Source organism: Martes martes (genome assembly GCF_963455335.1).
Source record: "Martes martes genome assembly, chromosome: 5".
NCBI lineage: Eukaryota > Metazoa > Chordata > Mammalia > Carnivora > Mustelidae > Martes > Martes martes.
In genome coordinates, this window is record NC_137892.1 from 132,364,113 (window position 1) to 132,436,201 (window position 72,089).

The 72,089-nt window shown below is 38.6% G+C and overlaps 2 protein-coding genes across 2 annotated transcripts; one reads left to right on the forward strand and one right to left on the reverse strand.

Moving 5' to 3' along the window:
- Positions 1 to 8,026: 8,026 nt before the first annotated feature.
- Positions 8,027 to 19,380, forward strand: SELENOP (selenoprotein P). The gene is given in 7 exon segments (XM_080804754.1): positions 8,027 to 8,083; positions 11,390 to 11,605; positions 12,373 to 12,585; positions 14,228 to 14,345; positions 18,640 to 19,023; positions 19,025 to 19,034; positions 19,037 to 19,380. Coding segments are annotated over 6 exon segments (1,119 nt in total). The 5' UTR covers positions 8,027 to 8,083; positions 11,390 to 11,402; the 3' UTR covers positions 19,228 to 19,380.
- A 712-nt stretch (positions 19,381 to 20,092) lies between these two features.
- CCDC152 (coiled-coil domain containing 152) lies at positions 20,093 to 52,557 on the reverse strand. The gene is made up of 9 exons (XM_080804755.1): positions 52,489 to 52,557; positions 50,326 to 50,419; positions 48,488 to 48,593; positions 42,772 to 42,840; positions 30,155 to 30,219; positions 25,475 to 25,577; positions 23,462 to 23,589; positions 21,157 to 21,240; positions 20,093 to 20,354 (listed from the first exon to the last, which is right to left on the reverse strand). Exons 2-9 carry the CDS (start codon positions 50,410 to 50,412, stop codon positions 20,205 to 20,207), a joined length of 792 nt encoding a protein of 263 aa, XP_080660881.1. The 5' UTR covers positions 50,413 to 50,419; positions 52,489 to 52,557; the 3' UTR covers positions 20,093 to 20,204.
- Between the last annotated feature and the right edge of the window lie 19,532 nt (positions 52,558 to 72,089).

The following is a 72,089-nucleotide window of genomic DNA, read 5'->3' on the forward strand; positions in this document are numbered from 1 at the left end:
AATTTAAAAAGGTGAACCAATTAATGGTAAAATAACCAGCTGGCATGAACAGGCATTTCACAGAAGCGGACATACGAATGATCAGTATTATGGACTGAATTGTATCCTTCCAAATTCATATGGATATGAATTCATATCAAACCTCAGAATGTGACTAGATTTGGAAATAGAGCCTTTAAAGAGGTAGTTAAGGTAAAATGATGTCACTCGGATGGTCTCTAACTCATCTAGTGTCTTCTTTTTTTTTTTTTTAAGATTTTATTTATTTGACAGAGAACGCAAGTAGGCAGAGAGGCAGGCAGAGAGAGAGAGAGAGGAAGGGAAGCAGGCTCCCTGCTGAGCAGAGAGCCCGATGCAGGGCTCCAATCCCAGGACCCTGAGATCATGACCTGAGCTGAAGGCAGAGGCTTTAACCCACTGAGCCACCCAGGCGCCGCATAACTAGTATCCTCTTAAGAAGAGATTAGGACATAGACACATACTGAGGAAGACCACGTGAGAACAGAGAGAAAATGGCTGTACAAACCAAGGACAGAGGCTTCAGAATGAAATCAACTCTGCTGACACCTGGATCTCGGACTTCTAGCTTCCAGAACTGTGAGGAAATACATTCCTGTTGCGTAAGCCAGCCAATGTGTGGTACTTGTTATAGCAGCTGTAGCAAACTAATCAGTCAATAAACTTACAAGACAAAATAAATTCAAATTAAACAACAATTTGATGATGGAAACAAGTGCTACAATGTACTTTCGTGTGGGAGTATAATTTGATACACTTTGAAGTGCAGTTTGGTAATAACTACCAGATTTGAAAATAATTCTTTTTCTTTTTTTTAAAAGATTTTATTTATTTATTTGACACAGAGAGAGAGATCACAAGTAGGCAGAGAGAAGGAGAAGCAGGCTCCCCGCTGAGCAGAGAGCCCAATGCAGGGCTCGATCTCAGGACCCTGAGACCATGACATGAGCCAAAGGTAGAGGCTTAACCCACTGAGCCACCCAGGTGCCCCTGAAAGATGCATTATTTGACCAACAATTTTACTTGAAGCAGAAATTATGTGTCATTCACAAGTATGTATATATGTATAAATCTCGTCAATTGAATTTGGAAAACTGGAAACAACTTACATTAAAAAACATTGCACATTCCCAAAGATACAGATGTAGTGAAAAGAAGGGCCATCTGTACCCCAATGTTTATAGCAGCAATGGCCACAGTCACCAAACCGTGGAAAGAACCAAGATGCCCTTCAGCAGAAGAATGGATAAGGAAGATGTGGTCCATATACACTATGGAATATTATGCCTCCATCAGAAAGGACGAATACCCAACTTTTGTAGCAACATGGACGGGACTGGAAGAGAGTATGCTGAGTGAAATAAGTCAAGCAGAGAGAGTCAATTATCATATGGTTTCACTTATTTGTGGAGCATAACAAATAACATGGAGGACATGGGGAGATGGAGAGGAGAAGGGAGTTGAGGGAAATTGGAAGGGGAGGTAAACCATGAGAGACTATGGACTCTGAAAAACAACCTGAGGGTTTAGAAGGGGCAAGGGGTGGGAGGTTGGGGGAGCCAGGTGGTGGGTATTGGGGAGGGCACATATTGCATGGAGCACTGGGTGTGGTGCAAAAACAATGAATACTGTTACACTGAAAAGAAATTAAAAAAAAAAAAAGATTGCACATTATGAATGAGATTTTGTGTATTTTTTTTTTAAATGAGATAACATGATACACATTGACATAGAAAGATGTCTGTAGTTTGAGAAGATGTCCATGATACATTGTTAAATTAAAACTAGTTGTGAGACAGGGGCACCTGGGTGGCTCAGTGGTTAAGCATCTGCCTTCAGCTCAGGTCATGATTCCATGGTCCTGGGAGGGAACCCCGCATCAGGCTCCCTGCTTAGTGGGAGGCCTGCTTCTCCCTCTCCCACTCCCCCTGCTTGTGTTCCCTCTCTTGCTGTGTGTCTCTCTGTCAAATAAATAAAAATTTTTTTAAAAAGTTGTGAAACAGTATGTAGAGAATGACCATATTTATTTATACCCCATGTATCATTTTTTCACCCATCTGGGATACAAATTAAGACCACATTCCCTCTTTTGGTTTTTCGTTTCTTTGATTTTTAAGGTTTTTAAAAAGAGATTATTTATTTATCTGATAGACAGAGATCATAGCCCCACCGAGCAGAGAGCCGAGCAGAGAGCCTGATGCGGGGCTCGATCCCAGGACCCTGGGATCATGACCTGAGCCGCGAAGGCAGAACCTTTAACCCACCCAGGTTGGGTGCCCAGGTTGAGCCACCCAGGCGCCCCACATTCCGTCTTTTGAAAAGTTGAGTTATTTTTAAAGAACATTATATAAACTCATCTGATCTAAAGTTATTGTACTTAACTGGTTATTCTATTAGAACATTCATAAAATTTGCCTTAAGAGCCTATCAGAAACTCTTTAGATTTGACAAATCATCAACACAAGTCCCAGAAGGATACTTGGTAGTACATACATGTGTAAAATGGAAGGTGGCAAATTAAGACCACCAGAAATTAATGTATGTAGTCTTGAAACATCCATTTAACTAGGACGAGAGGAGTGGTTCTGGAGAAAATGTTTCAACTGTATGAACCTGACCTCTTTGCAAACCAGATAGCCGGTTAGACACACAACAGAAAGCTCTTCAGGTTTTAAGGAAAATGGGAATAAAAGGTTTTTAATAGCCAGTCTAAGGTATGATTCGTTTTGGAAAGGAACTCATCAGATTAACCTGTGTGTTTCTGTCTAGGATATGAGGAAATGAACATTCACGTGAGCTTCATTGGCCCCACGGCCCCTCTGATCACCGCAAATGTTCAAGATAAGAACAAATGACTTACTTCTTCATTAGGTTTGAATGCTCTTTGGATTATTAGGGATTTCATAGGGATTTAGTGGAATCTCATAATTCCAGAATTCAGACTTAGTTCATCATTAATTTATGCATTCCTTCAGCAAATATTTATTATGAATCTCTAATTTATCAAACTGCCCGGTGAGTCTCCACTGTTGTGATTCAGATCCCCCAAGGGCCGTGAGAATGGCTACGGCTTCCTCGGGCGTGTCCTGGACACCTGTCTGCAGTCCTTGTCCCGCTGCCCTGTTAAGTCCGTAAGAGCCAATTAACGCCAACATTGCCTAAAGGTGTCTGTCCAGGCGTGGCTTCCAGATTACTTTTTTGATCCCAAACTTCTGATCTTTTCTCTCTGCTCCTTTTCCCCAGTCCCATACCGAGCTCCATACCAAGCTTTTGAGCACGGCCACTAGCTCCCTTTGGTTTGTTGACCTATTTGTGTTCTTACAAACCTCAGCTTCTGACTCAGATTTTATCTCTATAGGTTCCTTGGACTTTAATGTCTCCTGAAGATCTGAGTCAGAGATAGTCCAGGCAGCCCTACCTTCCAGAACTCTCATCTGCTGGCTAGTGGAAAAAATAGAAAGGGCAAGGGTCATTTATTAAAAAATATGAGGATAGGAACCAGAGTTGCATTTCATTTTAGATTCTGGGAAAACTAGACGGGACACTTAGAAAGAAATTCCATAAAACCTACTACAAACACCAATCTAAACAAGGACCCAAAGACTGATCAGTATTGTTATAGTTGCAAAATAATTGCCAGATTTGCCAAGAACAATCTTTTTATAAAAACAGTTTTCTAAAAGTTATTGGGCCCACAGGAAGAGTCCATGATCAAAGCTACACATTTAGCTAGAGTGCTGGTTAACTACAACATCAATGTGTTTTTTCTTCCAAGAGGACTGGCCACCCCCACTCTCCGCCCCCCTCTCTCCCCCAATACAGGGCAGATGGTGTGAATCAGGACACCACTGTCCCACATGACCTCTGCCTAGTGTGGCTGCGGTTGACCCAAGAATCTCCTAAACATCTCTTGAAGCTCAACAGCTCTGTTCGAGCCTCAGGGCAGCTCTTGTCAGGTGGATACCACTCTAGAACACAGAGGATGCTGCTGCAGGGCTCAGAAAAAATGAGAAAGGGGATGCCTGGGTGGCTCAGCGGGTTTAGCCTCTGTCTTCGGTTCAGGTCATGATCCCAGAGTCCTGGGATCGAGTCCTGTGTCAGGCTCCCTGCTCAGCGAAGAGTCTGCTTCTCCCCTGCCTGCCACTCCCCCTGCTTGTGCTCTCTCACTCTGACAAATAAATACATAAAATTAAAAAAAAAAAAGAAACAATACTGATATTTTAAAAGATAAGCTAAAATCAATAAAACATTGATTTTTCAGAGTATGTGATTCTTAGTATGTCATCATCATGTAAAAAATTCCATGTTAATTAAAATGCTATAAAATGAGCTAATATGGTATTCCCTATTTTTAAAACAATGACTATTTTAGAAACTATTAATACTACCTCATTGTTCCAAAAAAAAGCTTAATAACTGTGCTTTAAAAAAAAAAAAAAACCACCTCAAAATTCTTCTACCAATTAGCAATGTGTTCTAACACTTAAATATGTACTTGGGTTTGCTGTAGGTCAAAACACAAATTGCATATTCTACGGACGTGGTGTTTCATTAATTCAGGGGATATGTTATTTGGGGGCCCTTTGCGGGCCCCTACTCGGGGGACCCACATGTTGATGCCAGCACTGCGTCCCATGAAAAACTGTGGGCACTAGCTCTCATTTCGACAAGTTTGTTTGTTTTAATCAGTAACATCCTATTTCGAGTAAAATTTGTCTGTTGTTTACTACTCTCTGGATGTGTTCAGTCCCACACGAAGTCTGGCACTGTGTGTAGCTTCTTGACTGATTTACGTTTCATATAGCCAACAGTTCTCAGATCTGCAAACTTGTGAGCTGAAGAAAAGCTCCCCAGAAAGCGTATTTTGGTTTCATACGGTTCTCAAAGGATCAAATTCATCCTTATGCAACCAAAGCTGCTGTTTCTATGCCCTCCTTTGACCATTGTTCTCATTTATCTCGTTTACTTTGGAAAACATCTTGCTTTTTCCCAGACATCTCTTCCACACGCCGTGGCTTATCTTCCAACATGGATGCTCAAACAGTATTATATTTGGAACAGTGCAGAAGACAAAGGCTAGGGCACCTTCTTGGACATGCAAGGGAAAGGAAGAATCATTTTGCTCAACAGGAGCTATTTCTCCAAATATTGGGAAGGTCTTCATTTTTCTTTGCATGTAAAACACCACTTACAACCATGCTAAGGGAGTTAATATTTTACACAGTAATAACAGTCTTTCACTTTCTAATATTTTGAGGCATCAGTGTTTTACAAATGTTAAGGGATTCAATTGTGTATGATCAACTATTATAGCTAATAAACTGATTTATAAGTTCATATTCATTGCTCATCTCTCTTTCCTCTTGGACTCAAATTCGTAGGGTCCTATCCTCCATGGACATCTCCTACTACCCATAAAAGGGTGAGCATGAGGGGCGCCTGGTGGCTCAGTTGGTTAAGTATTTGCCTTTGGCTCTGATCATGATCTCAGGGTCCTGGGATCAAGCCCCAAGCGGGGAGTCTGCTCTCCCTCTTTCTCTCTCTCTATCAAATAAATAAATAAAACCTTTTAAAAAAGGGGTGAGCATGTTTATTACAAACATGGCTTAAATGCATAAACATTCTGGGGACAAATAATAAGATTGGGGAAGAACGAGACAGTATAAAAAAGTTCTTGGCTCCAGGGTTGGAAGTCATAAGAGATGAGATCATTAGAATGAAGTTGAACTTGCAAGAACACAGTCAATGATCTTAATGTTCGGTTGTGTGGTAGTGGCTGGAACAACGGGTCAAGAGATTTTAATCATTCAAGCAAATTGGAACAAAAAAGATTTCTAGACACTGCTGTGGTCAGATTTGCTAGGTGCTCTGAAGTAGGGGGTAAACTCTAAGAAACTGCCTGTTGCACTTGCTTGAAGTGTCCTAATCTAGCGTGCTGGCCCTGTGTCTAGGCTGGGTTAAGGTGTTCCTTTTTTCATTTCCAAGTTTCCCGCAGAACCTTGTGCCTGTAGCCATTAGAACATGGTCACACTTTACAGTGGTTTTTTTTTGTTTTGTTTTGTTTTGTTGTTTTTCTGCTTACTTGTTATTAGATTTTGAGATCCTTGAGGACAAGGGAACTTAGCATTGTGCCTGCCATAAGCACCTAATGTTTGCGTGATTTCATTTGATTTAATGTCAACTGATATAACATGAAGTAAAGATTTATTTGAATATTCTGCTTTCTTAAAAATGCTGACTGGTCCCAGGTTGCCTGGCACAGAAGAGGCTGTTGAGAATGGCTTCCCCTCAGATAATCAGACACTCTCCATCTTTGCCTTTTGCCTCCTGGGGTTTTAGACTCACACTGGCCTGAACATATACAATCCTGGGTACTTTACTTTGCAGCTAGGTGTACACTTGTGGGGGGGAAACTTTTGGGGCAGGAGGCAGCTGCTAAGCCATTTATAAAGAAAGGAGGTGATGGGAAAATGCTGGATTTCCTGCTACACACAGACCCAAGATGACTAGTCCTACAATTTGGGAAACGAGCTACCAGGGGACAATCTGCTTTATACAAAGACTTTGCACAAGAGTCTTTCAAAAAGTGAGTTTGTATATTTGCAATTTTTTCCCCAACCAGGGGAGAAATGAAGTATTTCTCAAAGGGATCTGGAACCCAAAACGGTTAGTACCTACTGCTTAGTGTGAGTTCACAGAATTTGGCTTTCAAAAGTCAAGCTTCTAATTTGATGTTCCTTTGTGGGAAGGCTAACATCCGAGCCTCTTTGTATTCATGGTCACGTGACATGACGTACCCAGCACACAACAGTCAATAGGGGTTTGTTTGGACAAAATACATTCATAGTCAAAGCAAGCCTTACTTGAAAGTCATCACTGTCCAGGGATGACATCATCTGATAGTGCTTTTTACTTTACACACCATGGTGTGCTCACACGTAGCAGTTAATAGAAAGAATTCACCCCTCCCCTTTTTTTTAAGACTTTATTTGAGACAGAGAGGCAGAGAAAAAGAGCATGATGTTGGGAAAAGATAGAGGCAGAGGGAGAAGCAGACTCCCTACTGAGCAAGGAGCCCCACATGGGGCTCGATCCCAGCACCCTGAGATTGTGACCTGAGCCAAAGGCAGTTGCTTAACTGACTGAGCCTCCCAGGAGCCCCAACTTACCCCTTTATGAAAGAGTAAGAAGTTTCAGTTGAATTGGTGAAAAATTTGCAATTTCGCTACCTTTTCCATGTCCAACTACTACCACTAGACACTTTTATTTGCATGCTACTTATATTTGTAAATATTTCATATTCAATTCTTTAAAAATTCTGTAGGATACATAGGCCCTCCAAGGAGTAGGACATCTGTGATGAGAATATAAGGCCTGGTTTTCCCGCAGCTAGGAGGCCTGGTTTCTTGTTCCTTTCCTTCAGTGACCCCGCAGAGGTGTTGTGAGATCCCACACAGATCCGAGTTTTAAACACAGCAAAACAATCCAAGCAGGTCTGTAACCACAAGAGACCAAAAGTTCTGCAACAGCAGGTGACTTTTCTAAGAAAGCTCACACAGTCTGGGATAGGCTAACCTGGCCATGACAGAGCAGAAGGGAAAAAAAAAAAACCAAAAAAAACAAAGCCACAAAACCCTCTTAAAAAAAAAAAGCAGCAGCTTCACTTGCTGGCTCAGCAAATGTTTTTCCCTATTATAGTTTGAAAAAGAACATGACTTGGAGGCCCTTTTACCCTTAGTCCTTCCTCCCGCCCCCGACTGTACCATTAAATCCTAGATACTGGGGTGACTGAAAAGGATAGGGAATAAATCAGTAATTGCAAAAAAAACTTTCTCCCCATTTTCTGCTTGGCAGGACTTGCTACTTTCTTCTAAGTTGTTTATAATGATCCATTCAAGGGTTTGCTCTGCTTGTGAAGGTCACAGCCCCAGCGGGCAATGAACTTTGGACTATGGCTAGAGCGAGGTAAACAACAGCACTATAAATACCAGGGCTTTGGCTGTGGCTTGGAGGAGCTGCAGGGCTGAGCAGAGAGTGAGGAAGCCCGCTGGTTGGAAGGGGTTGTGTAAGTCGCAACTTTGTGTTTGCCAATATTTGATTCTTTGAGAGTTTGGTAAATAATTTGATTTTGAGCCTGATAAAATGTTTCTGTCCTTAGGATAGAGTTTTAAAAAGGGACATGGGTAAATGAAGTGAAAAGAATACAAAAGGAAGAGAACAAAAGAGTCTGGAATTGGGTGGGGTAGGTGAGGCTCTGCCTGGGGGACGAGGCAGTCCTTACAGATTTCTGCCCTGCCTGCTGGACGGGGGTGACTCTGCAAAGAGTTGTGTTGTTTTGTAGGCGATATTGCGTGTTCAGGCTTGACTATCTCCCACGGAAATGCAGAGAATCCCGGGAACAATCAGACCCTGGGTTTGAGGGGGTTGAGACAGGTGTGGCCTTTCTGCAGGGCCGTGGAAATGTCCAGGGGTACTGTGAGCGGTTTCGGAAAACACCGCACAGGACAACACAAGACCTGGTGTGGGGGGTGGGGGGGAGCAGGGTGTGTCCACTGTGTGGAAGAGGTTGTCCTTGATGAAATGCAGGGTTTGTAGTGTACAAGGTGAGCGGGTACTTTCAGGTGAACAAGGAAGGGCCCTCAGAGGCCAGCCTGGAGTTCGGGGGTTGGGAGGGGGGAGTTTCTGCATATTTGCCTTTTAATGGGGGAATTTAAAACAGACATAAGTCTGCATGTGGTCAAAAATCTTGTTTGGTGATTGAAAAGTGGTGGGATTAGTGAAATTGACAGTTACTTTAAATAGCTTCCAGTATTCCAGCTGTGTGATCTATCTTCATTATTTTTAACATCGCTATCTGATAGATATGATAATCAAATGTTTATTTTGCAGAAGTGATCCTAAGAAAATAAAGTTGAACAGCCTATTGATTATACAATAGAAAAAAGTTTGTGGGAACTGCATAAGCCACTACCCTAGGCCAATGGCTTTATGTCCTTTTTCATCAAGAAACTAAATGGGGCAAATAAGGGAAAGAGTCTTTTCATTTATCTTTACTATTTAGCCCCTTTAGAGGATATGTATATGGTGAAGTGATGAATTCACCAAGTGGTGAATTTATGCTGAAGATCATATAGTTGCTGAAATTATGTTCTAGAAAGTAGGGGCTCGCCCTCCATTCTAGTAAGAAACAAAACAGGGGCACCTGGGTGGCTCAGTGCGTTAAGCCTCTGCCTTCGGCTCCGGTCATGATCTCAGGGTCCTGGGATCGGGCTCTCTGCTCAGCAGGGAGCCTGCTTCCCCCCCTCTCTCTGCCTGCCTCTCTGCCTACTTGTGATCTCTGTCTGTCAAATAAATAAATAAAATCTTAAAAAAAAAAAAAAGAAACAAACAAAAAAGAAACAAAACAAATGGAAATACTTTGATGTTCTCTTTGCCTTCCTCAGGCATAAACCAGTAAAACCCTGGCTTCTATAGCTGTTAATGGATTTAGCAGAACTGGTTTGAATCCCGTCTCTTTTGTGACTCACACCTGTGTGGACTTGGACACGATGCCGAACTCGCTCTCAGCCACTGTTTCCCGAGCTGCAGAAGGAGGGGGTGATGGTCCCACAGTTGTAAGGATTAACTGGCAGGCTATGGGGAAGTGCTTAGCACCACCTTGTTGAGTTCCATAAATTCTCAATGAGTGGTGGCTATAATTAGGGTAATTGTGCCGTGTAGAAATAACATCCTAAAGAAATCCCCTCGATTTAGTCCAGATGCATCCTCTATTTTTAAATAGTAGAATCTTAAAAGTATTAGAATAGTTGGGATGGACTTAATAAATCATTTAATTTCCCTCTCTTTTCTTTTAGTTAGGCTCTTATCAAGATACCCTATCCAGGTAGGAATTTTGTGCTGTTAAATGACGTGAAAGATAGTCAGGTTTTTAAAAATTCTGTCCACATCTACCAGTGCACTAGAGCCCCACTCAATCTGGTTCTAGCCTTTCTATATGCATCTTAATTCTGGGCTCACTCTGGGTAACTGATCATTAGCTGCCCACCTTCTTTCCCTCCCTTGTGTCCCCCCAAAGTACTTTTACTTTCTTATCCCAGATTAGCGCCTGAAAGTGTGCCAACTTCCCAGTTCCAGAATGTTCTCTCTCCATGGACTTTGATATCAGAATAAGCCTGTTCCTGGGTGGATTTTTTCTTTTTCTGCTCGTCTCTGCTGAATGAGTTCCTATTTTTGCTACCTCTCTACAGATCCCTTGTCTTATGTGTACCTCACTGCTGGGAGAGTTAGCCTTAGTTTGGGGATATTTCTGGTCGGATACTGAACTTTTCTACTCAGAGGAGGGCATATTTTTACCCATCTAGTCACAGAAACTTCCTGAAAGTCATGGTGCCAATACATAGGCAGAGTTTAATTGCAGTGAGTTTGGAGTGGTAGAGGGACAGTGGTTTGTGGCGTATCTCCTTGGTCAGAGTTTTTTCTTTGGTCATATTTACCTCAGATGTGGTAGTAACAACTTGGGAGGCGGTTTTATACCTGAAAAGATTCAAACTCTTTTTTGTTAACATAGAGCTAGACTTTAAAGAGTAAGAGGAACAAAAGAGCCATACCCAGGAGACTTAGAAATGCAGAATGCTTGAACCTGTGGAGCTAAGGGCCCCACCCCAGCCACCTTCACGGTGGCAAATTGCCCTCACTGCCACCTCCTTTCTTCCTGGGTTCTCTTTCCGTGCTGGCTCTTTTCCTTCCTGTGCAGAATCCCCCTTACCCTTTTCCTTTCTTAGATTGGTAGGGGGCAGAAAGCGGCAGTCAGAACTTGCATCTCCAAGCTCTTATTTGAGAGAAAGAGAGAGTCACATGAGGTGGGGGAGGGGCAGAGGGAGAAGCAGAGTCTCTGCTGATGTGGGGCTCCATCCCTGGGCCCCAGGATCATGACCTAAGCCAAAGGCAGACCCTTAACCCACTTAACCAGCTGAGCCACCCAGGCGCCCTGCATCTCAAAAAATCTTGTTTGCAGAATGTTACTTGGTTACAGAGGCCACAGTCTCAAAATTTTTCTAAACCTTTATCTTCTAGACAAGTAGTTGGCTGCCTGTTGAGGCAGGTCTCCACGGCTACACAAATGTTTCTGGCCAAGCCAGGTGGTTCAGAGATGCTTGGACAACTCCCCTGCCTCTGGCGGATTTTTTAACCCCTTCTGGGGTGGGAAGATTGGTGCGGGCAGGCCCAACATAATGAGCCCCGCAACCCTGGGATGGAATCCCAGGCTAGCTGCTGATGGGAAGGGGAATGGCACTGGCTGGATTTATAGAAATCCCTGGTTATGACTGTGAAGTCACCTGTGAAGATGACAGAAAGGTTTCCTCTATTACAGGACAACCCCAGCAATGTGGAGAAGCCTGGGGCTTGCCCTGGCTCTCTGTCTTCTCCCAGGGGGAGGAACAGAGAGCCAGGGACAAAGCTCCTTTTGTAAGCAACCTCCAATGTGGAGCATAGGAGATCAGAATCCAATGCTGAACTCAAGTGGTTCAGTGACAGTGGTGGCCCTTCTTCAAGCCAGCTGATACCTGTGCATTCTGCAGGCATCCAGGTGAGTGTCATTCTGTGCTCCAGGACTTCTCAAGGGGAAAGCTTTTGAACATGTACATACATACATAAAAGAAACATAGAAATGGAAAAGATGTGTTTATTAAATCACATCTTTAGGAAAACATACATGTTTGCCTAAAACATCTTAGAAGAAAGTATACCAGGAGGATATATACCAGAGCATTTATAGTGGTTTTCCTGGGATTATAGAAAAATTTTCTTCATTTTATGGACACATAGTTTGTAATGTCTTACTAAATATGTATTACTTGTGTAATGAAATGTTCTAAAATGTAATCCTGCAACTATATTAGTTATTTTGATAGAGGAAGCAAATGCGAGTGCTTTGCTGGAGTAGAATCAACACTAGACTTGCCATCAAATGTCCTGTGTCATTTCACAAATAACATATATGTATATATAAATTATATGTATAACAAATATGCTTATATTTGTTAGGCTCTTCAGTAAATATTTATTGGGTAGAATTCTCTGTCAAATGGATTAAAAAATGTACACTTTGTAAGATTAATTTGAGGACCAAATGAGTTATTGCTTGTGCAGTCATTTAGCATGAGGTTTTAACTGAGCACAAGTATTCAATAAATAATTGAAAAAACATAAGTTTTAGTTTTTTACAACAATATAAAGAAGAGATATAAGTAAAAAATAGCAAAAGAGTTCCGTGTAAAAAATAGTGAGGAGAGAGAAGTCACTAATAAATTAAATGAGATTATTCCTTTTTTGTATTTTTCCCAAATATTTCAGATTGGAAGACCTGCGAGCAAAATTGGAGAAAGAAGGATATTTGAACATCTCTTACGTTGTTGTTAATCATCAAGGACTTTCTTCTCAGTTACAGTATATGAATCTTAAAAATAAGGTTTCAGAGCATATTCCTGTTTATCAACAAGAAGAAAACCAAACAGATGTCTGGACACTCTTAAGTGGGAAAAAGGATGACTTCCTCATATATGACAGGTGTGTATGACACACACCACACGCACCAAATTAAAACATAACCTGCTTTGCATTTAATTTAAGAGGAAGTGATTTAAAATAAGACATCTTCTTTTGTTTTTATTACCAGATACTCAGAGTGAACACATTAAAATGTTTGGTTTTAATGTTTTTTGAAATCACTTTCTTTTGTGCAAAAGAATCCACCATTCTAATAGGGAAACACAAAAAATTGACTATATGCCAGCCGCCCCCCACCCCCCAAGATTAGCATTCTGAAAAAGAAGGAGCAATTTGCATATCGTGGACAATTCTAACCTGAGAATTTTGCAGATGAGTAACTATACTTTGCAGACCACTTGCTTATCTCTGTTCTGATTAGTAGTTTAAGAGTGACATACCTGAATTTCTAAACTATAAAGTATGTTAATCATTTATGTCTAATCTGCATAAATCTATAAAGTATGTTAATCATTTAGGTCTAATCTGCATAAATCTGCTTTTGATCCCTTGAATGAATAAAACATTTGTATTTTGAGGGAACCTAGATGGTTACATTATTTGATAAGACCAACATGACTAGTTGATGCTGTTTTCTTTGGACTCTCAGAAATGGTGAGCCAGACTCTGTTTAGGCCTAAGCCCTACTTTATCTTACTCTAAATATTTTTTTTATTGTGTTATTTTAGTCACCATAATACTCTAAATATTTTTAATATTATGTGTTCTTTTTGGACTATAAACTTCTAGTTTACATAGTTGCAAAGTGTAGTTCTTTGATATTCACATAATGTTATATATCCTGGGTAAAATGTGGGCAAGAAGGACATTTCAACTCCACCGTTTCTCAGAATACCAAGTATTGTAATTCCATTTCTTTCATTATGCTGAAATTTTTGTTGCATCAGAGATATAATATATATATATACACACACACACATATATATATATGTATGTATTTTAAAGATTTTGTCTATTTATTTGACAGAGAGAGAGATCACAAGTAGGCAGAACAGCAGGCAGAGAGAGGGGGAAGCAGGCTCCCCCCCAAGCAGAGAGCTCCCCGCCCCCCCCACCCCCCCAGCAGAGAGCCCAATGTGGGGCTTGATCCCAGGACCCTGAGATCATAACCTGAGCTGAAGGCAGAGGCTTAACCCACTGAGCCACCCAGGCACCCCTGCATCAGATATATTTTTTAACTAAATGGGCTACTTGCTAAGAAATGAGGATCTTTTTTTGTTATGCTGTAAATTTTTTGTTGTGTGGAATTTGTGCTGCCATAGTAGTTATGAAAACCTCATGTGATTTGCAGAGCCCAATTTATAATAAGTCAATGGTTTGGGCATTGGTAGTTTATGTGTCTTACCAAACTGTATTTGACCAAGTCATAGTGACTAAACTTAATGTAGTTTTGATATTGTTGGCTTATCTATAACATTTTGAAATGCTTTTATTAGATTCACTGTATCCTTGCTGTGACCTAAGGTGGTATTCAGTGCCAGGGAGCTGATCTGAGACCCCATTCAAGGAAACTTACTGAAATTGTGAATGGATGGGTCTTCGTTATAAGACCATTAAGCCAACAATGCATGTCCCAGACTGCTTATATACGATTACCGTACAGAAACTATTGTAACCATATTGTGTTTGTCCTTTTTTTCAGATGTGGCCGTCTTGTATACCATCTTGGTCTGCCTTATTCCTTCCTAACTTTCCCATATGTAGAAGAAGCCATTAAGATTGCTTACTGTGAAGAGAAATGTGGAAACTGCTCTCTCACGGTATTTTATTTTTCTCAATTATTTTTACTGGGAGAAAAGAGAAAATCTTTTAGGAGCTATCTAAATTGTTTCAAGACCAATTAGCTAATCAGTGTTTCTGTTGGCTATATTAAAAATAAACAACAGTAATTTCTATAATTACACACTCCTTCTATTATGTAACATGTACTGTAAGACATTTTTTCAAGATCCGTATTCCTGCTTTTATCTAGGAGTTTTGAAAACAAAAGTCAGTATAGATCACATATTTCAAATATCACCAAATGATATTGCATGTGTTCAAAGTGCTCAAAGAATTCAGCCAACATAAAATAACATTATTGTAATATCCGAATGTGTTCACGTAAGAGCATACTTATAGCAAAGCTAATTTATGGCATTACCTGAAATGGAACCCAGACAGCTACTTAATTTGTCAAGGATCAGCTTTTCTGTGAAGCCCTTACACTGTCTGCCCATTTTGTAGCCAGAATCACCATGTTTTACGTTTATTTCACAACAGAATAGATTTTCTACTCATTACTGATATTTCTCGTCTTAACAACTGTGAGGATATTTCTTCCTTGTTATAAGAAGCTCTCTATTTAAATATGGTTTATGAAAAGATACTCAAAGAATTGATTTTAATTTATACTAACTAGAACCCCTCCCCCATGTTGAAAAGGAAAATAATTCCAAACAATTTTCCTTAATAGGACAAATTGGAAAAATTTAAACTCAAATTTAAACACAATTCCTTTTTTAAAAAAAGATTTTATTTATTTATTTGATAGAGATCACAAGTGTGCAGAGTGACAGGCAGAAGGAGAGGGAGAAGCAGGCTCCCCACTGAACAGAGAGCCCAATGCTGGGCTCAGAGGTTAATGGCAGATACTTAACCATTGAGCCACCCAGGCACCCCTAAAAATAATTCTGAATTTGATTTGTGAGCTATACATCTTTCAGATTTTTTCATATGTAAAGAAAGCCACCTCAATTTTTAATGAACAGTTTAATTAACTAATTTAGTTGTTATTAAGCATAACAGGTTAATTACTCTAGTTATATAATTTTCACATTTTAATCTTTGTTATAATACTATGAAGCTTATTCTACTGCTTTTAGAGAGGGGGAGACTCAGATAATGCAAATAAAGTATTAACTCAGTGTCTGACTTCTAAGTGCTTAATAAATGCTAGCTAATATTGATTCCTCATATTCTGGGATTATTTTAATATTTTGCATTTTTGCAAGTGCCTAATAGTTACAAATATACCCAGTTATATTTAAACAAAGGCAGAAACAGTTCCCATAAATGCTTAAAATTTATGAGTCACCTGGAAATAGGAATAATATCCATATATACCTGATATGCCAAAGTAAATTGGACTTTTCCCATTTCATTGTATCCTAGATGCCATCAATTAAATGACACATTATTTTATGTACTATTTAAAAAAACACTGTCAAGGTAGGACACAATGTTGTAACACTATCAACAGTAGGATGCATTCTGATTTTAAAGACATTAAAATGTGAAAAAAATACATTGTAGGATCGATAAAATGTAGGATTGATAAAATAGAGTAATTGGTTTTTTGAAATTAGACTATTGCTACCAATCTTTGAACATTTAGAACACTATGTGGTATATTTTAAACATTTATCAAATTGTTACTAAGTTTGTCAAATTGTTTATAGTATTAAATTCTCAAAAGTGAAGGAAATAGTCAAAACTAAAAGGCACCCTATGAAATGGGAGAAGATACTTGCAAATGACATATCTGATAAAGGGTTAGTATCCAAAATATATAAAAAACTTCTAAAACTCAACACCAAATAACCCTAATAATCTAATTAAAAATAGGGCAGAACACATGAATAGACATTTTTCCAAAGAAGACATATAAGAGGGCAAACACACATGAAGAGATGTTCAACATCACTGATCATCAGGGAAATACAAAAACTGTAGTGAGATACCACTGCGCACCTGTCGGAATGGCTAAAATCAGTAACACAAGAAACGACAGGTATTGGCGAGGATGTGGAGAAGGGGGATCCCTCTTACACTGTTGGTGGGAATGCAAACTGGTGCAGCCGCTGTAGAAAACAGTATGGAGGTTCCTCAAAAAGTTAAAAATAGAGCTACCCTATGATCCAGGAATTGCACTAGTGGGTATTTACCCAAAGAATACGAAAATACTAATTTAAGAGGATACATGTACCCCTCTGTTTATGGCAGCATTATCCACTATAACCAAATTACAGAAACAGCCCAAGTGTCTATTGATTGATGAATGGATACACACACACACACACACACACACACAGGAATATTACTCAGCCAGAAAAAGAATGAAATCTTGCCATTTGCAACGGTGTGGATGGAGCTAGAGAGTATTACGGTAAGTGAAATAGAGAAAGACAAATACCGTATGATTTTACTCATATGTGGAATTTAAAAAACAAAACAAATGAACATGGGGGAAAAAAGAGGCAAACCAAGAAACAGATTCTTAATTACAGAGAACAAACTCAGGGTTGCTGGAGGGGAGGTGGGAGGGAGGGATGGGTTAAACAAGTGATGGGCATTAAGGAAGGCACTTGTGATGAGCACTGGGTGTTATATGTAAGTGGTGAATCACTACATTCTGCACCTGGAACTAATATTGTACTGAATGTTAACTATCTGGAATTTAGTAAAAATTTGGAAAAAATAAAAAAGAAATAAAATAAACAAAGCAAAAAAAAAAAAAGAAAGAAAGAAAGAAATGAACAAATGAGCCAAGGGGGAAAAAGAGGGGCAGGGTGGCAAACCAAGAACCAGAAACAGACTCTTAACTACAGAGAACAAACTAATGGTTACCAGAGGGGAGGGGGGATGGGGGAGGGAAATGGGTGAAACAGGTGATGGGGATTAAGGCGTGCACCTGTTGTGATGAGCACCAGGTGTTGAATGGAAGTGCTGCATCACTATATTGTACACCTGAACCTAATACTACATTGTATGTTAACTAACTGGAATTTGAATACAAACTTTAAAAATTACATTGAATTCTTAAAAGTACCATTTAATAGTTGTATGCAAAAATCCAGTGGAATTTTTAACTTTTCAAAAACAGTGAACACTTAGAAGATCAATGTGAGAGACCAAAGACTCACTAACTGTGCTTACAAATCACTTTAGGTAAAAGTTTCGTATGACGCTGCTCTGTCTGTAAGCTTTGAGCCTATGATTTGTGGGCACACAAAACAATGAAAAAAAAAAAAAGACTTGCAGCAAATTAACTAGATTGATGCAGAATGGAATCTCTTGCTCAGTGGAAAATTGGCAGCATTTGCTCCTTGACCCCCACAGCCTGACAGGAGGGACATAGTAACAAAAGTAGTGAAATTCAAAACATGGCGTAAGTTGAGGCATGAAAAATGACTCATTTCGAGCAGAGTTTATTGGCATCTTTGAGTTATCAGAAATTAGTTTGCTTCAGAATATAGCATTATATTTGAATAGAATAGTAAATTGACACAGGTATGAAAGGTTCCGTGTAGTTCAGCTGCTTCTAAGATTTGGTATTTGTTTGACTTTACTGCAATCAGTGCTAAGTTCTTTTAACCAGTTAATCTAGTTTTCCTTCTGCAGATGTCAGGTGATTTGCATTCTTTTTAAGCCTTATCTGTCTCTTAATTCTTCAGAATTCTTTTTTTTTAAGGTTTTATTTATTTATTTGACAGAGAGAGAGAGAGAGAGAGAGATCACAAGTAGGCAGAGAGGCAGACAGAGAGAGAGGAGGAAGCAGATTCCCCACTGAGCAGAGATCCCAGGACCCTGGGGTCATGACCTGAGCCGAAGGCAGAGGCCTTAACCCACTGAGCCACCCAGGCACCCCTCTTCTTCAGAATTCTTAAAAATTTGGGAAATGCTCTTGATAAGGAAAATTTGAATTCTGCTGTTGATTTAACCAGTATAGAACCTTAGGTGAACTGTTGAATTTTAATTGGCTTATGTTGTATTTTACCTATTTGCAAAACATTAATGATAATTCCCTTGTAAGAGGCTTGGGGAATCTTTAAGTGCAGACTTTGTACAAGAAGCAGTTTGTAATTAGGTGTGATGGAAAGCAAATATTAATAAGTCTAGGTGTTGAAACCGATTTCAGATTTTTATCTCATTAATATAATGCTAGAAAAACAAAGCCAGTTCAATCCTAATTAACTGGCTTGAATGTTACATATTTTAGCTCTGCAAATCATTTTTTGTGCACTCTTGCTAAATCTTTACATTTGTTGATAAGTGATTGTAAATTTGTTCTAGACCCTGGAAGCTAAAGACTTCTGTGAAATGGTATCTTCGTCTACTGTGGGAAACACAACAGAGGCTCCCCAACCACACCATCACCACCACCACCACCACCACCATCATCACAAGCATGGGCATCAGCATCACAGGAACGAGGAGCTTTCGGAGACTCAGCGACCAGAAGGCCCAGATGCGGCTGAGTATCCTGCTCCTCAAGGCCTTCATCGGCACCGTAAACACAAGACCCACCAAAGACAGGGCCACCCAGAGAACTGAGATCTGCCAGCAGCAAGTGAAGGTTTACAACTTTCTGTCCCACAAAAGAAGCTCTGACGAAAGGGTTGTATAAATCAGTTACTCTGCACATTGCCTAAAGATTCAGGGTTGGCCCCTAGCAGCTGATGCTGACACTGACGACATCTGATATTTGAAAAAACAGGGTCTGCAATCACCTGACAATGTAAAGAAACCCTCCCCTCTTTATGCAGCTGACAGGGACTTTGGGCAGAGGAGAACGTCATTGAATCTTGACAGTGACGTTTGCCTCCAGCTGCCTGACAAGCAAGTCAGCAGCTTCAGCCCACAGAAGCCAGCACCAATTGAAGCTGAAAAAATAAGGCCAGAATGTGAAAATGACCTTCATACTAAATAGTTAAATAAGACATACTCCCCAAGTAGGTCTGGACAATTTCATTTCCAGCATTTTATAAGCTAATTAATACTGATCCAAAAATAAGAATTGGATTTGTACAAACATGGAGAAATCTATTACATTGGCTTCCAAATTTTAAAATTTAAATCAAAGAAATTTTGACCCAAACCATGTTTTATTTTATTATAAAGGTGATTGCAGCATTTGGTTAATATGTTTTTCTTTTTCTTTTTCCAGCATTCTACTTGCTTTAATGAGAACAGAGACATAAACTATGACCTAGGGGTTTCTGTTGGATAGTTAGCAATTTAGAATGGAGAAGGAACAACAAAGACATGTTTTCCATTTTTTTCTTTACTTTTTTCTCAAAAAAAAATTACCTTAGTCTTTTTAATCTTTTTTTAATTGATTAAACCTTTAACTCAGTGAATTCGTCTTTAAGTTCCAGAAATACTGACACATGAATATTTTGCTAGGACTACATTTTAAATATCTACTTAACACTTTGTATATCTAAGAGTCTTGATTTTCACTATCATGTATGAAATGAAGCCCCTATATCTTATTTTCTTTATCTAGAATATCATACTCTTAAATTTGAGATAGTCTGTCTTGAGAGTTGTAATGGAAAAGATAAAAGAATGTTGTCTATCTCTTGGTTGTTTAGAAAGTATTTCCATAGTCAATGATGGTTCAATAGGTAAACTCAGGCCTATAAACCTGAACTCCTTTATGGTTAATACTGTTAAGCAAGAATGTAGTACACGATTGGCCAGATATGGATTTGTTTAAATAAACTCAATTTAAAAAGTTTGAAGCTCTCCTTTTTCTTATTATTTGGGCAGTATGTTGTTCTATTAATGATAGAAGCAAATTTTCACCTGCTTTTAAAGAAATTAGGTAGCAACTAATGAATTTACTATCCTACTCAAAACCGTCTACGCTTAAGGTAAGAACCTTTGCCAGTAGGTTTAAGTTCAGAATCTTTGTTAAGGGAGAGACGTTGCTCTAAATCATGAATGGTATTACGAAGAACTGCAATCTCCTTGTTTTTTTCTTCTTGAAGATGTTGAAGCTTCTAAATAAAGCAGAATGAAATTTGTTACCGCAATTCAGAAATAGGATTAAATACAAGAAACAAACAAACAAAAAAAACCAGTAAAAACTTCATTTCTGGCTTAAGTAGGTATTTTAAAAGAGCTTATTTTGAAAGGTTTAGAATTTTATCTTCAGGAGGCTTATGGGGTAAAAGGGGAATAAGGATACCAAAATACGTATTAGCACCATTTGTTCTAGTTTATTCCCTTCTCCCTATAAAGCTTGAAGTTATAAACCATAAAGGAGTTGAACAAAAAGAAACCTATTATCTGAGTGCCTAAATAACTTCAGAATAGTAGGTCACCCCTAGTTCAGAATATATTACAGAATTTGGGCCATATTAGATGGCCCCAAGAGTCAAGGACTTCTGTAATGTTTTAATTTACTGCTAAGATTTATAATTTTAAATTAAAGGTGACTTTTAAAGTTTTATCTATATTTTAGAGAGAGAGAGCACTCAGTGGGGAGGGGCAGGAGGAGGGAGAGAATCTCTCAAGCATTTTCCATGCTGAGCACATGGCCCAATGCAGGGCTCAATCTCATGACCCTGAAATCATGACTTGAGTTGAAACCAATAGTCTGATGCTTAACTGAGCCCCCCAGGCACCCCAAGTTGAAAGTCACTTTTAAAGATCATTCAAAACCCAAGATCTTCCTGGTTGTGTGATATATTTTAAGAAAAACCATTAAGTATATCGTTAGTAAATACTAGACAGCTTTTATAGAAACACACTAAGAAAATGTTTTCTTAAGAAATAGCTATGGAAGAAAATCTCACATACCCTTCTGTAGATACTCTGTGGCAAAACAGTAGAATCTGGATATGATTTTGATTTAGTTTGAACTCTTGCTAGTTTGGCATCAAACTGAATCAAGTTTAAAAAGAAATTATTGAGAACATTCTAGCTAAACAACTAAAACAATTATTTCTCTAAATACAAGCATGAGTCATTATATTTTTAATATAATCTGTGATTTAAGTATATTCTCTGTATAACACAAGATAGAGAAGTCTTCCTCTAAAGGAACAATTTTTAAGAAAGAGCAAAGAACACCCAAACAAGATTAACCTTGCTGCGTGTTAAATTACCTGGAGAGCTTTCTAAAAGTACCAAATGCCTGGGCAGTACCTTAGAGATTCTGGGAGAGAGTCAGCATAATCTTTTTGTTAAGACGTTAGGAAGGAATCTAGATAACCAGGATTAGGAATCTACTTAACATAAAGATGGGTAAAATATTTTCATGTTACCATGAATGTCCTTTAGTAAAGAAAAAATAGTGTAGTCAACAGTCATGGGGTAAAAACTCGTATTACCCTTCTGTAAAATCTTTGAGGCTGAGTAGAAGTTGGATATAATTTTAGTTTGAACTCTTATTGATTTGACATTAAACTGAATCAGGTTTAAAAGTTCTCATAAGTTATTCTTACAGGTCATATTTTTTTGCAAAATCTTCCCTGTCATCTTTTTTTTTTTTTTTTTTTAGATTTTACTTAATTTGCCAGAGAGAGAGAGAGTGAGCGAGCGAGCGAGCAGGGGGAGTGGCAGGCAGAGGGAGAAGCAGGCTCCCTACTGAGCAGGGAGCCTGATGCGGGACTCGATCTCAGGACCTGGGATCATGACCTGAGCTGAAGGCAGATTCTTAACCGACTGAGCCAGCCAGGTATTCCACAAAGCCTTCCCTTATATTTCTTCCCTTCACGTTGAGTTCAGTGTAGCCTCTTTGTGGTCCAAAAACAAACTCAGTGAGATCGTGTTCTGGTTTAGGGAGGTAAATGGATAGCTATGATGAAGGTGAATAACAAAAAGTTCTGTATATCAGTGTAAACAACAGACTTGGGCTAGACCAGTGACAGGCACAGATGGCAAACAGAATGCACATTTTCAGGAAATGGATTAGACGTTGACGGTAAATCTTGAAACACAGCCTACTGTATCTCAGTTGGCTATCCAGCCCTTCCTCTCTGTGGGTTGTGGGCACACTTGACCAGAGAAAGTGGCAGCAGCAAAATGCCTCTCAAGTCAACACCAGTCCCCCTTTGCACAAGGAGTATACGGATTTCACCACTGTACCTTACCAAGCACCCCGAGATACCAAGTTCATGAACGTGAATAGTAACTGAACTAAGCTGGTGAATTCTGACAGCATAAGGTGAAGTGGGAGTCAGCTGGGGAAAAGCAATGGAAGAATGATGGACGTGGAGATGCGTAGAATCTAGAAAAAATTTTTAAAGGATACATTCTCAAAACATTCATGTCTTAGAGATTCTGACATCTGGCTAAACAACCTCCTGAAAGGGCTTTAGACCTTAGGACTGGCGCGGTAGCCTTTGAAATGCCCTATTTGAAGTCCCTTTAACATTAAAAAAAAAAAAAAAATCTGGTTTGTCTGCCTTTATGGTAAGTATTTTCCACACGTTTATTAGAGAGCAACTTGTCTCTTCTTCTTCTTCTTGTTTTTTAAAAAATATTTATGTGACAGAGACAGAATGAGAGAGGGAACACAAGCAGGGTGAGTGGGAGAGGGAGAAGCAGGCTTCCTGTCGAGCAGGGAGCCTGATGTGGGGCTCGATCCCTGGACCCTGAGACCACGACCTGAGATGAAGGCAGACACCTAGACAGAGCCACCGAGTTGCCCCAACTTGTCTCTTTTTAATAAAGCTGAAGGAATTTCTAATTGGTTTACAAGCATTCCACAGTTTCTGCTAAAGAGAGAAAAATGTTAAGGATTAGAAGCATTCGCTCCACTGCTGGAATGGTGGTCCTATGATGCTTGCCTGGACTCAGCTACACAGTGTGGGAAATGCTGAGTTGCAGGTCTCCTGTCCCAGAGGAAACGGCAGTCTCTGTGGATCTTTTCAATGACTGAAGAGTCCCACCTTCAGGCCAAGTGCTGAAAGGCAAGGTAGCTAGCTGTGTCCAATGTTTGAGAACTGCATGTGATGGAGAGTGATGGCTGTGTGTGTGTGTGGGTGTGTGTGTCAGGGTTTTATCTTCTCCTGAAATTTATCTTACTGCGATGAAAAAAAAAAGTACTATTTAGACTAAGGGACACATCTTCAAATTTAGCAAACTCTCGCATACTTACCTCTAACTGTAATTTGATAATTTCACTTTGTTTCTCCTTTTCTTGAGTTCTCAACTTTGCATTTAACTCTGAAATTTCTACCTCCTTTTTCTCTATCAGTTCTTTATGCTTTTCTTCATTTGACTCAACTGAACAAAAGTAAATAAAGTTAATTCATTTTAACTTTTCAAAAATCTTATAAATTTGTATTTCTTTAGCATTTTAAACAATCCACAAGAAAGTAGATTTTATTAATAAAAACATATGTTTTAGAAAGAATTTATATGCAGGTAAGCTTTTATATATTTTTGATAAGCCCCTGCAAATTGCTTGAAACACAAAGATGACCTGTGAAGTGCTTTTGAACAAATAAACTGATTTGTATTCTTAAATATCAATTACATACATTATATATATATAGACATATGTATATATATATACACAATATACATAAATATTTTATATATAATAAAGAATAGGAGACTTAGTAGTTAAAGAGTGACACAAAGCCTGGGTTCTGAGATACAGAGGGCTCCAAATTACCGGGTGATTTTAGGGCTACATCAAACCCCCACTAAACTCTATTCCACATGATTGGGTGTCTGTCATATTCACACCACATCTCTATGCTTCATCAAATTTCCTCTTCTCTCAACCTTCCTATTCCTATTATTGATATGTCATTCAGGATGGGAGCCTCAAGGAAATTTCCAACATTAGGGAGAAAAGAGTCAATTCATCCACAAGCCCTACCAATAAGGGCTCTCCATCCAGGACCAATCCACTACTTACTTAGTTTCAAGCCTTGTTTTTCTTCACTTGGACTCTGTGTCCAGGCTCTCAATCACAAGTCCCTACACCCTATACACTGTTGCCAGGTTAGTCTTCCTAAAGCATACCTCTAAGTATGGCCATCACCTTCACAAAACCTTTAATCACTTCCATTTTTTATCCTATAATTCAAACGGTCAAAGAATCCAGCCCTAGTCAGTTTTTGGCTTTTTACTTGCTAACCTTTCCATGGGGCACAAGAAAAGGTAGGAGATGGATTATTATTCCCCAGAATGTCCTATGTCTCCCCCTCTATATGTATTGGCTTTTATTTTTTTCTCTGCTGAGAGCTTTTTTTAAAAAGATTATTTATTTATTTATTTGACAGACAGAGATCACAAGCAGGCAGGGAGTGAGGCAGAGAGAGAGGGGGAAAGCAGGCCTCCCCGCTGAGCAGAGAGCCCAATGCAGGGATCGATCCCAGGACCCTGAGATCATGACCCGAGCTGAATGCAGAGGCTCAACCCACTTAACCACCCAGGCACCCCTCTGCTGAGAGATTTTTTCCCCCCATCTTCCCCAGTGCTTCAGAGCCATATTCAGTCTTTGGGATCAGGGTCTAGAACTTAAGAGTGTTGAAGGACAGAGTTAGTAAGTTTGATAAAGTTCCATTTAGAATTTTTTCCTTAAAAAAAAAAAAAAAAGAATTTTCCTTCATTGTTTGTGCATTTTAATTCTTTCCAAGAAGTTGTGGATAACTCAAGTTCACAAAACTTATCTTCTATGCTTTCTTCTAACACTTTGTAGATGTAGGTTTATATTCTGACTTATGCATTTCCAATAAACTTTTTCATATATTGTACATAAGTATGAGCCCATACTAAGAAAAGTTTTTATTACTTTCGTGAGACCAATTAACGCTCAGTGTAAGTTCATGAGACCTGCTTTAGTGAGGGAAGGAAACTTCATTACTGAAATAATATTCCATATGCAGACTAAATATCAAAGCTATTAATTATACACTTCACTGTAATCTTATAAGGGCATTAGCTGTTTCATATTAAGTAATGGCAAGTGCAAAAAATATAAATCCAGTTTAGAAATGTTGTAATTTATATCACATAAATATATAGAAAGGTACAAAACTTAAAATGCCTCAAGGCAATGTTCATTCAAGAATACTGGCAATTAATGAAAAATGTTTTACATGCATTTAAATTATTTTGTGATGTCTTAGAATTTAATAAGTTAAAAATAACTTACTTTTTTCCTGCATATCCTGATGAAGTTTCCTTATTTCTATCTTATATCCCTCCTCTTTGATTTTCATTTCACTCATAAGTTTGGCAATATTATTCTTATATTCCTAAAGATTAAAATATATATATTCATTCTCCAATTAAATATGTGTACACAACCTTCCATTAATTAGAAAGGTGAAATTCTAAAAGTTCATGTTAATTTTTAATATGTAATCATATCTAGAGGGAAAAAGGTATTGCTTATGCCCTGAATGAGCAGCTTTGAGAAGGATCAATTTCTGGTCCAAGGAGATAGAAACCATCTAGAGACAACGCCTTCTTATCTTTGCTTCCTGAATACTCATCACCAGTGTTTAACATATCATAGATGCTCAAAATATTTTGCTAATTTTTAATGAATAAATGCCATGATAGCATTAAAATATGTCCATTAAAGCTATACTTTAGAGACAATATTTGGTTCTTTTCGATAGCTGGCAAGCTTAATGTAATGTAAGATGAATCCTTTGAATGTGGCCTATTTCTGAAAATTATATATACATCCCTAATTCCCAGAAGGAGGTTAAGTACTACCCACGGTAAGGGTTAGCTTTATGAGGAGGAGGCTAGAGAAGGATGAATTTGGGAGTGGAAAAGTTCTCACCAGGTGCCCGAGACTGGTTTCCTCGGTTGCTAAAGCATGGAAGTGATTATTGTGCTAATGTGCTGAGGGGCATTCAGAGATGTGTTGGAGAGAAAGTCACCTAAGATAAAATTTACAATTTTTCCAGAGGGATATTTCTACATAAAGAAACCACTCTTGGGCCCAAGATGTAGGCAGGAAAAGGGAAAGCAGTAAGAATAAAAGTAAAATAGATGCTGAGAAAGGTACGTCAATGAAGGCACGAGGTTCAAGAAAAGCTTCTAAACTAAACATCTTAACAGCAGGGACTTGGTTTTACTCACCACTGTAACCTCAACTCCCAGTGTATATCTCTGGGTAATATTTGTTGAAAGAATAAGAGTGCCAACAAGAATTACTTAAGTCAAAATTTCCTAGTCTAGACCCAGGAAATGGGCTTTTGATGATCCATTAACTTTCTGAAATTGTATGAAAATTAGACACATGGATGTATGCATGTGTACCACTGAGCATTTTTCTCCGAGTGTTCACAGCTTTCAACAGATATTCAGCAGTATTGAGGTTAGATGTCCATAATTAAACATGGAGGTACATGTGCCAAGATTATAGAAGTTCAAGGGGAGATAATGTGGATACCTGCTTGTGCTACTTAACCTGCCTGGCAACTTATAGGACTAGCCAAACCTATCTAACCATTGGCAGTGATTAAAGCTTGGCAGGTGAATATAGGGGTGAATCTCATAAACTGCCACCTTTCACATGCATGTATCTAGATTTCTAGATGGGCAACCAGAGTTGGCCCTCATAAACTACTCCTGACTCAGCACTTGCTGCTCTGAGGAACCACAAGAGACAAGTCTATGTATGTTTCCATTCCCCATTGATTTTGCCATGGGAAGAGGCTAACACTGAAGTGGAAAGCGTCCGTTAATTTGGAAAGAGAATTTTCACTCCAGCCTCCAGGCAAAAAGGCTAGTTTAATAGGTGGGCTCGGGCCTGGCTATACCTCACTAGATTCTTCTCCCCAGCTTTAGCCTGTGTCAGCTCTGAGGAATCTAATTCTTTTCTCTCTCTAAGGGGACCAAGTCCCAAAAGTTATTCTTGGTTACCTTCTTTTCATTCACCTTCTGGGAACTTCAAATTACAAGGCGAAACCCCCATGTTGTGTTTTTGTTTTTATAAAATCTAAGGATCCTCTGTATGCAAGTTACAAAACCTCTTCCAGTCTCATAAATATGGTCTTCAGTACCTCCTAAGTGTTTTTCTAGAGAGTGGTTCTCCATATGTTTTGGATGTGCCTGGATATTTTGTGCTAGAGACTTCTCATTGGATTGAGGTCACCCTTAGTTTGCTTTGAACAGCTGCTAATTAAGAACTTCTGAATCTTGGATTATGGTTTTTTCCCTTTAATTTCCACCCCTTTGAAAACTCCTAAAGTATCCTAGGCAAAGTAATATTCTATGGTTTGACATTTTTTTTTAAGATTTTATTTGACAGAGAGAGATCAGAAGTAGGCAGAGCAGCAGGGAGAGAGTGAGAGGGGGAAGCAGGCTCCCCGCTGAGCAGAGAGCCCGATGGGGGGCTCGATCCCAGGACCCTGGGATCATGACCTGAGCTGAAGGCAGAGGCTTAACCCACTGAGCCACCCAGGCGCCCCTGGTTTGACATTTTAGAAGAGAAAGAAGGCAGCGATTTCTCCCTCCTCTCCCTGCCCCAATTATACCCTAACTTTTATATATATATAGTTGAGCTTTAGAAGCAAATATGGAAAGAATAGGAAAGAGGAAAAGAAAGGGATAGAGAAAAAGAAAAATAAAGGGTGGGATATATTCCAGAGATATTTAAATTATCTCAAGCGAGGGACCAGATTGAATTTGGAAATGATACTTCAAGTTGAAGTTCTAAGCTTGATAAAGATCCAGTTTGAGTTTTGGAAACCTTAGGTCTGTCAGAGTTTGACATATTGGCTCTTGGGAGATGAGAAAAAAATTATAATAAGCCTCCCAAAGGGCAGTGGGAACTGACATTTACTGAGCACTTTTTATGTTCTAGGCACTTTTATCTGTTATCTGTTTTATAATTGCTGTCATATGCTGTTCCTATGGAAAAAAAAGAAAAAGTAGCACAGGGTATGGTAGCCTTTGGGAGATAAATAATTGGTGATCCACATAAAATCCTTTCATTTGGATGATGCAATAAAAGTACAATAGATTACTCAAGTCAAAAAGATTAAAGACTCATTTATTTTATAATAAAAACATTTTAAAGTGTTATTTAATAGAGTACACTCTAGGGGTGCCTGTCTGGCTCAGTCAATGGAGTATGTGACTCTTGATCTTAGGGTTGTGGGTTCGAGCCCATGTTGGGTGTAGAGATTACTTAAAAATAAAATCTTTGAAAAAATAGAGTATACTCGAGTAAAAATTCTGTTAACATAATTTTAAAAATATGTAAATATGTAATACAATGGTTACATTGCTTTTGGTGGAAAGAAAAAAAATGCAAGTGATATATTAGTGTATTATAGCCTCAAAGAGACTTGAGTCCTTCAAATTATTATTATTTTTTTTAAATTTTTTTATTTTAATAAACATATAATGTATTTTTATCCCCAGGGGTACAGGTCTGTGAATTGTCAGGTTTACACATTTCACAGCACTCATCATAGCCCATACCCTCCCCAATGTCCATTTCCCCACCACCCTCTCCCGTCCCCCCTCCCCCCCGCAACCCTCAGTCTGTTTCTTGAGATTGAGTCTTTTATGGTTTGTCTCCCTCCCAATCCCATCTTTTCATTTTTTCTTTTCCTACCTCCCCCCAACCCCCCCCTGCCTTGCATCTCCACTTCCTCATATCAAAGAGATCATATGATAGTTGTCTTTCTCCAATTGACTTATTTCGCTAAGCATGATACCCTCTAGTTCCATCCACGTCGTTGCAAATGGCAAGATTTCATGTCTTTTGATGGCTGCATAGTATTCCATTGTGTATATATACCACATCTTCTTTATCCATTCATCTGTTGATGGGCATCTAGGCTCTTTCCACAGCTTGGCTATTGTGGACATTGCTGCTATAAACATTCGGGTGCACGTGCCCCTTCGGAGCACCACGTTTGTATCTTTAGGATATATACCCAGGAGTGCAATTGCTGGGTTGTAGGGTAGCTCTATTTTCAGTTTTTTGAGGAACCTCCACACTGTTTTCCAGAGTGGTTGCACCAGCTTGCATTCCCACCAGCAGTGTAGGAGGGTTCCCCTCTCTCCGCATCCTCGCCAGCATCTGTCATTTCTTGACTTGTTAATTTTAGCCATTCTGACTGGTGTGAGGTGGTATCTCATTGTGGTTTTGATTTGTATTTCCCTGATGCCGAGTGATGTGGAGCATTTTTTCATGTGTCTGTTGGCCATCTGGATGTCTTCTTTGCAGAAATGTCTGTTCATGTCCTCTGCCCATTTCTTGACTGGATTATTTGTTCTTTGGGTATTGAGTTTGATAAGCTCTTTATAGATTTTGGATACTAGCCCTTTATCTGATATGTCGTTTGCAAATATCTTCTCCCATTCTGTCAGTTGTCTTTTGGTTTTGTTAACTGTTTCCTTTGCTGTGCAAAAGCTTTTGATCTTGATGAAATCCCAATAGTTCATTTTTGCCCTTGCTTCTGTTGCCTTTGGCGATGTTCCTAGGAAGAAGTTGCTGCGGTTGAGGTCAAAGAGGTTGCTGCCTGCATTGTCCTCAAGGATTTTGATAGATTCCTTTCGCACATTGAGGTCCTTCATCCATTTTGAGTCTATTTTCATGTGTGGTGTAAGGAAATAGTCCAATTTCATTTTTCTGCATGTGGCTGTCCAATTTTCCCAGCACCATTTGTTGAAGAGGCTCAAATTATTATTTCTTTAAAGATTTTTACTGATTAAAAATTCTGGCACACATATACACATATTTATTTCCTTTCCAAATTTTGACTGTCCTCATTAATGAGAACAACCCCCCTTTTTCTCTAATTTAAGACAAATGCTGTACAGCAATTTGATTGAATATAAAAGTATATAAACTCACCTGTTCATGAGATTTTAAATTTTCTTTCATAAGATCAGCACTTCTTTTTAGTTGTTCATTTTCACCTGTGTAAAAATCACCAGATGGCATCCTAGTACATAGTACTTTTTAATTAACATAGGGAAATATTGAACATTTCAAGTTTCCATTCATGAATGCATGCAGTACATTCATACAGCCTCTACTACACAGGGGGGTCTGTGCATAGCACTGGGAATGTTAAAACAAACAAAATTATAGCTCTTCAAGGAAGAGTCTAATGGTAAAACAGATGTGGAAGTGTTACAATATGCTCTGATAATTGCTCTGTAATGGCAGTGTGTCTGAAATACCATGAGAGCCTACTGAAGAAAAGCATCAATCAGCTTGAGGTCAGGAAAGGATTTATAGAAGAGGAACCACTGGCAATGAGACTTAAATGAGAAGGGTTACTCATGCTGAAAGGAGGCATTTCACATACATAAAATTGCACAGAAGACCTTGGATTTGAGTGAGTATAGCATGTTTGGGAAAATTACAATTCAAGTAGAGTATTGTTGGAGTGCACACTGTAAGGAGGACGTACTAAATAGGGTGAAGCCATATCCTAACAGGAGGTGGGCATATTCTGTATGAATAAGTTTAAATTTTATTTTATAGGTTATGGAGTCTAAGGATTTTTAACAGCAAAGTGAAATGATTAGTTACAGGTTAAAAAAACTATCTGGCAGTGCAAAGGATGAATGGGAGGGTTCTGACCCTAGAGAAATGGGTATTAGTAAAAATAGATCAAGTAAGAAATAACAGGAGCCTAAATTAGGTCAGTGGCAGTAGGACACAAAAGGATAATGAAAATAATTTAGATAGTAAGGTGGTAAGATTATGAGAGACTTACTGATTGTCTGAATAGAGGCAAAAAAAAAAAAAAAGCAGGGGGTGGGAACCTTTGCTTTGTAGGTTGGGTAATTTGTTTGGGTAATTGAAAAATGTTCATCAGTTTGGGAAAAATTAAAGGAGGAAGACTTTTGGGAGTGAAATGATGAGTGTAGATCTTTACTATGATGAATTTGATTGCTTGAGATATCCAGGGAATATTTCTGGTAGGCTGAGAAACATTCAGAAGTGGCCAAAGCAGATATCCTGTAAAGGAGACTGAAAAGCGTCCAGAGATGCAGGAGAGAGTGATGATAAAAAAGGAGAGGTTAGAGGGGTCATAATCAGTGGCCATAAATGCAATAAAAAGATGAAATGAAAGCACTTAGAATTTAAAAACTTTGGGAAATGCCCAACTGTTGTAAGTTGAAGACCACATGAAGATGAGGACTACATGAAGATGAGGAAAGGGATAGTGAGTACAGACCATTCCTTTGAGGTTTGATTATAAAAGGAAAGAGTGAGGGCAATTGGAAAGAATAAATCCAAAGTCAAGGAAACATTGTTTTCTTGTTTGTTTAAGAGGCGGGAGAGATCTGAGTTGTTTCAATACTGAGAGGGATGGACAGCAGAAAGAGAGAAATGAAAAACAGAGAAGAGCGGATAATTGAAGATACAATACCCCAGAAGAGAGACAAGAGTTAAACCCAAGTGGAAGAATTAACTTTGGATAGGAAGAAGGATTTTCTTTTGTTGTTGTTTTTTTTTAAGTGAAGAAGGAAGATAGTAAGGATATGTATATATTTGGGAGGGTGTGGTGGGAAGAAGAGGTAGTAGATAATAAGAATGAGGTAGTTTATGGGGTGCTTGAGTGGCTCAGTCATTAAGCAGCTGCGTTTAGCTCAGGTCATGATCCTGGAATCCCTGGATGGCTCGGGAATCATCTGGGCTCCCTGCTCAGTAGGGAGTCTGCTTCTCCCGCTGTTCCTCCCCCCAGCTCATGTTCTCTCTCTCAAATAGATAAAAATCTATAAAAAAAAGGGGGGCGCCTGGGTGGCTCAGTGGTTTAAGCTGCTGCCTTCGGCTCGGGTCATGATCTCAGGGTCCTGGGATCGAGTCCCACATCGGGCTCTCTGCTCGGCAGGGAGCCTGCTTCCCTCTCTCACTCTCTCTGCCTGCCTCTCTGCCTACTTGTGATCTCTCTCTCTCTCTGTCAAATAAATAAATAAAATCTTTAAAAAAAAAAAAAATCTATAAAAAAAAGGATGAGGTAGTTTATTTCTGAAAGCTTTCATTTTTTTTTTTTTCTGTGAAATACAAAGTAAAATAAGTTGAAAGAGAAACAGATTTAAAGTTGGGGGTTTGAAGAGTGAAAGGTTTGAAAAGCCAGGGTAAATGAAGGGTATAATTGAAACTGAGATTTATAATTAATATGGGTCTGTAATATATGAATGGATTGATCCATATTTGAGGATTAGTCTAATTGATATTACAGAATGGGTAAGGGAAATAAAACCACTCCCAAAAGAGATAAGTGATAATCTAAGCTAGATATCTAAGCTAAAAAGAGAGGAGAGTTTTATCCTACAGCAACATTATTGAGAGCATAGTTATATTTACTTAATGTCTATTCATGTAAAACTTAAATTAAAAAATGAGATATATTAAAATATGGTTTTGCATCTTTAATTTGCCCTACTGTTTCAGACCTACCATAGTGGACATCTTTTTATATATAACCAAAAGCCCTCTCCTGACATAGGATGTTGAAGAAGGAGCAGAGCCTGACAGTTTTCTATACTCATTCTTGTTAACTTCTAGGTGTTTTAAGGATAAGCAGGTATACTTAGACCAGGAAAGAGCCCATTCTGATATAATGTGTGTGATAAGGGTTCAAAACAGAGCCAGGATCTGTTGAGTTCAGTGATTAACTAGGACCAATGACAAGGCTGAATCAGACACTAGATCTGGGTAACAATAATTCCAGTTCTGTATTATGTAGAATCAGTTTGTTGATATCCACAAATAACTTGCCAGAATTTTGATTGGGATCTCACTGAATTTATAGATCAAATTGGGAAAAACTGACATCTTGACAACATTGAGTCTTCCTATCTGTGAACATGGACTATTTCTCCATTTATTTAGTTCTTTTTTTATTTACTTCAGAGTTTTGTAGTTTTCCTTATATAGATCTTGTACATATTGTTATATGTATACCTAAATATTTCATTTTGGGGCTATCAATGTAAATAGTATTGTGTTTTTAATTTCAATTTCACTTATTCATTGCTGGTATATAAGAAAGCAATTGACTTTTATATATGAACCTTGTATATTGCAACCTTGCCATAATTGGTTATTAGTTCCAGGTTTTTCTTTTCTTTTTTCAAATCTTTTGGATTTTCTACAAAGATGATATTGTCATCTATGAACAAAGACAGTTTTATTTCTTCCTTCCCAATCTGTATACCTTTTATTTCCTTTTCTTGTCTTACTGCATTATCTAGAATTTCCAGTTCAATGTTGAAAAGGAGTGGTGAGATAGACTATCTTTGTCTTATTCCTGATCTTAGTGGGAAGCCTCAAATTTCTCAGCACTAAGTATGGTGTTAGCTATAGACTTCTATAGATTTTTTTTTTTTTAATCAAGTTGAGTACATTCCCTCTATTCCTAGTTTACAGTTTTTTTTTTAGTTTCTTTTTTTTTTTTTTAAAGATTTTATTTATTTATTTAACAGACAGAGATCACAAGTAGGCAGAGAGGCAGGCAGAGAGAGAGGAGGGGAAGCAGGCTACCTGCCGAGCAGAGAGCCCGATGCGGGGCTTGATCCCAGGACTCTGGGATAATGACCTGAGCGGAAGGCAGAGGCTTTATTCAGTGAGACACCCAGGCACCCCCAGGGTTTTTGTTTTTTTTTTTCTTTAAAGCATGAATGGGTGTTGGATTTTGTCAAATAGTTTTTCTGCATCTACTAATACGATCGTCTTTTCAGTCTGTTGGTGTTCTGGATTAAATTAATGGATTTTTCAATGTTAAACCAGTCTTGCATACTTGAGATGAATTCCACTTTGTTGTAGTAATAAGCCTACCGAACCATTCTTCATTTCTGTTACAGTGTTTCTAGTCTCTAGCATTCCTTTTCCTTTCTTTCTTGGGATTTCCATCTCTATTACTTGTATTGCCAGTATTTTCTTGCATGCTACTTGATCTATTACAATCCTTAGCATATTAGTTATAGTTGTTTAAAATTCTAGTCTGGTAATTCCAACATCTCTGCCATGTCTCCATGACATATTACTTCATGACAGACACTCACTCTGTCTCTTTAAATTGTGTGGGGTTTTTTGCCCTTTATTTTGGCTAATATAGTAGAGAGCCTGGGTTCACCCTAACTTTTTTTTTTATTTAAATTCAATTAGCCTACACATAGTACATCATTATTTTCAGATGTAGTGTTCAACAGTTCATCAGTTGTTGATGGTCTCATCACATCATGTGCCATCCTTAAAATCACCCTAAGTTTTGATAACATATTAGCAGCTCTCTTTAGAATGTGGAAATATTTAGCTTAATTTTTTTTTTTTTAAAATCTTGGGCCCTAGTTACCAATTTCATGTTAATAGGACAAGTCTCACTCAATATCCAATTACACTTTCTTCCTACAGTCATAATATTGTCAAAAACTAGTCACAGCAGTAACAAATCATTAAGGATTTTGACATTATCTGAATAATGCTTTAGAAAGTTTTGTCTTGTAGTATAGTAATGTTGAGAGGAGACCTTAGAAATGGAGTCCACATGTGAAACCACTGTTTAAGCAGGGGCAAGAGGTTATGAATATGCACTTTGTGGGTAAAATTGATATTGTTGGAGAGAAAGAGTAAACAGTAACTGCAAAGTTTGAAGTCCTGGTAATGGGAGAATAGAAGTATTTGGGGGCAGAAGGGGAAACCCCAGAACTATGTTTACAGGGGAAGATGATGAGTAACATGAATATCCACTAAATCACAACATTACAATGACAGTAAAAATCTAAAATCAATTTGCTTTTAAAGGCTGTGATCAGACAGACGGGAAAGTTATCTATTAAAGGGTCATATTTAAAAATGAAGAGCTTAATCTTGATGGTAGCTTCAGTTTTATTAAAATTTTGTTGGATAACTTGTTTCCTTGAATGAAGAGCACCAATAATCTGAAAATATTTTCAACTAAAATATTTACCTTACACTACTGTCTTTAGAACAAATGACTTCAGATATATTTCCGCCTCCCCACTCCCATTCCTTTATTACTTTATTTATTCATTCTTTTATTATTATGTTCAATTAGACAGCATATAGTACATTAGTTTTTGATGCAGTTCAACTATTCATTAGTTGCATATAACACACAGTGCTCATCACATGTGCCCACTCCCACTCCAATTTGATTTTCAAACACAATAGAGTTGTAACCTGATAGTGGTGAAATGTGTCTTGTTAGTAGAACGTATATATTTTAGAATTAGGAAAACTGGAGATTTTAGAGGATTTTGATCTCTAATAACAAGTTTTACTTTCTGTTATTCAGTTTTATGTGATTTTCAAGTTTAAGGTTTTTTAAATTTGTTTTTGTTTTGTTTTGTTTTGTTACAATAATTAAGGGCTGGACGCTGCCTAAAAAACATTGTGCTAACTAGGCAACTAATACCTTATGTATCTATTGGAAATGCTGAATCATCCTTTACTGAAAGATAAGGTATTTGAAAGAAAAGGTATTTGATGTTTTCTAATTTATAAAAGTATACTTGCTTCTCTTAGTAAGTGAAGTATCTGTAAAGGGAAGCTAATCATCTCTACACACCTTCCCTGACCACTTACTGCACCAAAGTTATCAATATTAGCAGCATTATCTGTATTTTTTTGAAACTTTTCTCTCAGCTAATTATTTATAAACATATCATACATTTGTACTGGTTTTGTTTTTTACCAATATAAAATTGTATTATATATATTACTTTGCAAAAAAAATATTTCCTAAAAATGGACATTCCTTTAAGTCTGCAATTTTTCTACGCATATATCTACATACATTTTTATGATTTTATATAAATAGGATCTATCATACATGCTGAGTTTCTTTTAGGACACTCTTCCCTTCTCTTTCATTTTCTTTCTGCCTTCTTCTCCCTCTTTTTTTCCTCCTCCTTTCTCCCACTTCCACAGTCCTGGTGTAATTGCGTTTCCTTATCAGTTTTTCCCTTTGCACTTAACCCCTGGATCATACATATGCATACATATACACATTTCCATATATATTTTTAAAGATTTTATTTGACAGAGATGCAGTGAGAGAGGGAACACAAGAAGGGGGAGTGGGAGAGGGAGAAGCAGGCTTCCCGCCAAGCAGGCAGCCCGATGAGGGGCTTGATCCCAGGACTCTGGGATCACTACCAGAGCTGAAGGCAGATGCTTAATAACTGAGCCACCCATGCATCCCAATTTCCATAATTTTTTTTAAAGATTTTATTTATTTATTTGACAGAGATCACAAGCAGGCAGAGAGGCAGGCAGAGAGAGAGAGAGGAGGAAGCAGGCTCCCTGCTGAGCAGAGAGCCCGATGCGGGGCTCGATCCCAGGACCCTGGGATCATGACCTGAGCCGAAAGCAGACGCTTTAACCCACTGAGCCACCCAGGCGCCCCCCATAATTTTATTAATATATTTTACCCATTTAAAAATTCTATTTATCCCTGCTGGTCAATTTGTAGAACACGGTGTATATTGTAGATATAAATTGCATAGGGGAACAAAAGGAAAAATAAAATAAGATGAAAACAGAAGGAGGCAAACCATACAAGACTCTCAACTGAAGGAAACAAACTGAGGGTTGCTGGAGGGGAGGTGGTTGGGGGGATGGGGTAACTGGGTGATGGGCATTAAGGAGGGTACAGGATGTGATGAGCACTAGGTGTTATATGCAACTGATGAATCACTAGATTCTACCCCTGAAACTAATAATATAGTTTATGTTATCTAAATTGAATTTAAAAACATACTGTTTTTCAAATACCAATGCAGTTTTTAAAATTTTTTATTTGAAAACATTGTTTTCAATATTTGGAAACATTTTTATTGAAAACATTGTTTTTCAAATAAATTACTTTCTTTTTACTTTTCTGTGACAAAATAACATGTAAAGTTTTATTGTTTTTGTTCATACCTTTTTTTTTTTTTTTTTAAAGATTTACTTATTTTAGAAAGAGAGAGAGAGAGCAGAGGGGAGGGGCAGGGGAGAGGTCAAGAGAAACTCAGATTTCACGCAGAGTGCAGATCCTGATGGTGGGCTTGATCTCAAGACGTTGAGATCATGACCTGAACTAAAGCCAAGAATTGGAGGCTTAACTGACTGTACCACGCAAGCACCTCTGTTGTTTGTACTTTTGTTGTGTTACTGTTAGGAAAGTCAGTTTGGTCCTTTCTTTTTTCCCCTGTCTCCCTCCCCTCTCCTTCTCCCTCTCCTTCTTTACGTAGTATCTGAGGTTTCCGGATGGATTAAGAAGACACCCCACAGCTCTAGGTTGTATCCTACATACAGCTGAAGTAATATCCTGAATTTTCTTTTATGTTTTTATTGTTCTCTTTTATACTGCAGCTTTATCCATCTGGAATTTATTTTTAATGTGGTGGGAAAGAGTTCAACTTTCTTTTCTTCCAGATGGAAAGCTAGTTGTACTAGCACCATATGTTAAAATGCCATTCTTTTTCCAGCAAATTGAAATATTTCTTGTGTCATATATTACATTAACAAATATTCGGGCCTGTTTCTAGAATCTAGTTCTCTATTCTTTCTGGGGATGTAGTTTTCAGTTTCAATGCCAATACCATATTGATTTCATTACAGCAGTTTCAGAGCATGTCATTACCTGGTAACAAATCTCCCCCTCTCCCACATTCTTATTTTTCAGTTTTCTTGTTTGTTTCTTCTGTCAAATGAGCTTGAAGATTACTTTATACACTCTCCCCCATCGCCAGTTTAGAATTTTAATTAAAATGGCATTAAATGTATATATTAACTTGAGGAAAACTGACATTTTAACAAGAAGAAATCTTCCCCCTGCCAGAAAAACTGACCAACCCATCTAAATGTTAAACTGCTTGCATATTATCTGACTTAGGCACATTTATAATTATGCTGAATAGAACCACAGAACTTATCTGTGAACTAAAGCCACCTACTGAAGAAATAGCTAACTTCCTTAATGTTTTATATTACACTTCAGTTAGCTCTATGTTGCCTTTCATTTGTAGTACAAACAACACAGTGTATCGTTGGCACTCTTGTGTTTTCATAACCCTATCAGAGTCTAGGTTAGATTTTCAAACACGGATTCCCACTCTGGCTCCCTCTCTGAGGTGTAAGGCTCTTGCTGCTCTGACTGGAGTATCTGTAAATTCAAATAGCATTTTGCATCATTGTAGAGTCCACCTGGTCCTGATATTCTCTGGCCTAGGCAAAATTCATTTTATTCTCTTGGACTCTTAATTAAATTTCGTGGTACATTTTTCTAAAATTATTCTCCTTTGGTATTGAACTGGGAGGTCCTTAAGTGTACATTGTCTTTGTATTCATTATATGATTACAGTGAGTTGGCTCTTTTTTTTTTTTAATGTCATTGATGATTGGATTGCTTAGCTTTGTAATAATTTCATTCCATAATGAGGTAGATAGTTTTACATTAAAGTTCCATACATGGTTGCCTGAATTAAGGCTGTGTTGATTTAAACTGGAACTCTCCTCCAGCAGCATTAGCTCATTTCCTGGAAAAGTTTTTGTCTTTTAATTAACTGAGTGTTTTTATTATTTTTTAAATAGGAAATTAATAGTTCTATAACTGCCCAAGTTGTTTTTTGTCTTATTTTATTTCGCCTTGGTTTCTAGAAGATTTAGTGTTAATTTTTGTGCTATACTGAAGCAACTACCCTTTAGGTTAGGCTTCTGATCAAAGTACTTTCCCAACTCTCTTCTTATTCATCATCAGCAGGGCTTGCGTTACCCGTGTACAGTCTGTGCAGCTGCATGGGACCCTGCACTCAGAAGGGGGCTATCCTTGATCTAACATCCTGCCTTCAATGTCTAGACTTTAACAATTTGGTCTTTGAACTTAATTTTGTCTCCAAACTTATATTTTTAAGTAAGTTCCAGTGGGACAATGGAGCGTGTGTGCAAGCAGAGAAGGTAAGGGCATTGTTCACGTCCACTGCTCCTTGCCACTACATTCATACACTGTATTTGCAACGCCCCAGGAGCACAGAATTCTGGTGGACTTAGGATGCCTGGGAGCTCAGCAAAACTCAAAGGTAAAGTACAAGGTAAACATGTTCCATCTACAATTAAGTGAGCAAGGGCCCTTATTTTCTTTTGACCTAGAACTTGTTTCAAATGCAGAAAGAAAGCAATAGCATTCTAAGAAACATGAATGACCAAGCAGCTCTATCATATCCTTGGTTAATTCTGTTATTTCCCTCTATTAACCATCTAATTATGCTTAAAAGGATGACATGAAAGGAAAGAGAAGGATAGGAAAATTCATAGTTCCTTTTCCTTTTAGTTCTTTGTTCATTGGGAAGTGAAGGTGGGGAGTATTGGTACAATGTGCAGGGACCAAGAAGTAAAATGAATAATAAATGGTTTAGGTAGTTTTGTGCAGCATTTTCACTATTGTGGTAAGAATGAAACAGATGTGCATGTACAAGCTATGAAGTATTAGTTGTGTGCTTTTGTGAATTAATTATGTATCTTTGAATTTAAAACTGGCATGTACAATATAAAGATGAATGGTAATATTAATGCTCCTAATTAAAAATTTTTATTTATTTTTTGCCTAGGGCAACATTAACAGAAAGTACAAAACCTTGGCAAGTTGAGAGAGACCACAGAAGAAAGAAAAAAAGCTCTGTATTTTAGAACCTTATTTCTTTCTTTTTGAAGATTTTATTTATTTATTTGACAGACAGCGATCACAAGTAGGCAGAGAGGCAGGCAGAGAGAGAGAGAGAGAGAGAGGAGGAAGCAGGCTCCCTGCCGAGCAGTGAGCCTATATTTTAGAACCTGTAATGTTACTTTTCCCCTAACTTTTGCACATTGGGCTTCACATTTTCACTTCTGCGTGGGGCCCTGCAAATTATGTAATTGGTCTTGTTTATGGGTTTTGTGCTTGGGTTTCTCTTAATGTGCCCTTAGCAAATCTCTTTTGGAAGGAGGCAATTTTTAAATAATGAAGGTTCTGAAGTATATACTCACAGCAGATCATTTCCCCACATAGAATGTACTTACATAAATGTAGCATTTTTCCAAGGATATAATAGAAGCTAACATGTTAAATTGTGTGTTGAAAGTATTTCTATATTTTTCAAACTACTTCTAATTCGAGCAATATTTTTTTCTTTAGGAGTAAACTAATCATTGGTTAGCTTACTTTCTCAGATTATTCTTTCATAGAATAGCACTCAACCACATGCTATTGTCCTTTTAAAAACATTCTGATCAGTGATCAATTTTGATTAATCATTTTGCTTACTACGATTGATTTTTGTATAGTAAAGTTGTACTATACATAACAATGTCTTTCTGGAAACCTGCACTGATAGAGTATGGGCCTAAATACATTCAAGTTATTCAGGTTTAGTTCAGACAAGGAAAAAAAAAAGCAGTATTAAATTGCAAGAAATTATCTAGAGATAACTGGCAAAAGTAAGCTTGAATTCCACTGATTTTAGCGAAGCTCTGTATTTGCAGCTGATTTCTTGTGTTTCTTTTCTCCACAACACCCTACCCATGTGTTTGAATTCTAAGAATTTTATTTATTTGACAGAGAAAGACACAGCGAGAGAGGGAACACAAGCAGGGCGAGTGGGAGAGGGAGAAATAGGCTTCCTGCTGAGCAGGGAGCCCAATGTGGGGCTCGATCCCAGGACCCTGGCATCATGACCTAAGCCAAAGGCAGACACTTAAACAACTGAGCCACCCAGGTACCCCCATGTGTTTGAATTCTTAAATTAAATTTCTGAATTCTCTTCTAATGAACAAAAATCTCTGAATCTTGTTTTCTTTGCCCTGGTAGTAACTAACCATAAGCTAGATGGCAGAATGACACTATCTTTCATGCAATGAATTACTGAGGTTCTTCTAAACTAGCATATAATATACAGTAATATAATATAGGAAAAATCCCTATCATTTGATATATTGTGATGAATCATACTCTAAGGACACATGTCCATGCTTTAAACTCCAAACACACATTACTTCAAAGAGAGGATATTATACCTGTGAAAAGATTGTACCCTTGACCATTGATCAATATTTGATATCTTTTTTACAAAAATAATTGTAATTCAGTAATGAATATATTAAACATTAACTTTCTGGGGCTTCAAAGTAACTTTAATTTCTGGTAGATGTTTTATTTGAACAAAATCCTGGAAAAAGTTAAATACTATTTGAATCCTAGAATAAGAGGACTGTAAGGATTATGAATATTCACAACTTCTAAAATGCAGTTAGGTGTATTTAGTCACAGAGAAGGGAAAAGTTGTTTTGAACCTCAGCATTGAGATGCGAAAATTAAAGCCCAAACCAGGTGTGGGATGGGATTCAAATGCTGAAAAATGTGAGCAGATTGCTAGAGCCAAAAAGTGAAAATCTGTGGGATGTCAGGGGATCAGAAGTCTGCGGGACTCAGCCAAAAGAACAGGCATTGGAGATGGTGTTGTTCCCCATCTATTACCTTTTCTGATCTCCACAATAGCTTTTAGTGGTGTATCGATAGGAAAATGAATCCTTTCTGTACTGCAGATGCTGTTTTGACAGTGTAAATGTGAAGTCTTTTAATACAATTTTTATATTTGTTCCACCAACCCTTGAGGAAATATTTTAAGGTAAAACAATGGTGGGGAGAGTAAGAACTAATAGTAATTCTTAAAGATAAATCTCCATTAGAACATTCAAAAAACAATAAGGAATAACATGCCAAAGCAAATAAATGATGTGTAAGATTATTATGTTTCACCTCCATATGTAAAGTACTTTATGATAAAAAAAGAGGACTAAAATGAAAAATTCTTGTTTGATGTGAGTTTTATTGATGTGAGTTTTATATTGGGAGGGACTCTGAAGGCAGTTTCATCTAATCACCAATATAGTAGAAGAAAATCCCCAAAACACTGCACTGTAGTTAAGTCAGAACAGGACAAAACACTTGTTTGCTTTGCACATTTTGTCAATGAACAAGCACATTGGGTTAGCATGACTAGCAAAAATAAGGTAAGCGGAGGTGTTGGCTTCATTTACACAAACATAGCCTCATTTATGATGAAAATTAAGTAGCAAACTATCATGCAGTTTGAGTAGTATATTCATCATGTAACTACTAGTAAGTAACTACCCTTCAAAACTGAACAAGAGGTCTTTAAAGACCAAGAATACCCCCAAGAGTAAATATATTCCTATACTTTTGAAGATAATAAAGAGAATTATTATGACCGATTATAAAACATCCCCCTTGATGTCCCTGTCTGAATCAGACTGAATTGTCCTGCTCGGGGTAGTATTTATTTCATAATAATTTAGGAAAGTATGATTTGCTGGTGAGGAGTCTTGTCATTAGCTGATGAATTTAACAAGACCAGATTAGAAGAAATTTACGGTCAATGATGTAAAAACTCTATTTTTAAAGCTACTCAAATATAACGTATTTTTAGAGATTTTTTTTTCTAACTTACCTCTCAGATCATGTTGAGATTTAATGGTCTGTTGTAGCCCTTTTATCATATTATGAAGAGTAGCACATTCTAAAATATGAAAGACATATTTGAAAATTGTTTTTATTTTAAAAGTATTGTCTCAAAGTTGAAAGGCTTAAAATACTTAATTGACAATTATGAGATCTTAAGGCAACTAGCAATCTCAAAGTAGATAATTTAAAGATAATTTAATAAGTACTTTTTAATTACCCTTTAAGTCAAGTGCATCCTGGGATTTGGTCATGAGTTTTCTACCTACAATAAATTCAGCATAGGAGGGATCCCCCACTCCATATGCTTTAGAAATATTTGCCCTAGAAGGAAGGTACACTTGGACATGTCTGGGGCCTTCACTGAAAGCTTTTACACCCTGTCATGTGAATATAAGTTTTCAATATATTCTTGGTTATAACTAGCAATAGATAAACCTTAAGTGGGTAGCAATAGAGATGGAAACTTGTAAGTCAAGCAGTCCACTTGGCTGTAAGCCCCAGGATAACAGGGCCTATTTTCTGTTCTGTTCACATTTCTTCCTAGTATTTAGAGTAGCTGTGGTCCATAGCAGACACTCCATAAATATTTGCTGAGTGACTGATCGATAGACATGCAATATTATAGTAAACTGAAGCAAGAAAAGGGTGGTAAAGCTCTGGCCTGAAAATAACGTTATATTGCTATTCTAAGTGCTTTGCAAATATTGAGTAAGTTAGCCCTCCTAACCCTTAGGGGTAGGTCCTAATATTTGCTTCATTTTACCTCTGAGGAAATGGACACGCAGAAGTTTAGTAAATTGCCCAAGGTCACACTTATAACTAGTAAGTGGTAAAGCTACAACTTGAACCCCAGCAGTCAGGCAGTAAAGACTAGAACTTAACTACTCTACTATCACAAAGAAGACCAGCCCAGGAGCACTCTTCTAGAGTAATATGAACTGGTTGGAGGCCCTGGAAAGAGGACAGGAACAGAATCAGAGAAAGACTCTTTCTGATGGTGATTCCTATTGAATTTTTACTGAAGCTTCAGGAGCGCAGGCTGCACTAGTTTAAGTTTACAATTACACTAGCTAAATACATAGTGATGAAAAGTTCACAAAAGAGTAACTTAATATCTTTAAAATCTTAAAACTTGTAAAGTTGAAGGACAATTTTCCTTTTTTTTTTAAAGTAGGACAATTTCAACTGAATGTGCTTGGCTGAACAGCTAATAAATATTCAGTTTTATTCTTTCACTCAGTTTTAGAGGCCCAAGATGGACATTCAGCCAGTGTGCACCCATATGACATGCTGACTGACTTTCGTTCTAGCTGGGCATCTGTTTTGATAGTTAAATATTAAATAATGTATTTGTATCTAATAATGAAAAGTTATCTAGTATAAAAATATTAAATAATGTATTTGTATCTAATAATAAAAAGTTATCTAGTATAAAAATAATACCAATTATTGAACGTTCACTCTGCCAGGTATTACACTAAGTACATTATAAACATTACCCCAATTAGTTTTCAAAATGCTACTGAGAGGTTGGTATTATTAGCCTGATTTTATAAAGAGGGGGGCAGTCACCCACAGAAGTTTGGTTACTTGCCCAGGATTCCAGAGTTAGTAAATGGAAGGGATGGACTTGAACATAGGTTTTCCCCATTTCAAATCCCGCTGTTAATCTGCTTTTCACTACTTCCTCAGGGATTATAGGGTATGCTGATGAAACCATGAAACTTGGAGTCTGAGGGACAAGAATAGAGTTTCCTCTTTTTCACTCTCTAGCTATGACACCCTGGACGATTTGTTTAAACTGTTTGATCTTTATATTCTCTATCTGTAAAAATAAAACTATGGATAATACCCTTCCTCCCTCACATATAAGACTAGTCTCATATACATGACAGTTCTGACAACCAAATGAGAAAACAATACTTTCTAAATTTATTGACAAACATTCAACACTTATTGTTTTTGTTTCTCTCCTCTGTCTCTCAGGAATTTGTATATACCTCCTTTCCTTTGCTCATTTCATTTTAGTTGTTTGTGGCTTCTCCCACTAGACGGTGAACTCTTTCAGGTAAAGATCATTTCTTATTAGCTTTGATATTTCTGTCATCTAACATGGTGACTATTTCATAGGTGTTCAATAGTATTTTTATTTATTGACTGAAGGAAAGAACCAATACCGTGAGGGGAGAATAAAAAACTTCGCCTTTCAGTTAGAGGTCTGCACCAAGTCTCTATGTACTTTTTTCAACTAATGAGAGTGTTTTGTAGAAGTTAAAATCTTTATGCAGATATAAGGTTCTACTATTGTGGCTTTTCACTCCTCCATGCATCCCCTCTACCATCCCCACCACCCACTCAAAGTTCCCAATATTCTTTTTTTTTTCCCCCTCTTTTTGTATTCCCCAGTAACAGAATGATGGTTAATTCACATTTGACATAGCCTACTTCATATGCTGCTATGTTAGCTGCTACGATTAGAAGATTAAGGGGGTGCCTGGCTGGCTCAGTCAGTGAAGCATGTGACTCTTGATCTTGGGGTTCTCAGTTGTGAGCCCCACCATGAATGTAGTGATTACTTAGTATCTTAAAAAAAATTGGAGGCATAGACTCTGCCATCATTTCTCTTTTTGCCTCCTAGAGGAAATAATCCAGCAATTCATGAAATACGGTGGCTGAAGCTCTCTCAGTACAGTTGACCCTTGAATAAACATGGGGGTTAGAGGAGCTGACTCTCGTGCAGTTGAAAATCTGAGTGCAACTTTTGACTCTTCAAAAACTTAACTACTGGGGCACCTGGCCGTCTCAGTTTTTAGAGCATGTGACTCTTGATCTCAGGGTTGTGAGTTCAAGCCTCACTTCGGATGTAGTTTACTTAAAAAAAAAATGTTTGGGGCACCTGGGTGGCTCAGTCGTTTGGGCATATGCCTTCAGCTCAGGTAATGATCCCACGGTCCTGGGACTCGAGTCCCCCATTGGGCTTCTCGTTCTGCATGGAGCCTGCTTCTCCCTCTGCCTCTCTTTCTCTGCCTCTCGTGAATAAATACATAAAATCTTAAAAAAAAAAATAAAGTTTGGAATCTTTACTAATAGCCAACTGTTGACTAAATCCTTACTGATAGCATAAAATCTATTAACACATATTTTGTGTTATGTATTATAGCCTATATTCTTACAATAAAGTAAGCTAGGGAAAAGAAAATTATCAGAAAAATCACAAGGAAAATACCTTTACAGTATTTCACTGTACTTATGAAAAAGCATGTGCATATAAGTAGATTCATGTAGTTCAAACCTGTGTTTTTCAAAGGCCAACTATAATCAGCAAATTGGAAACAGAACCCTGAAACTGAAACTCTGATTTTTTTAAATGTGTATTTTCAAAATATGAACACAAGGTGGCTCTCTTGACACGTTTCCCCCCAAAAGGAAATTGGTTCAATAAAAACTGTTTATAAGATAGAATACCATTCGTTATTTTTTTTTTTTTTAAGATTTTATTTATTTATTTGACAGGTCACAAGCAGGCAGAGAGGCAGGCAGAGAGAGGGGGAAGCAGGCTCCCCGCTGAGCAGAGAGCCAGATGCGGGGCTCATCCCAGGACCCCGGGATCATGACCTGAGCTGAAGGCAGAGACTTTAACCTGCTGAGCCACCCAGGTGCCCCACCATTTGTTATTTTAGAATAAGGGCTTTTAACAAACATTTAACAAACATTTTTTTTTTGCAAATATTTACCCACATCATTTCTGTTGGATTTTATAATGAATACTGTCCTGTTCTTAAAAATTAGCATTCAGAATATTAAGCTAGTTCTTAATTATACTATTGTATAATTTAGTAAATACATGTTTATTTTGAGCTCAAATTTAGGCTCTGCCATTAACTAGCAATTTGAACACTACCTATTTCACAAAGCACTTGGAAATGTTGAATACAATTATGTATGAAAGGTTTTTTTAGCACTTGGCTCTCAATACTAATTATCATCTCAAACTGGCGGAAATTCTTTATCTGGTATCAAATGTAGAAAATACAATATGATGGTCTCGTTCTTTATTGTTGAAATCTAATCATATATGTAGTTTTTTCTAAGTGAACTAGTACACACTTGGCTCTGTAAGCTGTTATTCCCACTAGTTCTTTTACTTCTGTGTATTATCCAGTGAAAAGGCCATCAGATTGAGAATAAGTAGAACTGGATTTTTAAAAAGGTATTTAATTATTTTTTTCAAATAATAAATACACATGAAACACAGTAATATAGTTAAAAATGATTCTCTCTCCAGTCTCTGGCCGCAGGCTAATCAGTTTCCCCCAAAGCAAGCACTGTTACCAGGGTGCCGCTGCTTACCTTTCTAGAGATACACAGATGTGTAAGGCAGAGGATGTTTTGTGTGTACAAAGATATTTTCATAAAAATGATAGCATGCTGTGGTGAACATTGTTGTTTTCATTTACTGTATCTTGGAGATTATTCTGTATCATATGGAGCTACTTTATTCTTATCAGCTGCTTAGTATTTCATCAAATAAATGTGCCATAATTTAATCAGATGACTGTCACATTTGGAGAGGCCTTCTCTGCACTAAAAAACAAACACACAAAAGCCCCACAAAAACCCATATTCTCTTCTATTTTTTTTCTGTGGTTTCATTTTTCCCCCCACTTTTTTTAGTATGGTTTTCTCTAAATATATATCTTGAAAAATCAGGGAGGTATTACAGAGAACAGCCAAATATCCTATGCCCAGTTTCTCCTATTAACATCTGACATTAGTATGTTTTTTAATAATTAATGAACCAGTGTTGATACATTAAGTAAAATCTATGTTTTATTCAGGCTTTCTTAGTTTTTACCTTATGTTCTTTTTCTATCCCAGAATCCCATTCATGGTACCACAGCACATAAATTCATCATGTCTGTTTGGGTCCTCTTGGGTGTGATAGTTTCTCAGTTTTCTTGTTTTTGATAACCTTTGCAGTTTTGAACTGTGCAACCAGATGAAATTGAGGGAATTCAGGCTCCCTTGACTTCTCCAGATGCCCTGAACTGGTTGCACAGGAAAGCCAAGCACTACCAGGCTTTAGGGCTGCCGGTGCAGCTAAAACTTGTTTATCTGTGTGTAGTCCCAGACCACTGTGCCTCAAAGCAAGGCGACATTCTCAAAGAGCAGCACCTTGTCCTGCAGAGAACCCAGGCTCTCAGGCTCCTGGCAGGCCAGTAGGTGGGCAAAGAAGGATAGACCAAGAGCAGGGCCATGGCAGGGAGGGTAGCTGGCTGCTAGAAGCTGAGAGGTACACGTGGCCCAGCTGTCCCAGAAGTAAAGGGAGAGCTTTGCACTAGAACAGCTCATTTTGGGTCCTAAAATTTTTGACCCATCTGAAGTTTCTTTTGGTGTCATTGTGAGGCAGGAATTCAACTGTTATTTTTATCCTTGGTTTTGAGCCTTCGATTTGCCATTTCTTAGTTTTGTGGCCTCAGACAGATTAACTTCTTTCATTCTGTGTTTCTTCATTACTGAGGTGGCTTAGTAATACCAATCCTATCCATCAGGGCCATAGTAAGGATAAAATGAAATGATAGCCCAGAAAGCTATACGTAAATTTAAAATATTTTACAAATATATGGTATAATATTAATCACCATTTTACCAAAAAATACTCTCATTAGAATTAGTATTTCTTTAGGCAGCAAAGAACTAACCTTCTTTAATTGAGACCTCCTTTGTTTGCATTACTTTTAGCAAATAGTTAGTTTTTTCCAACTGTATATCCAGTATATTATTCTTTCCACTGGTTTCTATCATTTTCTGTAGAAGAAATAACATTATTACCAGAGCAATACTGCTATTTTAATAATTTTTTTTAACCTAACATGAAGACTAACGAAAATATAAACCACTTAATACCTAAAAGTCTAATAATTAAAGTCTGGCATATATTTTATGCAAGTCAACTTCCTATTTTTAATTTTAAAAGTAACATGGGAAAAAATTAAAACAGACTAACAGTTATAAAGAGTTATGAAAATCAATAGGACTAAACTTGAATCCCCTTATTTCCAATTATTTAATCCATAGTCCTCTGGTTAACAATTCCTTACATATATTTCCAAAGTATTTTATGACTATACAACTCTAGGAAAGGATCATATTATACTCTGTTCTACACCTGGGTGTTCCACTTAGAACTGTTATCTTGGAGATGATGTCATATAAGCACATATAGGTCTACTTCATTCTTTTTAAGAGCTTCATTGAGTTTCGTTTATGAGTATATTGTAATTTGTGTTGTTTCCACTTTTTTGCTACTACAAACAATGAATAAACATATCTTTTTGGTATCTTTATGCATCCTGTAATAGCTGCCATATACCCTTGAAAAGCTTCAAAAATCAAATTCATTGTATCATCTAGATCTCTACCCACTTTCCTATTCTCTGCTTCTCAGTTTCTCAAAGCAACTCCCTGACATTAAATTACTTTGTCCATAAATCTCATCATCTACATGTATCTCTAAGAGATAAAATTCTTAATACAATCACAATACCATTATCAAGAAATCAGTATTTCTTATTTAAAATATTTAAGGATAGGATAGATATTTCTGAATAATCTCTAAAAACTTTGCATCAATTCCTCTGCCACCAACAATGCCTCTTGTTTCTTTCTTTATTCTCTCATTTTGGTAAGAGTCACTTGGTTAAGAAAATTCAAGTTTATCATTTTAAAAAAGTTCCTAATGTTACCTCAAAATACCCATCATCATGATTATATATATTATGGTCATACAGTACTGTGCAGAGGAATAGAAGGAATAGAGAAGAATGATAAGGAGAGAAAATAGAGGCAGGTATTATTCCTCTTCCCACCTTTGCTTCAAAAACTCACTCCTCAAATATTTCCTTTATCTTCCTACATCTTTTTTTTTTTTTTTTAAAGATTTTATTTACTTATTTGACAGACAGAGATCAGACAAAGTAGGCAGAGAGAGAGGAAGCAGGCTCCCCGCTGAGCAGAGGGCCCGATGCGGGGCTCGATCCCAGGACCCCGAGATCATGACCTGAGCCAAAGGCAGAGGCCCAACCCACTGAGCCCCCAGGTGTCCCTCAGATGTATCCATTTTTAGGCAAAAGAGAAGGAAAAAGGACCAGATTAGGGAAAAAAAAAAAAAAAAGAATGAGTTAGTCGTAATGGTAAGACATTGAGGATTGAGTCTCCTTCAATTCTTACTAAAACATTCCTGGGTTTATGGACATTTTGAACATTTAAGTATATATTTCCCCCTTAACTGTAGCCAAAGTATATCAACTCTTTCCTTGTCCCAGGAACATTTTGATGTATTAGTATAAATGATTCAAAATCAAATATATTTTAAATATGGATTTTAAAAATGAGAGAAAGGACTTAGCAAAATACATTTCCACTTTCTTTACCTTGCTTACTTTTTGGTACATTTTTCTTTTTTCCCCAACTCCTTCCACTGGCAAAATCTGTTTCACTTTTTCCTTTTACACTACAACTGTTTTATATCTTTACATACCTTTTCTATCTGTGAGAAGTCATCTATAAGTTTGTCAAGATTCACACTGCTAATCTTTTTCACACATTCTTCGCTGCTTTCACTCATGTCTAAACTAGTGAAGAGTAAACAAGATGAAAAATAGATGAAATAAACAAAAGCTAAAGCATTATAATAATGGTAATAACTCAAATACTGAAGTTTCTGTATTTCACCCATGGAACACCTACTGGAGCTCCATTGCACTCAAATTTTTTTTATACTCATTATTAATAACAATCATATGCATTTAGTCTTCCCCACTCCTCTCCACTTGACTTTCCCAGTCAAGTTTTCTCTAAGCAAATCTAAAACTAGTGCAATGTTATGTGTATATGTAGAAGTTATTTGTTCCTATTACACAAAAAACTATGCTACTGTTCAACTCATCTGGCCATCAGTATGACAGGACTTAAAATCTGGTGTATTATTAAATCTGATGTGTGACTTTTAAATATAGGTATTCTTAATTTAAGACGTTTAAAATATTTGTTAACTATCATGCCACAAATATTTTTTGCTGTATTTCCTGGTAATACCAAATTATGTATGCTCCTGTCCCTGAAATTCCCCTGGGTATAACCAGCTAACTGTTTAAGTGAAGAATGAGTTTTAATCCTATGGAACCAATCATAAGAAATTCGACAGAATTCCAGAGGTAAACTCATCCAGTCAGGATGAAGAAATTGACTTTTGCAAAACTGCCAGCATTTACATTTGGGGGGAGGAGAGTGTCTAGAAGTATTAGGATTAATACAATCTAAAAGTATGGGACAATTGTCTTTAGGCTTTTCACAAGCGAACTGGAAGGAGAAATTACAAATTTGAAATTTAGGCTTTCTAGACGGAGGAAAGAGCATGTGCCAGTGCTTGGTGTGTGAAAGTGGCAGCAGCAGCGGGTCCAAAGTAAAAGGTAAGTAAATTCCTAAAGTAATTACCTACAGTAATTTTAGGGGTCATGTTCTTCTTTAAAATGAGGTCCATCAAAACAGGGGTTGCTCTAAAATGTGTTAAAGAAATCCCATTTCCTTTCTCTTTTTGATATTATATGTCATTAACAACTATTAGTGGTTTTTAAGTGAGAGAATTTTAGCTATGTATTTTCAGTTTATTGAGTTATTATCCTTCATCACATTTTCAGGTAAAACTACAAAATCCCTTCGGAAGCTACAACTTGATCTTTAAGGCAGGGGAATAATTGTAATAGCATCCCATGATAAATCCAGCAAAATTCCTTTTGGGGTAAAATTTAAAAATCACTACTTGATAAACTTATTCTTTAACAGAACTACAGGATAATTTGAAGTAGTTAACGCAAAATTTTCCCTCCCAACTTTTTTTCTTTTTGGTTCCTAACATTTTAAATAAAAAAGGTTTTTACTTCGGTTCTCAGATCCCAGCTCTTGAATTAAACTCATTTTAGTTTGATTATCTCCCCACTCCTTCGGTCTAATGCGACTCTTGGGAGTGTTTTTCTTCATAAAACCATCGCCCATATTCCGCGGGCTGTTACTGCGTGCTTTCCCTCGTGGGTGTTTGTCACACGGGCTGCAAAGCCACCGGGTGCATTTCGAGGTGTCTTCAGAGCCTCCCTCCCTCCCCTCCGATTTCCTCGACCAAGATCTCTCCAGTGGATGCGGCCTTCTTGCTCCTGAAACTAGCTGACAAGCTGGTGATTCCGTGCCTGTCACATTCTTTGGTGAGAAGCAGAGACTGACATGTGACCTCTGCGGCCCAGCGTCAAACATCCCCTCAGGTGGGTGACAGCCCCACTCTCTGCCCCGCCCTCCACCCCACCCCCCTGCCGACTAGCATGGGGCCTCCCTGTCCCCCTTCCCCCACGGGGCTCTGAGGGGCCTGTGCTCCTCCTGCCAAAGGATGGGCTCGGAATCTCCTCTTCTCCCCGCCCTGCTGCCCTCCACGAATTCCCTCAGTCGCAGCCCGGGGCGCCGCTCCCTCCACCCGCATCCGGGGGGCCAGAGGAGCCCAGCTCGACTGCGGGCTGGGCACCCCCGGGCCGAGGGCAGTTGCTGGGTCAAAACGCTGCTAGGGGCTGGGAGACTGTGAGGGGGGTTGAAGAAAAGAATTTCCAAGGGCAACGTGGGAATTTCGAACCCAGCGACAAAAAGCCTGGAGCGTACTTGCCTCGGCTCACAGGTCCCCCGGGTTTCCCACGCCTCCTCCTCCTCCGCGTGCAGGTCCGTCCGCACCGCTGTCCCCTCCCCGGAAGTCCGTTCCCGCAGCAACAGGTCCGCCCTCCTCCTGGCCCCACCTGCGCCTCCACCCGCGTTCCACCTCCTCTCCTCGCTCACCTGCTTGGCCCTTGCTCCCCTCAAGCATCTAGCGCGTGCTCCTGAGAGGTTTCCTCTAGTTTCGAGGACAGGACTCAACACCCAGTGGCTGCCGGATCCATAATTATTTCCCCATCAAAGAATAAATCACATTGGCTTTAAGTTTGATCAGTGAGTCAGCACTGTTGAATAAATAAACTATTTATTCGAGAAAACTTACGAAATAGACTTATGAGGTACAGAGACTGTGCTAGGTGATGGAGATGTGGTCCAGGGTTGGCTAATGGATCTGTTCTCCCATCTACAAAGCTTTGGTAACGACAAAGCTCTCGGTAACTTAATGGTTAGGGGCATAGACTGTGTGGATTCCAGCCCCAAACTCCTGTTTATCAGCCTGGTGATCCTGGCCTGTTTTTAAGTATACCTGCCTCCAATCCGTAAAATAGACATTAAATAATAATGCCTACCTCGTGGGGCTGTTGTAGTAATTAAAGAAAACGATGCATTTTAAAAGAGCTTAATGCAGTTCTTGGCATAAAGTAAGTATTCAAAAATATTAATTAGTATAATTTAAAAAATTTTGGTCAAAAGCAGTTTGAAAGTGTATCCACTGCCAACTTTGCCCCCCCCCCCCACCTTTTTAAAGATTTTATTTATTTATCTGACAGAGAGCGAGAGAGCACAGGCTGGGGGAGGGGCAGAGGGAGAAGCAGGCTCCCCACCGATCGGGAGCCCAATAAGGGGGCTCCATCCCAGGACACGGAGATCATGACCTGAGCTGAAGGCAGATGCTTAACCAACTGGGCCACCCAGGTGCCCCCTCAGCTACTTTTTTTTTTTTTTTTTTTTTTTAGTAGGAGATGAGAGATATGTTTTTACTAAGTTCATTTTCTGTAAAAGCCAAAATTTGGCAAGCAGATACATGTGGACTGTAATAGGATAATCCATACTTTATTATCTGAAAAGCAGTACAACATGGTGGCAAGAGAGCTAGGGCAAAGTAGGAAACGGGAGATGGAGTCCTCTCTCTGCAGTTAGTAATCTGGGAAGGTTGATTCATCTTAGCAAGCACCCTCCTCCCTTTTTTAATTTTAAAATAAGAGCAGTGGACTAAATAACAAAGCTAAAATGCTAGGATTTAAAACTGTTAATGATAAAACATTGCTCATCAAAATGTTTAAAAATGTCTTTTCTTGTGTTTTTTAGCTCATTAATTTCACACACTATATAATTTATATGTATCTATTCATATATATGTATATATGTTAGAAGTTTTTTAAACTTCTGACTACTCAGTAAGCTTTCCTTGACATTAGCAACAACACATAGAGATATTAAAAATGTCCTTTTGAATTGTTGGTTCTACCCAATTAGCAGATTTAAATGTTCCATGTAACCCATATCATAATGCTTTTGGAAGCAAGCCCATTTTAAGGCCCATCTAAAATGCTACCTTCTCCATAAGGCATTCACTGATCATAGCAGCTGTGACCTACCTTTCCTTGCTCTGTGTTCCTATTACACTTTGGACCATGCTGGCCTTGTTTTACCTTTTGTTAGGACCGTCTGAATTGCTATCTTTCCTGCTATATGATCAGCTCCTTGGGGGAAGAAATTTATATATGTATATATACATATATATATAAAATTTCTCCATAGTGTCTAGCATAGTCAGAATAAATAGAAGTGAACACACTGGAAGTCAGAAAAATTTAACTTGATTTTTCTAGTTTGAAATGAGTCATAAGCTTCTCTTCTAGTGTATAGATACTAGCTTTTTCCTACAGTCTAGTGAGTCCAAAATAGGTTGTCAATGAGAAACTATATGAGCTTCCCCTGATTTTATTTTTAAAAAGGGAACGCCTTTCACAGTTGTATTCAGTTTTATTCATCATCCAACCGAGAAACAGAAAGGATTCTTTGAGTATTTGCTCAGAAACTGACTGGAAAACCTAAGAGGAATAAATTACATTATTGTCCATACTAACAAAGGGGGAGAATAAAGAAAGCAATGTTTGAATCCTTTAAAAAAAAAACAAAACCTCAATTTGGAAAATAAACATACGAACCTACCCAATTGTAAAGAAAAAACCAAAACGAAACAAAAGCTGAGGCTACTGATTAATTCATACAAGGTTCTTAAGATGAGTGATACATTGATTTTTTTTTTTTGTTACAGATTATTTTATTCAAAAATATGTAAGTACTCGCTAGGTACCAGCTATGGAGGGTTTAGGCACTATGGAGAGAAAGACAAGATACTCTAATTTGGACCTTAGGTCTCTTAGGATTGGCTTCTTAAGACCATGAGCACTTATCCATCTATCTAGTCAAGAAATACTTTTGGGCACCAAACCTGTTCTGGCATGTGGGAGAAAAGGAAAAAACATGGTCCCTGACCCCAGAGGGCTTACAGTTTTGAGAGGAAAATAGATAATAACAATAAATAAAAAACTGTAATAAGAGCAAAGAAACACAAATCCAGGATACTGACTTAAAAAGTACATGGGAACTGCTTTAGGTATGGTGGTCAAGGGAAGTCTTGAGCAGATGAGATGAAAATGAGACGTGTAGGGTACATCAAAAAGTTAGCTGCGGACAACAGACAAATGCCAGGGTTGCCTTTCTCACCTTCTTGCTCTCTTGACACACTGCTCCCTGCTTTTTTTTTTTTTTTTACCAGATTCCTATTTTTCAGTATCTACTTCTGAACTATACTGTCTTGGCTTCAACTGGCCGTGGTGGGGGAGGGGGCTCCCAGTCATTAGGTGAAAGCCATCCTTTGCACCAGCTCTAGGATCCTGTGGAACTATGTTATTTGGACTCACCCTCTTCCATCCCTATATGGAGAGAGGAATTTGGACATGATTGCAGGTTAAAGCCTAAACCATCTAGAGTTTTTTTGTGCATGTGTGTTTTTTTCCTCACTGGAGATAATCTGCCCTTGATAGAAGGAAGTCATTCTTTCCAGTTCTCTCCCCAGGTCTTCAGCCATCTCCCTCCCTGAGTTGTGCTTCTGGTTTACACAGCTGATGTTTTCAGACTGTTTCGGAAGATTTTCTCTATCTTTTTTTTGTTTTGTTTGTTTGTTTGTAAGTAGTAGATTCCCTCTTCCACTAATTTTCTGCAAAATTTTATTACATGTTCTTGATGCAGTTCAGGCAGACTTTGACGTTTTAGCTGGAGCTTTTGAATTTCACTTTCAAGCTGAGAAAGTGAAAAGCCACTTTGCTTCTAAGTTCTCTGCCTCTTGTCCATGTCCTCAGCCCTTCTAGCCTGACCCCAAATTTGCAGTTACTCTCTTAACCTGATCCCATCTCCTTAGGGACCATCTCTTAGGAGGTCTTAGATTCCACCCCAAGTAAATTATTAAAAGATTCCCTCTAATCATACATTTGTCTGGAAGAGGAGTTCTGGGTGGTTTTCTTCATTTTGATACATTCCCTGATAGATTAGCACTCAAACACTGCCCCAGGTGGCTTCCTCTTAACTTGGCCGTGCTATAGTGGTCCAGGCAAACCCATTCTCCACCTTCAGCAAGGTACCTTGGAAATTTCATTGTCTTCATCCCTTCTCTGCCCATTTTTTTTTTAAAGATTTTATTTATTTATTTGGAGAGAGAGAGAGAGAGAGATCACAAGTAGGCAGAGAGGCAGGCAGAGAGAGAGGAGGAAGCAGGCTCCCCGCTGAGCAGAGAGCCCGATGTGGGGCTTGATCCCAGGACCCGGGACCATGACCTGAGCCGAAGGCAAAGGCTTTAACCCACTGAGCCACCCAGGCACCCCCCTCTGCCCACTTCTTAATGCTCATTTTCCCTGATCCATTTTCTTATTCTTACTTTCCACTAATCTCTCTTAGTGGCATCTAGATCTCCCATGGCCACTATTTACAAGACACTATCTGCAAGGGAATTGGTTCTTGTCTTGATTTTTAGGGCACCATTGGTTTGTAACCATCCAGGGAGCTTCCCTGTTATAATCAGAAACCTGCCACCCCCTACTCCGAGGGCAGGGAGAGACCAAAGAAAGAGGCGAGCCATTCCAGCTTGGTTGGTGACAGTTTGAATAAACAAAGGGAACTTACAAAGTTTGTCTTCAGGGGAAGCGAGATGAATGGACCACCGAATTTACCCGCTGAACCTTAGAAGTTTGCATAGAGACGATAACTAGTTTCAGTCATGTATACCATGCAGGTGTTCTCAACACCACATCATTAGCTCAAGGCTGTGTCCTCAAGGTTATGCAGCCTCTAGAAGTTAGAAAGGCAAGTGGAACCCACCCTTCAAGGACAGCAGAGGGGGGTGAAGAGCCTCTGAGTACCCAGGTCCAGCTCACGGGACAGTCTGCAGTCACATCTTTTCCATGACCATCCCCAACAGGCACTTTTCACTCTGAATCTCATGACCAGGTTAATAGAGGCTTTCAGCTTGATGGAGATTGAAGGCATGTAATTTCTAGTAATACGTATTATACATTCAAATATAAATCTCCTATTTTACCTTAAATTAGTTCATGAATCTATCTTGCCTCTGAATTGTAGTTGAAGACCGGGAATTAAGCTCTAAACATTTTCCTGTATCTAGAATGTGGGAACAACTTTGATGAAGTAGTTTGCAGACTTTACTGGAAAAATGGGCTTAGCCATCTCCTCTGAGATTGTGTTCAACCTTCACTAATGGAATTTACCTTTTCATAAAGAACATGTTCTGCTCCATGGGAGAATATCTTCGTGACATATGTTCTTTCTCAGACTGCTCGTGGAGGCCCAGAGCTCGTGTTCCAGCAAATGTCAGCAGATGTTCACTTTACCTGGGAACTTTTTCTACAACCCACCCTCTCCACCCTTCTCCATCACGAGGAAATATTTCTTTACTTCTTTCCATAGTTAGAAGGTATAGAGGGAAGTCTCAGGACTTTTCTGACTCAACAGTAACATTTGTGGGTGGTGAGGGTGAAAAGAGGAGCCCTCACTAACCTGCCTGTGTTACTCTCTTGGCGGTCATCTTTTAAAGTTTGTGATCTAGGGTTACGGTTTTTCTCTTATCTGGGTCTTGTTGTTGTTGAACTTGGTCATTGGTTTCACCTAGGTTTTGTTCGTCTTGCTAGGTTATGGGGTGGTGGGATTCTATGATTGGTTTCTTATCTTGCATCTTTACCAAGAAGCATCAATAGCGATTTAATTGTACATCGATTATATATACAGTTTGAAGAGATTTAAGGAGACAAATATGCTTGAGTATCATTTGCAACTCCTACGAAGCATTTTATCCACTGGCTTCATACGCGTTGCCCGATTCTCAGATTTCTTAGTGTCACTCTCTCCTCTGCTACATGGCATGCGTTATGAAGATTTCATGTCCTTTTCTTAATTGATATTGCTGCAAAAAAGGCAATTTCCAGTTCCATTTAAGTTGATCTAGTAATCCCTACAGAGTTTATATTTGAATTTTAAGGAGGGAATTTAAAGCCATAACCCGTCCCTTCAACAACTTCATCAGCTGGTCTGGAGCCCACTGGGTGATTTCTGCTTGCAACCAGGTCTCCATCAGGAGCGGCCTTATTTGCCAAAGTATGTTGAACCCTCTTAAAGACTTGTTCTGTGACAAATAAGACAACAAGGGGAAATAAAATACACTGAGAGCCAACACGACTAATTTCATCATCAGAAACCTGAACTACCACAGAAACCTAAGTTACCATAGCTTCACAGACTCAGCTGAAGAGTTAAAAACCTCATAGCTGTTGGGCTGAAGGCACCAACATTTCCACCTGGGTCTTTGGGCCAAACACTCTAAACCAGCTCCCAACAATGAAGTTGATTCCATCACAGCTGTTATAGAATATTAGAAAATAATATTGCCGAAAACAGGGAGAAGGATGGGAAAATAAGCACACAGGAAAGAAATGGAGATAATTAAATGCCACCTGGATCCCCTTGCTTACTGAAGGAATAGAGAGAAGTCAGCTGCCTAGGGTTAGCAAGTGGTAAAATGAGACGGACTCTGGCAGAATACCTTCTAACCAATTGCAGAGGGAAATGGGGTTGAAAGATTTTATGACTGGACCTAGACTTAAAAAAAAATTGAAGAAAATTCAACATCAAATCTTTCCATAGGAAAGGCTAAATGTGGCTGAAAATGCCAGGCTTTAAATCTTTTGACCACAACAGGCTACATAATTTGTGGCGCCTTGTGCAAAATGAAAATGTGGGCCCCTGTTTAAAAAAAAAAAAAAAAAAAAAAGACGACGAAGAATTTCAGAACAGAAGAGCAGAGCCTTAAACCAGGAATAGGCCCTTCTCTACATGGGGCTCGGCCCTGTGCTACTACATGCGGCACATACCCATGAAGCTGGTCCTGCCTCTGACTTCTGTGCTGTCATCCCAGTTTTGTACATTTTTCAAGCTCCCCTGTTTGTTTTGCTTGGAAGTTTAAGAATTAATCTGTGCTGAGAATGCTTGAGATGCCGAGGAGGAGGGGATACGGTGCCCCCTGTAGACTTCTTTGGAGCATTGCATAACCTCCTGAGAGGAATGCCGGCGTTGTGTTCCCTCTTGAGCTTTATCACCAACAGTCACTTGTTTATAGCCATGAACCAGTGCAAACAATTCTTTAAAAAGATCTCAGAAACCATTGTGTCAGCGACCTATTCAGAATGATACAGGTGAATCTGGTTATTCCAAAAATTTCTTTGTTACGATCAGGGGAGGGAACCTTGCTCTTCCTGGTCAGATTTGATGGCTTTAGGCCCATAGAGGATACAAGGTGCGTGGGGGTGGAGAGGGGAGGTGAGACCACTAAGTCATTTCATGGAAAACAGCCTACACAGACTATCAAAATCTTCAGACCAGAGTTAAAGCTCAGAGTTTTGATTAAGGATTGTCTAGGTTGAGACAGGAGTTAGAAGTGCCTAGCGGGGAAACTCTACCACAGGCTGGGTCACAGGACCCCTTTGTGATGGGCCCCCAAGGTAAGGAGGATAAACTTTACCTTGATGGCAGGCGGAGGTCAGCAATGGCATGACCCCATTTATATTTTAGAAAGATAGTGAGACCACAGGTTATGGAAGAGAAGTTTGGGAAATCTGACAGTAAAAGTCTAAACTTTTAAAAGAGAAATTTTAAAATTCAAGGAGTATGGAGAGGTTAAATCTTGGTAAAGGAATGGGTGTTTGGAGTTCAGAGAGTGGATGTTTAGGGCTTAGATATGGTGTGACTTTTAGGTCATCATAAGTGCTGACTCCATTATTTGATATGGGGAGTGATGTCGTTTTTGAATGTAGGTGAGGTTTGGTGCGCTGAGGTCTGGAGCCCACGGCCAAGAAAGAATTCTTGAGACCTCCGTGGTGCAAAATGGTGGTTTATTACCACAGGGGGACAGGACCCATGGGCAGGAAGAGCTGCTGCACCAGTGTTGTGAGGGGTGGCTGATCATGTACTTGGGAGCTGGGGGAGGTAAGGAAAAAGGTTTTCCAAAGAACTTTCATATGCTAACGAGGAACTACAGCTTCTGGTGGCCCAGCCACGGCCAAGTTAGGGTAGTTTTCCCTCTAGGAAGGCATTAACCTGAAGACAGATGGGAGCTTCCTGGAGCAACCACTCTGCTGGCCTCCAGTATTTGTCAATGGGCTGCAGGTTAGAAGGACCTTTAGTTTTATCTACATTTCCTTCTGGAAGCTAGGTTATTGAGAAGAACGCTTTTCTCTTTGTAAATTACTAAGATGTTGTAAACGGAGGGAGGGTCCAGTCCTGCAGGATAGTGATCTGTTAAATTAACCATTTGTTTTTCCTTCCCTTAGCTTTAGGCCAGCCAGAGGGGCAAGGGGAATGTTACAGATTCCCACCTGGGAGTTTGGTGGGGGAGGGGATTGGGGGGTATCAGCTTGTTTTGTCCCCAGCTTGCCTTCTGCTGCCCCGTCAGGGAGTACCAGAGAAAGAACACATCAGGAAAATTCCTGTGGGGGGGGCGGGGGGAGGAGGGAGTGAAGGGAGGGAGGGAGGTCTCCCTTCTGCGTAGAAAGGTAGTAACAAACCAAGAGATTTAGCTTTTTGACTTCCGCCCTTTGTAGCCACCTCTTTCGAGATTTAATCAGTTAGTTTTTGAAATTATCAAGGAAAATTAAAGATTGTCCAATAAACTCCTTTTGAATAAGGCCCAGTACTGAGAACACAGCAGAGACAGAGGTCTACCCAGAAGTCCTGATAAAAGTTGCAGTAACACAAGGCATTGTACAATGCCCAGTACTCTTTGGCATATGCATTATTTTGAGCTGATTACTTTGGGAAACCACAGACACAGGAGAAGCTCTGAAAACAGAGAAGTTGCCCTTTTTGCATCATAGAGGAGGCCTGTAGCAGGAAGAGAGCTATTACCAGCGATAACTTCCTCTGAGAGACTTATGTAGTTGGCAGGGCAACCCTTGTTTAACAAACATTTCCTCTTTTCACCTTCCCATAAATTGCCTTCCCCCCACTTTGAAGCCCCAGGCCCCATTAGGTATCTAAGCCTCAATTATCTGGCTCCCTTTTGAAGGGCTCCTGTAGGTACGAACATGACTTGGATTTTCTTGTTATTCTGTCTCACATCGGTTTAACTCTTAGACCCGACCACATAACCTTGAAAAGTAGAAGGAAAAATTTTTCCTCCTCAAAAATATTAACAGTCTAAAAATGGATTTTCTGGCTCTAGCTAAGTTACCCTATTATGTAAAAGGAGATTTCAAGATGGAGCCAGCAAGCCTAGCTAAGAGAGTCTCCTTTAAAATGGAGTCGGAGGAGGCACGGGGGTAAGGGAGGGGAAATTTATATTCTTCCTGACTGGAGGAACCGTGAATTCTTGCCAGCTGCAAGTCCTCATATCAGCCTGGGCTTAACTCCCTCCTCACTGGGACACCTGAATCATTTGCATTCTTCACTTTGAAAGGAGCCAATGTGACTTGGTAAGTTTCAGTCTCTCATTTGCGTATTAACTCAGCCCAGCCCAGTTTATGTGCTTTCAATGCCTGTTTTGCATAAGGGACATGATTAAGAGCTATACTTTGGCCTTTATAATCCCACTTCCTCAGATAGCAACTCAGGTTTCTACCCTAATTGCCCAAATAAATGCCTGTCTGCCCCACTGTGGAAAACAGTATGGAGGTTCCTCAAAAAATTAAAAATAGAACTACCGTGTGATGTAGCAATTATACTATTAGGTATTTACCCAAAGGATATAAAAATACAGATTCGAAGGGGTACATGTTTATAGCAGCATTAACAACAATAGTCAAACTGTGGAAAGAGCCTGTATCCATCAACTGATGAATGGATAAAGAAGAGGTGGTATATGTATACAATGGGATACTACGCAGCCATCAAAAAGAATGAACCATTTGCCATTTGCAACAATTTGGGTGGAGCTAGAGTGTATGATGCTAAGTGAAATAAGTCCGTCAGAGAAAAACAAATATATGATTTCACTCATGTGGAATTTAGGAAACAAAACAAATGAACATAGGGGAAGCAGGTGGGGGAAGAGAGAAGGAAACGAACCCTCAGAGGCTCTTAACTATAGAGAATAAACTGAAGGCTGGTGGAGGGATGTCAGTGGGGGATGAAATAGATGGGTGATGGGCATTAAGGAGGGCACTCGTTATGATGAGTACTGGGTGTTCTCTGGAAGTGGTGAGGCACTAAATTCTACTCCTGAAACCAATATTATACTGTATTAACTAACTAGAATTTAAATAAAAATTTGGGAAAAAATGCCTGTTTGCTTTATTTTTTTAGCAAATTCTTGTTCAACAATTAAAACAAATACATTATTTGTAATGAGTCATCTACAAGTCAATGAATTATATATAATTCATAGATTGATCTTATGACTGTGCAGAGGAGATGTTGTGAAATTTTGAGTCTAGTTCTCAGCAGGCTTTGTACCTTTCACTCTCATTTTTGTTGTTGTTGTTGTTCAGGACTCCCACGTAAGCAAGACAGAACTACCCCATTTTAGAGGCTTTGTGGAAGAGCCTCTCTGGCTGACAGCCTACCAAATGCCCAACAGGTGTGTCCATCTAGCCCAAGCCAAGCCATCACCTGACAGTTGAAAAGTGAATGAGCTTAGCTGAGACAGGCAGAAAAACTGCCCAGCTGGGTCCAGCCCAAATGGGCAACCTTCCAACCTACCAGCTAATAAATGATTGTTGTGTTAAGCCACTAAGTTTTGGAGTAGCAGCAGAGGCTGAGATATATTGCTCTTATTTGAAACGTGAGAGAGTGTAACATAGCTGCCATGGAAAGAAGTTTGGCTATTTTATTTTCATTTACTGCCATTTTCCAGAAATGATCCTTTGCAAATTGGATGAAAGGTAGCTTTCCTAACTAATGCAAACTGGGGGATAATTTAGGAGATGAAGGCATGAGATAATGAGAGCCTGAACTAAGATATTGGAAGTGAGGATATTAATAAGAGGACAGGTTAATGGGTATTTCAGGGACTTCACATCACATTCCTGAGCAGGGCCATGGATGACATTTTCATTTTACAAATATTCCATCTATTGTGAATAATTATAGATTTGTGTGCCAATGATTGTCCTGAGCAGTCCCAATAATTGAAATTTCTGGAAAAATCCTAAATTCTGCAATAATTTGTTTTTTTCCCCTTCAAAGCACTGCTCATATGAATGAGGGCAATATTTCAAATAAGTTTGTGTGTATAAAATCTCAAAGAAAGTTAAAATAATAGGAAGAACAAAATATGAAAACCTCGATTAAGAAAAAACCACAAACTAGAACTTTCATGTTCACTTCCCTACATTTTGATTTTGGGGAAAAAGAGGTATATGGTAGGAATATATTTCAGTAGCAAATTTAAAATATGTTATGTAAGGACCTATTTAGCCAGAGCGACTCCATCTTGGTTAAAAGCCATTTTGTTGTTTGTGCAGTAAAACTGACCCTGCCCCCCTTCCCCCAGAGAAACTTACTTAGAAGCAAGTCTGGGAAACCAGTAAAATATGGTCAGCTAGTTCCTAATAACAGAGCCCAGAATACAAGGCCAGGTTGGCCAGTTCTTGATAACAGAGCCCAGAATACAAGGACGAGTCAGGCCAGGTGGAGACATCCAATCAGTAAGAAACACACATACTTTTCCCCTAACCACCAAAGAATGTAAACCCTGCCTTTTGGGCGCCAACCTTGAGCACCAATTCTGACCAGAGTAATAGGTTAGGTCAAACAGCTACTATAGGGTAAATTGTAATTCAATTGGCCACCTGCGTGTGACCTAACATGACTACAATATCACTGGCCACCTATGTGTGGCCAGACTTTTGCTCTATAAAAGATAGTCTGTGAGATGGGGAGGGGTAGCTGTCTTTGGAGGCGGCCCTGGCTGGTCAGTCAATCAATTCTTGAGCCTGTAAGCTGGGGGTGGTCGTATTCTTCAGAGACAGCCCTGGCTGGTCAGTCTAACTTCTAATGCTTAGCATAGAATAGAGCTTTGCATAACTTTAACTTTGTTTCAGTCTTGTTCCCCTGGCTGATCAGTCTGATTTCTAATACTTGGCTTAAAATAAAGCTTTAAATAACTTTCACTTTGTCTCAGTCTCGTTTCATTTAATAACGGATCTAACATGTTATACATTATTTTATGACCCTAAAATAATAAATGTTGATTATAGACAATGCAGGAAATTGCATCAAAGTAAAAATAAGAAAATTTAAACACCCATATTCCTACTTGCCAGAGATCATCATTATTAATATTTTGATGTATATGCCATAAATCTTCCATATAACATAAACATCTATATAACATATAACATAAACATCTATGTTATATATGTAAGTGTATATGTTACATGTGTGCATTATATCAAATTTAGACCACAGTGACTATATTGCTTTATATCCTCCATTTTTCTCTTATTATGAGCATTTTCTAGCCTTTAAAAATATGAAATTTAGTGGTACCTGGGTGGCTCAGTTGGTTAGGTATCTGCCCTTGGCTCAGTTCATGATCTCAGGGTCCTGGGATTGAATCCCGCATCAGTGGGGAGTCTGCTTCTCCCTCTGACCCTCCTCCTTCTCATGCTCACTCTCTCACTCTCTCTCTCAATAAATAAATAAATAAAATCTTAGAAAAAAGAATATGAATTTTAATAGTTGCACGGCATTCTATTTTATGGGTGTACCTAATTATAACTAATGTTGGGTAATAAGGTTCTAACTTTTACAAAATTCATGTGATAGATTTTTAGGCACATCATTCTTTGGATATTTTCTGATTAGTCCTGTAATTAAATTCCTAGATGTGCAAATACAGGGTAAAGCTTATGAATGTGGTTAAGGTTCAAGATACATATTGCCAAATACCCATCTAGAAAAGTTGTACCAATTTGGACTTGCATCATTAGTCACTAAGTATTGTCATCAATGACAATAATTTATAAGACTTCCAGGCTATATATGATTAGCAGACCACTTACATCTATAAACATCGAGCAACATAATTTGAGTTGAAATCCAGGGTAATGACCTTGATGCTTTATGAGACATCAGAGAAGTGGACTAAGATATTTAGTGACATTTGACAGAAAGTAGAATAAAGCATTCTGCAACTTGGGCATTCTAGTTAATCGTTCTAGTTAACTCCTTTGTCATGTCTTGTTTTTATGGTAAAACTGAAATCATCCAGAGACCAGCATTTCAGTAACTATAAGCATCTTTAATTACTCTGAATGTAGGCAGAAAGAAGACAAGGAAAATCAAGTATCTCTGGTGGTGTAAAAGGAACTTAGAGCAGCAAACAGTCATGAAAACCTTCAAGAGCCAGAGGTAGCTTTTTTGACAATCACATGCCATTATTTCCAGAACAGAAGAAACCCTAGTGGTCTGGCTCTGTCTCTAAAGTTAAGATTTTCTGAATGAGATCCAGGGCTGCTGTAGAATTAGCAGGAGACAGAGAGAGAGAGAGAGAGAGAGAGAGAAGGAGTAAATGTGAAGTAGAGGAGAGAGAAGTTGAAAACGGCCTAGGTGATTCTGGCTCCAAGGATATAGAGAAGAAAAGAAGTCGGAATACAAATGTCATAGCAATGGTGGTAGCATGCAGTCAAACCACGGAGGGGGGAGGCGGGAAGAGATATAAGGATAAATAGGTTTGCTCTTTACAGAGAGGGGAAAGAGGTGAGGATAGGGCCCCAAAAGACCCTGGAGAGAATTTTGGATTAAATAAAGAGATAGGAATTATTTGTAATTTTGGAGTCAGAATCACATATTCAGGACTTTCACTTTTTTCATTGGTTCCTTTCTATCTTTTCTCAAAAATAGCTGCTGTTTGCATTCCTAGGGAACCTATGTCTGACCAGGATTCCTTGAAATAACTTATTTTATTTTTTAACAGTTTTACTGAGATACAATTGCCACAATAAGAATTGTATACATTTAATTTTTTTTTTTTTTTTTTTTTTTTTAGTGAGAGTGAGATCATGAGCATGGGGTGGGGAGGGGCAGACAGAGAAGGAGAGAGAATCTTAAGCAGGCTCCACACCCAGTGCAGAGCCTGACAAAGGGATTGATCTCAGAACCCTGAGATGGTGACCTGAGCAGGAATCAAGAGTCTGTCTTAACTTAACTGTCTGGGCCACCCAGGTGCTCCCCAAAACTGTATACATTTAAGACATACAAATTGATGTTTTGATATATGTATACATTGTGGAATGATAATCACAATTGAGCTAATTAACATACCTGTTATCTCTCCACAGTTACCGTTTTGTGTTGGGGGGGTGAGAGGGTAGAGATTTAACCCGCTGCGCCACCCAGGCGCCCCGAGGGTAGAGATTTAATTCAGGATATATCCTCTTAGCGAATGACAAGTATACACTACAATAGTATTAATTATCATCACTATGTAGTACCTTAGATCTCCAGAAATTATTCCTTTTGCAAAATTGAAACTTTGTACCCTTTGACCTGTATCAACCTATTTGCCCTTTTCCCAACCCCTTAGCCTCTGTGCTTTTGTGAGTTTGACTATTTTAGCTTGCATATACAAGTGAGATCATGCAATATTTCTCTTTCTGTGTCTTATTTTGCTTAGTGTAATTTCTTCTAGCTCCATCCATGTTGGTACAAATGGCAGACCTACTTTGTTTTTCTTAATATTATTCCTCTATGTGTGTGTGTGTGTGTGTGTGTGTGTGTGTATGGGTGTGTCTCATATTTTCTTTAGCCATTCGTCCATCAATGAACACTTAGGTTGTTTTCACATCTTGGTTATTTTGAATAATGACACAATGGACACAGAAGTGACGATCTCTCCTTGTGATCTTGTTTTCAAGTCCTTTCAAATCCAGAAGTGAAATTGCTGGGTCATATGGCAGTTCTATTTTTAAAATTTTGAGGAACCTCCATATCGTTTTCCATAGTGGCTGCGCCAATTTACCTTCCCAAAGAACAAGGGTTTCTTTTCTCCACATCCTTGCAATACTTGTTATCTAGCAGGGGTGAGGTGGTATCTCCCTGTGGTTTTGATTTGCACTTCCCTGGTGATGAAAGATGTTGAGAACTTTTTCAAATACCTGTTACTATTTGAATTTCTTATTTTGAGAAGTATCTTTTTAGGATGTGTGCTCATGTTTGTTTGTTTTTTCCAAATGTATTAGACATATGTAAGGGGAATCCACATAGACATGAAATTCCTTCTTTGCCAATGTTCTAATTGGGTTATTTTTATTTTTGTTACTAAGTGGTATGAGTTCCTTATGTATTGAAAGTATTAATCCCTTACTGGATACATGGTTTGCAAATATATATTCCCGTTCCCATTCTTCATTTTGTTGATTTTTTCTTTGCCATGCAGAAGCTTTTAATTTTGATACAATCCTACTAGTCTATTTTTACTTTTGTTGCCTGTGCTTTTGATGTCAGATCCAAAAAATTATTGCCAAGACCCATGTCAGGAAAGTTTTTTCCGATGTTTTCTTCTAGGAGTTTTTTAGCAATTAAAATTGTTAATAAAACCCAGAATGAATATTTGAAATGGGCAGTAAAACAGACAAACAACTGATGAGTTCATGATGAAAAAATGGAAAGAAAACACAAATACCAATCAAATGAGAAAGAATATATAATTGCAGCTAAATAAATTTGATAAAATTCATGACCAATTTAGAAATTTAGATAAAATACTGGAAAAGCATAGACAATAGACATTGACTAAGAGTTCAAGAGTGTACAAGAAATTGAAAAAATTGTTAGCAATCTATTTCCATAAATGCATTGGATCAAGATCTATCAAAACTTTAAAGATTTTTATTTATTTATTTATTTGTCAGAGAAAGAGAGGGAGAGAGAGTGAGTGAACACAGGCAGAGGCAGAGGGAGAAGCAGGCTCCCTGCCAAGCAGGGAGCCCGATGTGGGACTTGATCCCAGGACACTGGGATCATGACCTGAGCCGAAGGCAGCTGCTTAACCAACTGAGCCACCCAGGCTTCCCAAGATCTATCAAAACTTTAAAGAAGCTCTTTGTTATTTAAAGTATTCCACAGAACAATGTCAAATTTCCCAATTTATTCTATCAGCATTAGTTTATTAACAGCATTACCAAGATATAGAATATTCTGGTTAGAAAGAAAAAGAATGAAGACCTATAAATTTAAAATCAGGATAGAGACCAAATATTTCATACAGTGTTATTAAGCCTGTATTTAGACTGATGCTTTTTGATACACATAATTGTAATTCAATTAATACAGGTTGGTATCTTTCTTTGAAATTAATGATTCATTTAGAAATCACACATTTTTCTGTATACATTCACATTTGATTGTTATTAATAGAATAATCATATGAACAAGTCCATACAGTTTAAGTGAGTAAAGAACACAGAACTTTTAGTGAGAAGATTCTAACTAGTTGTAAGGCTCTAGGCAAGTTCATTAAAGAACTGATAGGAGCATAATCTCTCTTTTATGTACCTCATAAGTAAGTAGAAAATAAACTTTCTGTGAAAACACTTGGCTAAAGCTAGTAAACAAATGCAATTAACGTTCATGTGTAAGTTGCTAATTTTGCCTTAATATTTGGTTGACATTTTACAAATTTAAACTTTTAGACTATAAACTACTGCATACTTGTAGGACTATAAAACTCAGTTATCCTATAAGATGAATGAAAATATCCAAGTTAGTAATTACAAGACATATATTAATCTAGGCCATGATTTAATTACAGTAAGAATTTATAGTTATAAAAATACAGGTAAAATATCATAAAAACATTCCCATGTACTCTAGTTCTTACCCAGAGGCTGAATTACCTGGCATTTGCCATTGCTTTGGGTAGATTTGGCAGCGTGTCCAAGAGGTATCAGTCAGTCACAGGCCAGATTTTTTCATCCTCCTCATCTGTGATTACATCTTCCCTCTCAGATATAGGCTCTTCAAAGACAAGATGACAGCTAAAACACTCCAAATTCCCTCACATGTACCCAAACTATCAACATGTTTATTTTCTGCTCAACATTTAGCCGAGAGTCACCCATTTTTCCTCTGATTTTTATGAGTCACTCTGCTGATTTTCTAAGAGCTACAATTCCTTCTGAAATGCTCTCTTCTTGCCACACCACGTAGTGATGTAGAACACTTGGTAGGTGAAGAATTTGCTGTGGTAAATTCAACCACATAAATTAAGATTATTCTTAAGTAAATTTAACTTCTGTAATGTTAATCAGAAAAAAAGGGAGAAAAACATTTTATCATGTGCTTCAGTCCACTAAAATGCAACAGATGTAAACAACAAACATGCTTGGATCAATGCCCTTTGGCTGCACCACCAGAGAAACCTGGCTAGATTGTTTTCTTCTAGACTGGTGGTCCGGTACGCAGAGCCCAAACTTGGCAAGTGGCTAATTCCTCTTTCCATACGTTGACCCTAGAAATCACTTGCTCTTCCAAAAACAAATTCCTCCTGTAAATCTCAAAAGGTCAATTCAGGATGTAAGTAAATGAAAAAGAAGCTCGGCATAGATGTTTGTTTAATACCAAAAGGCAATGAGGAAAATAATGAAAGTCTAGAATGAAAGAAACTTCTTCCGTGAGGGAAAATAATTCTAGTAGATAGTTTTGTTCGATGTCTACCCAACCCCCTTTCTCTGAAAATTTCAGCATTTCCGATTATGGTATGTGACCCCTTCCTCCAGAAAACAAAATAAAACAAAACACCAACACATCAACACATGAATGAACATGAAAATCGAACTCAAACTGGGCAAAGTCCATTCTTCTCCTGATGTTTAAAATGGAAATTCAAACATCATTAGTTATTCTTTTGATCACCTCTGGAAAAGAAGGGGTATCAGCCAAGGAGCTGTGTGGAGGCTGCCTTCTTACTTCCAATTGCACTGGGGAACAGAAAATCAAGTTCTCAGGGGAGTGGGGAGAGAAAGAGAATGAGAGTGAGAGAGAAAGAGAGAGAAACCAAACGATGGAGTGAAATTTCTTTCAGGATTTTGATACCTTTCCAATTTCTCATTTCGATTCATCATGAGACTCTTCACTCCTGTTCTTGGATTTTCTGAGATACCACTGTGACTTGAAAGATAAATCTCCTTGGGGCGCCAGGTGGCTCAGTGGGTTAAAGCCTCTGCCTTCAGCTCAGGTTATGATCCCAGGGTCCTGGGATCGAGCCCCACATCAGGCTCTCCACTCAGCAGGGAGCCTGCTTCCTCCTCTCTCTCTCTGCCTGCCTCGCTCTCTGTCAAATAAATAAATAAAAATCTTTTAAAAATTTAAAAAAAAAAAAAACATAGAGAGAAAGATAAATCTCTTTTTTTCTTTAGCCAGCCTTTGGCTTCTGTTACTTGTAACTAAGAGTTTTAACTAAAACAAAGGGCCAGTGAGGAAAGATAAAAGGGAAGGAGGTAGAAGATACATGAAGACATCAAATAACCATTCATGGTGTCAAGAAGCCGAGGAACAGTGTCAGTACCAAAACGTGTGCTAGAAGAAGGCTCTTGGCTGCTTACCTGCTCCGGATCCCTTTGTGTTGTTCCTTAGCCTGGAGGGTTGAAGCATATAAACGATTCGGGGGTGGAGGGCGTCTATGTCAAACTATCCCTTTCAAAGTATAAAACTAGTTATTGCACCGCGAACTGGGAACACTAAAAAGCTTGGCAAGATTCCTTGCATTTTGGAGAGCGTATGTACTGCTTTTGACTGTGCTGCTCCAAAACATTTATTGAGTGGCACATACGGCTGCTGGATTTTAGGGGGCCCAGAGGAAGAAGAGGTGCTTCTGTAGCCCTGCCCCCCAGGAGCTGTGACACAGCAGCTTCAACACTACTCAAAGTTTCTGTGGCAGATGGAGATGTCATATGGACTTTCTGAAGAGTGCCAGCAGGAGAATCACAGTCCAGATCCCGGGGGTTTTGGAGCAAACCGTATTCTCTGTTGTCCTCTGTTTTTTGAGAAACAGTTCCTGGTTTGATACTGGATCCTGGCAGAGTCTGAATGCCTGACCATGGGCATCGAATGGCCATGGAACTAAGCCACGAGTCAGGAACTATGTGTTAACTAGCTCATCCTGCTTTCAGTCTGGGAGTGTGCAGCAGCAACCCATCATCAAGGGGAAGGGGTCAGAATGTGGGTTAGAGCGGACACTGAACGCACAAGGAGTTTGCATGAACAGTTGGTTCAAACCCACAATGTCTCTTCCTGCCCTTCCTATCCCTCCGTCTCTCAGACTGCGTGTATACTCTCATGGGCAATTCCTTTCTTCCTTCCTTTCTTCCTCCCTCCCTCTCTCCCTCCCTCCCTCCTTCCCTCCCTTCCTTCCATTCTATTTATTTATTTATTTATTTAGCATGTGAACAGGGGGAGGGGCAGAGAGAGAATCTCCAGCAGATTCCATGCTGGGGGCAGAGCCCGGCAAGCGTGGGCAGTGAGATTTACGATCCTGAGATCACGACCCGAGCCAAAATCAAGAGTTGGTCGCTTAACTGATTGAGCCACCCAGGCGCCCCATCTCATGGCCAATTTCTTATAACCAGTTGACTAAGGAAAGAAAAATTCACGTCTGGTACAAAGGGTTTTGTGTGATATGCTGGCACCGACTGCATTTATAGTCGCAATCAGGAGTGTCCTAGAAAGACAATAGTGAAGAAAAATCCTTCCAGTAGGCAGAAATGTGAGCAGTACGTATGACTGTGCCTTTTTTTCTTCACTTTATACCAAAACCTTCCTCAAATACTCCAGGCAGATTATTTCCCAGATTATTTGCGCTTTTGTTAGGTTCCGTGTAGAGTGCTCACACGGATTTCTCACAGTGCATTGGCTGTTTGACCGTCTACACTGTGATCTTGAGGGCAGAACCTGTGTTGCACTTCTATCCTACCCTTTTCATCTAGAAAATCCCTGGTGCACAGTAGGAACACAGTAACTCTTCTTAAAACCTCTTTACGGTGTTACATCCTG

Bases quoted from the DNA above. Each gene is read 5' to 3' on its own strand.
- CCDC152 (XM_080804755.1), bottom strand. From the start codon at position 50,412: ATGAGTGAAAGCAGCGAAGAATGTGTGAAAAAGATTAGCAGTGTGAAT. The intron at 48,594-50,325 runs GTATGTAAAGAT...TTTCTTCTACAG, and splicing joins ACTTCTCACAGATAGAAAAG to AAAATGATAGAAACCAGTGG. The intron at 20,355-21,156 runs GTATGTGAGATT...TGCTTTATTTAG, and splicing joins CACAGAGTATCTACAGAAGG to AAGCTTCAACATCTTCAAGA.